General features: G+C 41.8%; 8 non-coding genes across 8 annotated transcripts; 5 read left to right on the forward strand and 3 right to left on the reverse strand.

The window, feature by feature from the left end:
* Positions 1-3122: 3122 nt before the first annotated feature.
* On the forward strand, positions 3123-3236 carry LOC140274310 (U5 spliceosomal RNA). The gene has a single exon (XR_011908275.1). It is a non-coding gene; the product is annotated as a U5 spliceosomal RNA (small nuclear RNA).
* A 308-nt stretch (positions 3237-3544) lies between these two features.
* On the forward strand, positions 3545-3728 carry LOC140274216 (U2 spliceosomal RNA). Its single transcript, XR_011908190.1, has one exon. It is a non-coding gene; the product is annotated as a U2 spliceosomal RNA (small nuclear RNA).
* A 15971-nt stretch (positions 3729-19699) lies between these two features.
* Positions 19700-19883, reverse strand: LOC140274313 (U2 spliceosomal RNA). Its single transcript, XR_011908278.1, has one exon. It is a non-coding gene; the product is annotated as a U2 spliceosomal RNA (small nuclear RNA).
* A 308-nt stretch (positions 19884-20191) lies between these two features.
* Positions 20192-20305, reverse strand: LOC140274328 (U5 spliceosomal RNA). The gene has a single exon (XR_011908293.1). It is a non-coding gene; the product is annotated as a U5 spliceosomal RNA (small nuclear RNA).
* A 12541-nt stretch (positions 20306-32846) lies between these two features.
* LOC140274381 (U2 spliceosomal RNA) lies at positions 32847-33030 on the forward strand. Its single transcript, XR_011908336.1, has one exon. It is a non-coding gene; the product is annotated as a U2 spliceosomal RNA (small nuclear RNA).
* An 11050-nt stretch (positions 33031-44080) lies between these two features.
* On the reverse strand, positions 44081-44194 carry LOC140274176 (U5 spliceosomal RNA). The gene has a single exon (XR_011908153.1). It is a non-coding gene; the product is annotated as a U5 spliceosomal RNA (small nuclear RNA).
* A 19944-nt stretch (positions 44195-64138) lies between these two features.
* Positions 64139-64252, forward strand: LOC140274311 (U5 spliceosomal RNA). The gene has a single exon (XR_011908276.1). It is a non-coding gene; the product is annotated as a U5 spliceosomal RNA (small nuclear RNA).
* Positions 64253-64560: 308 nt separating this feature from the next.
* LOC140274393 (U2 spliceosomal RNA) lies at positions 64561-64744 on the forward strand. The gene has a single exon (XR_011908348.1). It is a non-coding gene; the product is annotated as a U2 spliceosomal RNA (small nuclear RNA).
* Positions 64745-72089: the final 7345 nt, after the last annotated feature.

A 72089-nucleotide genomic window follows, 5' to 3' on the forward strand; every position in this document is an offset into this window, starting at 1 on the left:
GTCGAACATTCACACCTACTTGCAGCCGAACACCTCCGCTCTCGCTTTTGATGGTGTATAGTCGGGCTTTCGAGCCTTTTCTTCCCCGGTTTTTACAAATTATGGTTGGACATTCAGACCTTGCAGCCGAAAACCTCCGCTCCCTCTTTTGATCATACATTGTCAAGCATTCGCACCTACTTGCAGCCGAATACTTCCGCTTCACCTTTTAGTGATGTATGGTTGGCACTTGCACCTTTTCTTACCCATTTTTCAGTAATTATGGGTGGACATTCACACCTTCTTGCAGCTGAACACCTCCTCTCCCACTTATGATCATGTGTGGTTTGATATTCAAAAATTTTCTTTCATGTTTTCTAGCAATTACTGATGGACATTCAGACCTTCTTTCAGCTGAACACCTCCGCTTCTGCTTTTGATGGTGTATGTTCGGGCATTCGAACCTTTTCTTACCCGCTTTTTACAAACTATGGTTGGACATTCAAACCTTCTTGTAGCCGAACACATCCACTCCTGCTTTTGATGATGCATGGTTGGGCATTCAAACCTTTTCTTACCCATTTTTCAGTAATTATGGTTGGACACTCACACCTTCTTGCAGCTGCACACCTCCTCTGCCGCTTATGATCATGTGCGGTTTGATATTCAAAAATTCTCTTTCATGTTTTCTAGCAATTATTGTTGGACATTCAGACCTTCTTGCAGCTGAACACCTCCGCCCCCACTTTTGTTGATGGTGTATAATCGGTCATTCGCACCTTACCCGCTTTTGGCAAACTATGGCCTTCTTGCAGCCAAACACCTCTGATCTCGCTTTTGATGATGTAAGGTTGGGCATTCAGACCTTGCTTCACCTGCTTTTCACCAAATATAGTCGGACATTCACACCTTCTTGCAGCCGAACACTTCCGCTTCACCTTTTAGTGTTCTATGGGGTATTCACACCTTTTTTTTCACCGCATTTTATAGATTATGGTTGGAAATTCTCACCCACTCTCATCCGAAGACCTCTCCTCCCACTTTTGTTAATATATAGTCGGGCATTCGAACCTTTTCTTACCCGCTTTTTACAAATTATGGTCGAACATTCACACCTACTTGCAGCCGAATACTTCCGCTCCACCTTTTAGTGATGTATGGTTGGCATTTGCACCTTTTCTTACCCTCTTTTTATAATGATTGCTTAAGATTAAGTTGTTTTTTCTCAAACTACAACATTTTTTTAATTGTTGAAACTTGATTTGAAGTGGATAAATAAGGAGGACAAACAGTTTTAAGTCAGGCTGATAGAAGGAATTAATTTTATAGCAAAATCTGTATTTTGTCATATGTCGTGAGATGCTTATTGCTGAAGAAGTTCTTTCTCATTCTACAAAGTACAACGTTGTTTATCGTTGAAACTTGATTAGACATGAATAAATATGAAGGACAAAGCAGTCTTAACTTGGTTAGAGTTAAGGAATTCGTTTTATAGGAGAATCCGAATTCGTGCATAACTCGTAAAATAGAGCTTATTTTCGGATTCCTGAAGAATGAGTCTGGTTCTTTCTCATAATACAAAGTTTGTTGTTTATTGTTGAAACTTCATCAGAAGTGAAGAAATAAATGAATGCCTATCAACAAATGTGGGATCTAAACTCTAGTGCTTCCTCTAAAATAATTTCCTTTCTCAATTTAGAAATGTGTGTGTGTAAGTCACAACACCCGTGACACCAAAACGGCTTTCTTTTCTCTCTTTTCTCTACACTCTGCACTGTGAGCACACAAACCAAATCAGAAAGGCTTTTTTCTCTCTTTTCTACATTATGGACTGTGGGGACACAAAACCGCTCTCTCTTTTTTTTTTTGATTGTGTGCCAGGGCGTTGTCTCACGTATTAGATTATGCTTAAGATACGAATGGGTTTATCAGTCACATCAGAATCCATAAATACTGATCCTCCCGTAATAAAATGGTCGGATCTTATCAAACACACTTTGTTTCTTGTGACAATCAAGTCAGCGAAACAGCGTATACACGTCAAGACACTGAATCAAGTTTGCCACAAGAACTCATAAGTTTGGCAGTATTGCTCTGCCGTCAGCAATCATACACCCATTTTATTTTCGTGAGACATGTGCAGGCACCTGTTCATCTACTGTTCTATCACTATGAATTGGTTTATCTATTATCAATAAGGATACTTCTACAACTACTATCAAAGTATGTCCAGACTTCTTATGTTGTCAGTTGCTATATATGAATAAGTGGGTAGCTACTGACAAGCATTAAGCATGTCACACAGCCCAAACACATAACATTTCAGGACACACCACACAGTTAACAACCACAGTGAAGTGTCAAAGCCCAAACATGTAACATTCAACAGGACACTTACACAACACATTCAAATCAAACAGTCAGACAACATACAAGAACATATACCCCAGCCGGCATTGCTCCCTGCCTATTTTCCTACAGCTCACTATGTGTGCGCACACCTTTATTCACAAACTCTTCAACTTATACTCTTTTACCAAAGCTGCTACAGCTCGATTGGCCGAATACCCTTAGATCCTATTTCGGTGAATTTGACATCTGCCTTACATGTAACAGATTAGCGGTTTAGCAGTTTTAATTTAGTTTGAGTGAAGGAATTCATTTTATAGCAAAATCCGAAATCGTGAAGAACTCATGAAAGTAAGCTTATTCTCGGATTCCTGAAACTTTAGATTTGCTCTTTCTTTTACTGCAAAGTACAACGTTGTTTTTTTTTTTTTGTTTAAATCTTTCTAGACATGGTAAATATGAAGGACAAAGCAGTTTTAACATAGTTTGAGTGAAGGAATTCATTTTATAGATAAAATCCCAAGAGTCTGCTGAGAAAAGAGAGTGAATGCGAAGTAGACTTTAACACGGCTCTGGGAGCGAGCCGAGTGTGGGCTAACCGGGAGAATTGCTTGAAAGAAACGCGACACCGAATGAGCGGTCAGAACAAAGCCTCAATACGGTGTTCCCGTGGTGTTTTTGTTGCTGCCTTGTCGATTGCACAGGGGCAAGCGTTTCAACCAAGCAACGCTCACCATGGGGAAGGTGGCTATGGCAACTAGCCTGATGCCCTGCTCCCGCAGTGACGGATAATCGTACTCTGGTTTCTCTTCATAACATACAAGTCTTTCGCCTTTTACTAAAGACTTTCGTGGAGAGCAGCACTAATGAGTTGTTTCTATTTTTGGCAGGCTTTACCTTTGCGGGTGAAGCCCTTTCTGTCTGTGCAAAAGAAATCTTGTTACTGTGCAGAGTGACTTCTCTGAGTAGAGTCGCCTTACTTGTTGCGACTGTGCCGATGTTCGAAGCTGGAGTGCAAAGTTGTTGCTTGAATGGTGCTTGCTGGAGCGTGCGGGAGTGCAAAGTTATACCATTTAAAAGGGCTGAAGAGTGCTCAGTGCAGCGGGTGGGCGGAGGTGCAACGTGACACTCTGGCCACCTATGGCCATAAAAAGAACACTGCTACAAGTGCGCATTGTGCCAGCAAGGGCCCTCGGACCTGAAACAGTGGACAGTTATCGCTTCTCGGCCTTTTGGCTAAGATCAAGTGTAGTATCTGTTCTTATCAGTTTAATATGTCCTCTATACGAGGACTACATATTAAATGGATTTATAAGAATAGGAGTTGAAAAAGAAGCTTGCTCCGTTCACTCCAAGCATCGACCCAGTACTGCAGTGCCGCTGGGAACGGTGCGCTCTTCTCTGCTCTTGTGAAAAAGCAAACAGCGGTGCAGGATGGAAATTTCAGGGAGCCCAAGATGAAACTTTCTTTTAATCTGCTGAGAAAAGAGAATGAATGCGAAGTAGACTTTAACACAGCTCTGGGAGCGAGCCGAGTGTGGGCTAACCGGGAGAATTGCTTGAAAGAAACGCGACACCGAATGAGTGGTCAGAACAAAGCCTCAATACGGTGTTCCCGTGGTGTTTGTGGCTGCCTTGTCTTTTGCACAGAGTAAAAGACAAGGCAGCCATCGAATAGGGCCCGATTGTTCCTACTTGGTCAGCCGAGGAGCAAGGGGGGGGAGCAAGCGTCTCAACCAAGCAAATCTCACCAAGTAGGAACAATCGGGCCCTATTCGATGGCTGCAACACCTGAAAGAGATATTGATGAGAGACCCGATCAAAAGCTTTTTCAAAGTCTAAATTTAAGATGACAAGCCGGGTGTTTCTGTCTCTAGCGTAATCAATGATGTCTCGAATCAGTACGAGGCTGTCGGTGAGTTGTCTCTCTGAGATGGCACAAGCCTGGTCTGGGTGAATTACCTCTTCTAAAACAGAGGACATCCGTGTCGTTAAAAGCTTGCTAAAAAGATTACAGTCAAAGTTTAAAAGTGTGATGAGCCTCCAATTCTTTAGGTCAGTCTTATCATTTTTATCAGAAGTGAAGAAATAAATGAATGCCTATCAACAAATGTGGGATCTAAACTCTAGTGCTTCCTCTAAAATAATTTCCTTTCTCAATTTAGAAATGTGTTCGAAAAGGTAAAAATGCCGGTCCATACATAATCAAAATCGGGAGAGGTGGTGTTCAGCTGCAAGAAGGTCTAAATGTCCATCAATAATTGCTAGAAAACATGAAAGAAAATTTTCGAAAATCAAACCACACATGATCATAAGTGGGAGAGGAGGTGTTCAGCTGCAAGAAGGTGTGAATGTCCACCCATAATACCTGAAAAATGGGTAAAAAAAAGGTGCGAATGCCCAACCATACATCATCAAAAGCAGGAGTGCATGTGTTCGGCTACAAGAAGGTGTGAACGTCCAACCAAAGTTTGTAAAAAGCAGTTAAGAAAAGGTTCGAATATCCAACCATACATAATCAAAAGCGGGAGCAGAGCTGTTCGACTGCAAGTAGGTGTGAATGTCAGATCATAATTTGCAAAAAGCTGATGAGAAAGGGTGAGAATGCCCGACTATACACCATCAAATGCGGTAGCGGAGTTGTTCGGCTGTGAGTAGGTGTGAATCTCCAACCATAATTGCTGAAAAATGTGTTAGAAAAGGTAAAAATGCCGGTCCATACATAATCAAAATCGGGAGAGGTGGTGTTCAGCTGCAAGAAGGTCTAAATGTCCATCAATAATTGCTAGAAAACATGAAAGAAAATTTTCGAAAATCAAACCACACATGATCATAAGTGGGAGAGGAGGTGTTCAGCTGCAAGAAGGTGTGAATGTCCACCCATAATACCTGATAAATGGGTAAAAAAAAAAGGTGCGAATGCCCGACTATACACCATCAAAAAGAAGGTTTGAATGTCCATCAATAATTGCTTTAAAACAAGAAAGTAAATTTTCGAATATCAAACCGCACATGATCATAAGCGGGAGAGGAGGTGTTCGGCTGCAAGAAGGTGTGAATGTCCACCCATAATTCATGAAAAATGGGTAAAAAAAAAGGTGCGAATGCCTAACAATACATTATCAAAAGCAGGTGTGAATGTCAGATCATAATTTGTAAAAAGCTGAAGAGAAAGGGTGAGAATGCCCGACTATACACCATCAAATGCGGGAGCGGAGGTGTTCGGCTCTGAGTAGGTGTGAATGTCAGACCATAATTGCTGAAGAATGTGTTAGAAAAGGTAAGAATGCTGGACCATATATCATCAAAAGCGGGAGAGGTGGTGTTCGGCTGCAAAAAGGTGTGACTGTTCGACTAAAGTTTGTAAAAAGTGGGTAAGACAAGGTGCGAATGCCTGACAATGTATGATCAAAAGAGGGAGCGGAGGTGTTCTGCTGCAAGAAGGTCTACATGTCCATCAATAATTGCTAGAAAACATGAAAGAAACTTTTCGAAAATCAAACCGCACATGATCATAAGTGGGATAGGAGGTGTTCAGCTGCAAGGTGTGAATGTCCACCCATAATTCCTGAAAAATGGGCAAAAAAACGGTGTGAATGCCCAACCATACATCATCAAAAGCAGGAGTGGAAGTGTTCGGCTACAAGAAGGTGTGAACGTCCAACCAAAATATGTAAAAAGAAGTTAAGAAAAGGTTCGAATATCCAACCAAACATAATCAAAAGCGGGAGAAGAGCTGTTCGACTGCAAGTAGGTGTGAATGTCAGATCATAATTTGCAAAAAGCTGATGAGAAAGGGTGAGAATGCCCGACTATACATCATCAAATGCGGGAGCGGAGTTGTTCGGCTGTGAGTAGGTGTGAATCTCCGACCATAATTGCTGAAAAATGTGTTAGAAAAGGTAAAAATGCCGGTCCATACATCATCAAAAGCGAGAGAGGTTGTGTTCGACTGCAAGTAGGTGTGAATGTCCAGCCATAATTACTCACAAACGGGTAAGAAAAGGTAGTAGCCAGACCATATATGATCAAAACAGGGAGTGGAGTTGTTCAGCTGCAAGAAGGTTTGAATGTCAAACTAAAGTTCAAATATATTAACAAAAGCGGGAGGAGAGGTCTTCGGATGAGAGTGGTTGAAAATTTTCAACCATAATGTATAAAATGCGGTGAAAAAAAAGGTGTGATAGAACACTAAAAGGTGGAGCGGAAGGGTTCGGCTGCAAGAAGGTGTGAATGTCCGACTATATTTGGTGAAAAGCAGGTGAAGCAAGGTCTGAATGCCCAACCTTACATCATCAAAAGCAAGATCAGAATTGTTTGGCTGCAAGAAGGCCATAGTTTGCCAAAAGCGGGTAAGGTGCGAATGTCCGACTAAATATCAACAAAATTTGGGGCGGAGGTCTTCGGATGCAAGTGGGTGTGAATATCCCACCATACAAGTATGGTGGGTGGAGAGGAAGCTGTGAATAGCCGACCATAGTTTGGAAAAAGCGGGTAAGAAAAGGTTTGAATGCCCGACCATACACCATCAAAAGAGGGAGCGGAGGTGTTCCGCTGTACGAAGGTGTGAATGTCCAACCATACTTGGTAAAAAGCGGGTAAGAAAAGGTTAATATACCCGACTGTATACAATCAATAGCGGGAGCGGATGTGTTCGGCTACAAGAAGGTGTGACAGTCCGACCATGGTTTGTAAAAAGCCGGTAAGAAAAGGTGCGAATGTCCGACAATGTATGATCAAAAGAGAGAGCGGAGGTTTTCGGATATACGAAAGTTTGAATGTCCTACCATAGTTTGTAAATAGCGGGTAAGAAAAGGTTCAAATGCCCGACTATACACCATAAAAAGCGGGAGCGGAGGTGTTCCGCTGTAAGACGGTGTGAATGTCCGACCATAGTTGGTAAAAAGCGGGTAAGAAAAGGTTAAAATACCCGACTGTACAAAATCAATAGCGGGAGCGGAGTTGTTCGGCTACAAGACGGTGTGAAAGTACGACCATGGTTTGTAAAAAGCAGTTAAGAAAAGGTTCGAATATCCAACCAAACATAATCAAAAGCGGGAGCAGAGCTGTTCAACTGCAAGTAGGTGTGAATGTCCAGCCATAATTACTCACAAACGGGGGAAGAAAAGGTAGTATTGCCAGACCACACATGATCAAAACAGGGAGCGGAGGTTCAGCTGCAAGGTGTGAATGTCTGACTATAGTTTGTAAAAAGCGGGTAAGACAAGGTGCGAATGCCCGACAATGTATGATCAAAAGAGAGAGCGGAGGTGTTCGGCTGCAAGGTCTGAATGTCCAACCATAATTTGTAAAAACCGGGTAAGAAAAGGCTCGAAAGCCCGACTATACATCATCAAAAGCGGGAGCGGAGGTGTTCAGCTGCAAGAAGGTGTGAATGTTCGACTAAAGTTTGTAAAAAGCTGGTAAGACAAGGAGCGATGTCCCGACATTGTATGATCAAAAGCGGGAGCGGAGGTGTCCAGCTGTGAGTAGGTGTGAATGTCCGACCATAATTGCTGAAAAATGTGTTAGAAAAGGTAAGAATACTGGACCATACATCATCAAAAGCGGGAGAGGTGGTGTTCGGCTGCAAGAAGGTGTGAAAGTCCAACAATGGTTTGTAAAAAGCGGGTAAGAAAAGGTTAAAATACCCGACTGTACACAGTCAATAGCGGGAGCGGATGTGTTCGGCTACAAGAAGATGTGAAAGTCCGACCATGGTTTGTAAAAAGCGGGTAAGAAAAGGTGCGAATGTCCGACAATGTATGATCAAAAGAGAGAGCGGAGGTTTTCGGATACAAGAAGGTTTGAATGTCCCACCATAGTTTGTAAAAAGCGGGTAAGAAAAGGTTCGAATGCCCGACTATACACCATCAAAAGCGGGAGCAGAGGTGTTCCGCTGTAAGACGGTGTGAATGTCCGACCATAGTTGGTAAAAAGCGGGTAAGAAAAGGTTAAAATACCCGACTGTACACAATCAATAGCGGGAGCGGAGTTGTTCGGCTACAAGAAGGTGTGAAAGTCCGACCATTGTTTGTAAAAACCGGGAAGAAAAGGCTCGAAAGCCCGACTATACACCATCAAAAAGAAGGTTTGAATGTCCATCAATAATTGCTTTAAAACAAGAAAGTAAATTTTCGAATATCAAACCGCACATGATCATAAGCGGGAGAGGAGGTGTTCAGCTGCAAGGTGTGAATGTCCACCCATAATTCCTGAAAAATGGGCAAAAAAAAGGTGTGAATGCCCAACCATACATCATCAAAAGCAGGAGTGCATGTGTTCGGCTACAAGAAGGTGTGAACGTCCAACCAAAGTTTGTAAAAAGCAGTTAAGAAAAGGTTCGAATATCCAACCATACATAATCAAAAGCGGGAGCAGAGCTGTTCGACTGCAAGTAGGTGTGAATGTCAGATCATAATTTGCAAAAAGCTGATGAGAAAGGGTGAGAATGCCCGACTATACACCATCAAATGCGGTAGCGGAGTTGTTCGGCTGTGAGTAGGTGTGAATCTCCAACCATAATTGCTGAAAAATGTGTTAGAAAAGGTAAAAATGCCGGTCCATACATAATCAAAATCGGGAGAGGTGGTGTTCAGCTGCAAGAAGGTCTAAATGTCCATCAATAATTGCTAGAAAACATGAAAGAAAATTTTCGAAAATCAAACCACACATGATCATAAGTGGGAGAGGAGGTGTTCAGCTGCAAGAAGGTGTGAATGTCCACCCATAATACCTGAAAAATGGGTAAAAAAAAAGGTGCGAATGCCCAACCATACATCATCAAAAGCAGGACTGCATGTGTTCGGCTACAAGAAGGTTTGAACGTCCAACCAAAGTTTGTAAAAAGCAGTTAAGAAAAGGTTCGAATATCCAAACATACATAATCAAAAGCGGGAGCAGAGCTGTTCGACTGCAAGTAGGTGTGAATGTCAGATCATAATTTGCAAAAAGCTGATGAGAAAGGGTGAGAATGCCCGACTATACACCATCAAATGCGGGAGCGGAGTTGTTCGGCTGTGAGTAGGTGTGAATATCCGACCATAATTGCTGAAAAATGTGTTAGAAAAGGTAAGAATGCCGGTCCATACATCATCAAAAGCGAGAGAGGTTGTGTTCGGCTGCAAGTAGGTGTGAATGTCCAGCCATAATTACTCACAAACGGGTAAGAAAAGGTAGTATTGCCAGACCATATATGATCAAAACAGGGAGCGGAGGTGGTTCAGCTGCAAGAAGGTTTGAATGTCCGACTAAAGTTCAAATATATTAACAAAAGCGGGAGGAGAGGTCTTCGGATGAGAGTGTTTGAAAATTTCCAACCATAATGTATAAAATGCGGTGAAAAAAAGGTGTGATAGAACACTAAAAGGTGGAGCGGAAGTGTTCGGCTGCAAGAAGGTGTGAATGTCCGACTATATTTGGTGAAAAGCAGGTGAAGCAAGGTCTGAATGCCCAACCTTACATCATCAAAAGCGAGATCAGAGGTGTTTGGCTGCAAGAAGGCCATAGTTTGCCAAAAGCGGGTAAGGTGCGAATGTCCGACTAAATATCAACAAAATTTGGGGCGGAGGTCTTCGGATGCAAGTGGGTGTGAATGTCCGACTATATTTGGTGAAAAGCAGGTGAAGCAAGGTCTGAATGCCCAACCTTACATCATCAAAAGCGAGATCAGAGGTGTTTGGCTGCAAGAAGGCCATAGTTTGCCAAAAGCGGGTAAGGTGCGAATGTCCGACTAAATATCAACAAAATTGGGGCGGAGGTTTTCGGATGCAAGTGGGTGTGAATATCCCACCATACAAGTATGGTGGAGAGGAAGCTGTGAATAGCCGACCATAGTTTGGAAAAAGCGGGTAAGAAAAGGTTTGAATGCCCGAACATACATCATCAAAAGAGGGAGCGGAGGTGTTCCGCTGTACGGAGGTGTGAATGTCCGACCATACTTGGTAAAAAGCGGGTAAGAAAAGGTTAAAATACCCGACTGTACACAATCAATAGCGGGAGCGGATGTGTTCGGCTACAAGAAGGTGTGACAGTCCGACCATGGTTTGTAAAAAGTGGGTAAGAAAAGGTGCGAATGTCCGACAATGTATGATCAAAAGAGAGAGCGGAGGTTTTCGGATACACGAAGGTTTGAATGTCCTACCATAGTTTGTAAATAGCGGGTAAGAAAAGGTTCGAATGCCCGACTATACACCATAAAAAGCGGGAGCGGAGGTGTTCCGCTGTAAGACGGTGTGAATGTCCGACCATAGTTGGTAAAAAGCGGGTAAGAAAAGGTTAAAATACCCGACTGTACACAATCAATAGCGGGAGCGGAGTTGTTCGGCTACAAGAAGGTGTGAAAGTCCGACCATGGTTTGTAAAAAGCAGTTAAGAAAAGGTTCGAATATCCAAACCAAACATAATCAAAAGCGGGAGCAGAGCAGTTCGACTGCAAGTAGGTGTGAATGTCCAGCCATAATTACTCACAAACGGGGGAAGAAAAGGTAGTATTGCCAGACCATACATGATCAAAACAGGGAGCGGAGGTTCAGCTGCAAGGTGTGAATGTCTGACTATAGTTTGTAAAAAGCGGGTAAGACAAGGTGCGAATGCCCAACAATGTATGATCAAAAGAGAGAGCGGAGGTGTTCGGCTGCAAGGTCTGAATGTCCAACCATAATTTGTAAAAACCGGGTAAGAAAAGGCTCGAAAGCCCGACTATACATCATCAAAAGCGGGAGCGGAGGTGTTCAGCTGCAAGAAGGTGTGAATGTTCGACTAAAGTTTGTAAAAAGCTGGTAAGACAAGGAGCGATGTCCCGACATTGTATGATCAAAAGCGGGAGCGGAGGTGTCCAGCTTTGAGTAGGTGTGAATGTCCGACCATAATTGCTGAAAAATGTGTTAGAAAAGGTAAGAATACTGGACCATACATCATCAAAAGCGGGAGAGGTGGTGTTCGGCTGCAAGAAGGTGTGAAAGTCTGACAATGGTTTGTAAAAAGCGGGTAAAAAAAGGTTCGAATGCCCGAATATACATCATCAAAAGCGGAAGCGGAGGTGTTCGGATGCAAGAAGGTGTGAACGTCCGACCAAAGTTTGTAAAAAGCAGTGAAAAGCGAGAAAAAGCATTTCGTGAGTTCTGCATGATTTGGGATTTTGCTTATAAAATGCATTACTTCACTCAAACTATGTTAAAACTGATTTGTCCTTCATATTTACCATGTCTAGAAATATTTAAACAAAAAAACAACGTTGTACTTTGCAGTAAAAGAAAGAGCAAATCTAAAGTTTCAGGAATCCGAGTATAAGCCTGCTTTCATGAGTTCTGCACGATTTCGGATTTTGCTATCAAATGAATTGCTTTGCTCAAACCAAGTTAAAACTGCTTTGTCCTTCCATATTCATCAATGTCTAGATCGACTTCAACAAAGAAAAATATTGGACTTTGCAGTAGAAGAAGTTGAAATCCATCTACACATTGATAAATATGAAGGACAAAGCAGTTCCCACTTGCCCATAAGAAAATAAGCTTATTCTCGGATTCCTGATCCTTCAGTGTTGCTCTTTCTTCTACTGCAAAATACAATGTTGTTCTTTGTTGAAGTCGATCTAGACATTGATAAACATGAAGGAAAAAGCAGTTTTAACTTGGTTTGAGTGAATGAATTCATTTTATACATAAAATCCGAAATCGTGCAGAACTCATGAAAATAAGCTTATTCTCGGATTCCTAAAACTTTTGATTGGCTCTTTCTTTTACTGCAAAGTACAACGTTGTTTTTTTGTTTAAATCTATCGAGACATTGATAAATATGAAGGTAAAAGCCGTTTTAACATAGTTTGAGTGAAGGAATTGATTTTATAGATAAAATCCCAAATCATGCAGAACTCCTCAAAAGGGGCGTATGGCTTAATCACAAGTGTGGTTCTTTCTCATTCAGGGTAGTATGAGGAAGTTTATGCTTGAAATATATGTAGAAATGGGTACATATGAAGGACAAAGCAGCGTTAACTTAGTTTGAGTGAAGGAATTCATTTTATACATAAAATCCCAAATCATGCAGAACGTATGAAAAGAAGCTTATTCTCGGATTCCTGATCCTTCAGTGTTGCTCTTTCTTCTGCTGCAAAATACAATGTTGTTCTTTGTTGAAGTCGATCTAGACATTGATAAATATGAAGGAAAAAGCAGTTTTAACTTGGTTTGAGTGAATGAATTCATTTTATACATAAAATCCGAAATCGTGCAGAACACATGAAAATAAGCTTATTCTCGGATTCCTAAAACTTTTGATTTGCTCTTTCTTTTATTGCAAAGTACAACGTTGTTTTTTGTTTAAATCTATCGAGACATTGATAAATATGAAGGTAAAAGCCGTTTTAACATAGTTTGAGTGAAGGAATTAATTTTATAGATAAAATCCCAAATCATGCAGAACTCCTCAAAAGGGAGGTATGGCTTAATCACAAGTGTGGCTCTTTCTCATTCAGGGTAATATGAGAAAGTTTATGCTTGAAATATATGTAGAAATGGGTACATATGAAGGACAAAGCAGTGTTAACTTAGTTTGCGTGAAGAAATTCATTTTATACATAAAATCCGAAATCGTGCAGAACTCATGAAAATAAGCTTATTCTCGGATTCCTAAAACTTTTGATTTGCACTTTCTTTTACTGCAAAGTACAACGTTGTTTTTTGTTGAAATCTATCTAGACATTGATAAATACCAGCCGAAACTCTGCTGCCGCTTTTGATAATTTATGGTTGGGCATTCTTACCTTTTCTTACCCGCTTTTTACAAATTATGATCTTACATTCACACCTACTTGCAGTCGAACACCTTCTCATCCACTTATGATCATGTGCGGTTGGGCTTTCGCACCTTTTCTTACCCATTTTTCAGTAATTATGGGTGGACATTCAGACCTTCTTGCAGCCGAAAACCTCCGCTCCACTTTTGATCATACATTGTCGGGCATTCACACCTTGTCTTACCCGCTTTTTACAAACTTTAGTCGGACATTCAAACCTTCTTGCAGCTGAACCACCTCCGCTCCCTGTTTTGATCATATATGGTCTGGCAATAGTACCTTTTCTTACCCGTTTGTGAGTAATTATGGCTGGACATTCACACCTTCTTGCAGCTGAACACCTCCTCTCCCTCTTTTGATGATGTATGGTTAGGCATTCGCACCTTTTCTTACCCATTTTTCAGTAATTATGGGTAGACATTCACACCTTCTTGCAGCTGAACACCTCCTCTCCCGCTTATGATCATGTGCAGTTTGATATTCGAAAATTTTCTTTCATGTTTTCTAGCAATTATTGATGGACATTCAGACCTTCTTGCAGCTGAACACCTCCGCTCCCACTTTTGATGGTGTATAGTCGGGCTTTCGAGCCTTTTCTTCCCCGTTTTTTACAAATTATGGTTGGACATTCAGACCTTCTTGCAGCCGAAAACCTCCACTCCCTCTTTTGATCATACATTGTCGGGCATTCGCACCTTTTCTTACCCGCTTTTTACAAACCATGGTCGGACTTTCACACCTTTTAGGAGCCGAACAACTCCGCTCCCGCTATTGATTGCGTACAGTCGGGTATTTTTAACCTTTTCTTACCCGCTTTTTACCAACTATGGTTGGACATTCACACCTTCTTACAGCAGAACACCTCCGCTCCCTGTTTTGATTATGTATGGTTTGACATTCGCACCTTCTCTCACCCGCCTTTTACTATGGTCGGCCATTCACAGCTTCCTCTCCACCATACTTGTATGGTGGGATATACACACCCACTTGCATCCGAAGACCTCCACCCCCACTTTTGTTGATATTTAGTCGGTCATTCGCACCTTACCCGCTTTTGGCAAACTATGGCCTTCTTGCAGCCAAACACCTCTGATCTCGCTTTTGATGATGTAAGGTTGGGCATTCAGACCTTGCTTCACCTGCTTTTCACCAAATATAGTCAGACATTCACACCCACTTGCATCCGAAGACCTCCGCCCCAAATTTTGTTGATATTTAGTCGGACATTCGCACCTTACCCGCTTTTGGCAAACTATGGCCTTCTTGCAGCCAAACACCTCTGATCTCGCTTTTGATGATGTAAGGTTGGGCATTCAGACCTTGCTTCACCTGCTTTTCACCAAATATAGTCGGACATTCACACCTTCTTGCAGCCGAACACTTCCGCTCCACCTTTTAGTGTTCTATCACACCTTTTTTTCACCGCATTTTATACATCATGGTTGGAAATTTTCAACCACTCTCATCCGAAGACTTCTCCTCCCGCTTTTGTTAATATATTTTAACTTTAGTTGGACATTCAAACCTTCTTGCAGCTGAACCACCTCCGCTCCCTGTTTTGATCATATATGGTCTGGCAATACTACCTTTTCTTACCCGTTTGTGAGTAATTATGGCTGGACATTCACACCTACTTGCAGCCGAACACAACCTCTCTCGGTTTTGATGATGTATGGACCGGCATTCTTACCTTTTCTAACACATTTTTCAGCAATTATGGTCGGAGATTCACACCTACTCACAGCCGAACAACTCCGCTCCCGCATTTGATGGTGTATAGTCGGGCATTCTCACCCTTTCTCATCAGCTTTTTGCAAATTATGATCTGACATTCACACCTACTTGCAGTCGAACAGCTCTGCTCCCGCTTTTGATTATGTATGGTTGGATATTCTAATCTTTTCTTAACTGCTTTTTACAAACTTTGGTTGGACGTTCACACCTTCTTGTAGCCGAACACATGCACTCCTGCTTTTGATGATGTATGGTTGGGCATTCGCACCTTTTTTTTACCCATTTTTCAGGTATTATGGGTGGACATTCACACCTTCTTGCAGCTGAACACCTCCTCTCCCACTTATGATCATGTGTGGTTTGATTTTGGAAAATTTTCTTTCATGTTTTCTAGCAATTATTGATGGACATTTAGACCTTCTTGCAGCTGAACACCACCTCTCCCGATTTTGATTATGTATGGACCGGCATTCTTACCTTTTCTAACACATTTTTCAGCAATTATGGTTGGAGATTCACACCTACTCACAGCCAAACAACTCCGCTACCGCATTTTATGGTGTATAGTCGGGCATTCTCACCCTTTCTCATCAGCTTTTTGCAAATTATGATCTGACATTCACACCTACTTGCAGTCGAAAAGCTCTGCTCCCGCTTTTGATTATGTATGGTTGGATATTCGAACCTTTTCTTAACTGCTTTTTACAAACTTTGGTTGGACGTTCACACCTTCTTGTAGCCGAACACATGCACTCCTGCTTTTGATGATGTATGGTTGGGCATTCGCACCTTTTTTTTACCCATTTTTCAGGTATTATGGGTGGACATTCACACCTTCTTGCAGCTGAACACCTCCTATCCCACTTATGATCATGTGTGGTTTGATTTTCGAAAATTTTCTTTCATGTTTTCTAGCAATTATTGATGGACATTTAGACCTTCTTGCAGCTGAACATCACCTCTCCCGATTTTGATTATGTATGGACCGGCATTTTTACCTTTTCTAACACATTTTTCAGTAATTATGGTTGGAGATTCACACCTACTCACAGCCGAACAACTCCGCTACCGCATTTGATGGTGTATAGTCGGGCATTCTCACCCTTTCTCATCAGCTTTTTGCAAATTATGATCTGACATTCACACCTACTTCCAGTCGAACAGCTCTGCTCCCGCTTTTGATTATGTTTGGTTAGATATTCGAACCTTTTCTTAACTGCTTTTTACAAACTTTGGTCGGACGTTCACAATATCTTGCAGCCGAACACCTCCGCTTCCGCTTTTGATGGTGTATATTCGGGCATACGAACCTTTTCTTACCCGCTTTTTACAAACCAAGGTCGGACTTTCACACCTTCTCTTAGCTGAACAACTCCGCTCCCTCTTTTGATTGTGTACAGTCGGGTAATTTAACCTTTTCTTACCCGCTTTTTACCATCTATGGTCGGACATTCACACCGTCTTACAGCGGAACACCTCCGCTCCCTCTTTTGATGATGTATGGTTAGGCATTCGCACCTTTTCTTACCCATTTTTCAGTAATTATGGGTAGACATTCACACCTTCTTGCAGCTGAACACCTCCTCTCCCGCTTATGATCATGTGCAGTTTGATATTCGAAAATTTTCTTTCATGTTTTCTAGCAATTATTGATGGACATTCAGACCGTCTTGCAGCTGAACACCTCCGCTCCCACTTTTGATGGTGTATAGTCGGGCTTTCGAGCCTTTTCTTCCCCGGTTTTTACAAATTATGGTTGGACATTCAGACCTTCTTGCAGCCGAAAACCTCCACTCCCTCTTTTGATCATACATTGTCGGGCATTCGCACCTTTTCTTACCCGCTTTTTACAAACCATGGTCGGACTTTCACACCTTTTAGTAGCCGAACAACTCCGCTCCTGCTATTGATTGTGTACAGTCGGGTATTTTAACCTTTTCTTACCCGCTTTTTACCAACTTTGGTTGGACATTCACACCTTCTTACAGCAGAACACCTCCGCTCCCTGTTTTGATTATGTATGGTTTGACATTCGCACCTTCTCTCACCCGCCTTTTACTATGGTCGGCCATTCACAGCTTCCTCTCCACCATACTTGTATGGTGGGATATTCACACCCACTTGCATCTGAAGACCTCCGCCCCACTTTTGTTGATATTTAGTCGGTCATTCGCACCTTACCCGCTTTTGGCAAACTATGGCCTTCTTGCAGCCAAACACCTCTGATCTCGCTTTTGATGATGTAAGGTTGGGCATTCAGACCTTGCTTCACCTGCTTTTCACCAAATATAGTCGGACATTCACACCTTCTTGCAGCCGAACACTTCCGCTTTTAGTGTTCTATGAGGCATTCACATATTTTTTTTCACCGTATTTTATAGATTATGGTTGGAAATTCTCACCCACTCTCATCCGAAGACCTCTCCTCCCGCTTTTGTTAATATATAGTCGGGCATTCGAACCTTTTCTTACCCGCTTTTTACAAATTATGGTCGAACATTCACTCCTACTTGCAGCTGAATACTTCCGCTCCACCTTTTAGGTATGTATGGTTGGCATTTGCACCTCTTTTTATACTGATTGCTGAAGATTAAGTTGTTCTTTCTCAAACTACAAATTTTTTTTAATTGTTGAAACTTGATTTGAAGTGGATAAATAAGGAGGACAAACAGTTTTAAGTCAGGCTGATAGAAGGAATTAATTTTATAGCAAAATCTGTATTTCGTCATATGTCGAGAGATGCTTATTGCTGAAGAAGTTCTTTCTCATTCTACAAAGTACAACGTTGTTTATCGTTGAAACTTGATTAGACATGAATAAATATGAAGGACAAAGCAGTCTTAACTTGGTTTGAGTTAATGAATTCTTTTTATAGGAGAATCCGAATTCGTGCATAACTCATAAAATAGAGCTTATTTTCGGATTCCTGAAGAATGAGTCTGGTTCTTTCTCATAATACAAAGTTTGTTGTTTATTGTTGAAACTTCATCAGAAGTGAGGAAATAAATGAATGCCTATCAACAAATGTGGGATCTAAACTCTAGTGCTTCCTCTAAAATAATTTCCTTTCTCAATTTAGAAATGTGTGTGTGTAAGTCACAACACCCGTGACACCAAAACGGCTTTCTTTTCTCTACACTCTGCACTATGAGCACACACACCAAATCAGAAAGGCTTTTTTCTCTCTTTTCTACATTATGGACTGTGGGGACACAAAACCGCTCTCTCTCTTTTTTTTTTTTTATCGTGTGCCAGGGCGTTGTCTCACGTATTAAATTATGCTTAAGATACGAATGGGTTTATCAGTCACATCAGAATAGATTAACCCCTGTTTTCTTTTCAGACCACCTTATGCTCTCCTGCACCCTTTCACCCCCTTCTGGTGTGACGGTAGGAAGTGGTCTGTGGAAACTCAACTGTTCCCTGTTGGAGGATGAAATCATAGTCAGTCAGTACAGGGAATGTTATAAAGAGTGGCAGACCCTTCAAGACCTCTACGAAACACATGCACAATGGTGGGAAATGGTGAAGGAAACGACCCAGACTTTTTTTAAACAGCAAGGTAAACGTAAAAAAAGGAAAGAGAATAGATGTATGATGGGACTACATAAACGCTTACAGCGCTACTTTAAACTAAATCAGTGTGGCATAGACTTTAAAGAAGAAATCAAAGATGTCAAAAAGGAAATGTCAGTTTTAGCAGAAATAAAGAGTAAAGGAATTTTTGTAAGAAGCAGGGAGCAGGAAATTGAGGAAGGTGAAAAAGAAAGAAAGTTATAAATAAAAAGGAGTGTTCTCAAAATCTAAAAAGAGAAGATGGGTTTTTAACAAAATCCACACAAGAGATGATTGAAACTGTACATACCTTTTATAGTAACATGTACAAAGAGAAACCAGTGCCCTTGGAAACATCGGCAGAAATCTTAAAATTCGTTGACAAAACCGTAAAAGAGAATGCACACTTGACACAGAATTTTACTGCTTTAGAGTTAAAAAAATGCCTAACAGGTTTTAAGAGAAGTCGAGCTCCGGGTTTAGACGGGCTTCCTGCAGAATTCTATCTGACCTATTGGGACCTTTTATCATCAGACATTTTAGATGTTTTTAAAGATTTTGAAAAACTCGACCGACTGCCTGACAGTTTTAGAGTGGGAATAGTGACTCTACTTTATAAAAAAAATGATAAGACTGACCTAAAGAATTGGAGGCCCATCACACTTTTAAACTTTGACTGTAAACATTTTAGCAAGGTTTTAGCGACACGTATGTCCTCTGTTTTAGAGGAGGTAATTCACCCAGACCAAGCTTGTGCCATCTCAGGGAGACAACTCACCGACAGCCTCGTACTGATTCGAGACATCATTGATTACGCTAGAGACAGAAACACCCGGCTTGTCATCTTAAATTTAGACTTTGAAAAAGCATTTGATCGGGTCTCGCATCAATATCTCTTTCAGGTGTTGCAGCCATCGAAAAGGGCCCGATTGTTCCTACTTGGTGAGCTTTGCTTGGTTGAGACGCTTGCCCCCCCCCCCTGCTCCTCGGCTGACCAAGTAGAAACAATCTATTCGATGGCTGCCTTGTCTTTTACTCTGTGCAAAAGACAAGGCAGCCACAAACACCACGGGAACACCGTATTGAGGCTTTGTTCTGACCACTCATTCGGTGTCGCGTTTCTTTCAAGCAATTCTCCCGGTTAGCCCGCACTCGGCTCGCTCCCAGAGCCGTGTTAAAGTCCACTTCGCATTCACTCTCTTTTCTCAGCAGATTAAAAGAAAGTTTCATCTTGGGCTCCCTGAAACTTCCATCCTGCACCGCTGTTTGCTTTTTCACAAGAGCAGAGGAGAGCGCACCGTTCCCAGCGGCACTGCAGTACCGGGTCGAGGCTTGGAGTGAACGGAGCAAGCTTCTTTTTCAACTCCTATTCTTAAAAATCCATTTAATATGTTGTCCTCGTATAGAGGACATATTAAACTGATAAGAACAGATACTACACTTGATCTTAGCCAAAAGGCCGAGAAGCGATAACTGTCCACTGTTTCAGGTCCGAGGGCCCTTGCTGGCACAATGCGCACTTGTAGCAGTGTTCTTTTTATGGCCATAGGTGGCCAGAGTGTCACGTTGCACCTCCGCCCACCCGCTGCACTGAGCACTCTTCAGCCCTTTTAAATGGTATAACTTTGCACTCCCGCATGCTCCAGCAAGCACCATTCAAGCAACAACTTTGCACTCCAGCTTCGAACATCGGCACAGTCGCAACAAGTAAGGCGACTCTACTCAGAGAAGTCACTCTGCAAAGTAGCAAGATTTCTTTTGCACAGACAGAAAGGGCTTCACCCGCAAAGGTAAAGCCTGCCAATAATAGAAACAACTCATTAGTACTGCTCTCCACGGAAGTCTTTAGTAAAAGGCGAAAGACTTGTATGTTATGAAGAGAAACCAGAGTACGATTATCCGTCACTGCGGGAGCAGGGCATCAGGCGTGGTGAGCTTTGCTTGGTTGAGACGCTTGCCCCCCCCCCCCCCCCCCCCCCCCCCTTGCTCCTCGGCTGACCAAGTAGGAACAATCGGGCCCTCTTCGATGGCTGCCTTGTCTTTTACTCTATGCAAAAGACAAGGCAGCAACAAAAACACCACGAGAATCCCGTATTGAGGCTTTGTTCTGACCGCTCATTCAGTGTCGCGTTTCTTTCAAGCAATTCTTCCGGTTAGCCGACACTCGGCTCGCTCCCATAGCCGTGTTAAAGTCTACTTCGCATTCACTCTCTTTTCTCTGCAGACTCTTGGGATTTTATCTATAAAATGAATTCCTTCACTCAAACTATGTTAAAACTGCTTTGTCGTTCATATTTACCATGTCTAGAAAGATTTAAACAAAAAAAACAACGTTGTACTTTGCAGTAAAAGAAAGAGCAAATCTAAAGTTTCAGGAATCCGAGAATAAGTTTACTTTCATGAGTTCTTCACGATTTCGGATTTTGCTATAAAATGAATTCCTTCACTCAAACTAAATTAAAACTGCTAAACCGCTAATCTGTTACATGTAAGGCAGATGTCAAATTCACCGAAATAGGATCTAAGGGTATTCGGCCAATCGAGCTGTAGCAGCTTCGGTAAAAGAGTATAAGTTGAAGAGTTTGTGAATAAAGGTGTGCGCACACATAGTGTGCTGTACGAAAATAGGCAGGGAGCAATGCCGGCTGGGGTATATGTTCTTGTATGTTGTCTGACTGTTTGATTTGAATGTGTTGTGTAAGTGTCCTGTTGAATGTTACATGTTTGGGCTTTGGCACGCTTCACTGTGGTTGTTAACTGTGTGGTGTGTCCTGAAATGTTATATGTTTGGGCTGTGTGACATGCTTAATGCTTGTCAGTAGCTACCCACTTATTCATATATAGCAACTGACAACATAAGAAGTCTGGACATACTTTGATAGTAGTTGTAGAAGTATCCTTATTGATAATAGATAAACTAATTCATAGTGATAGAACAGTAGATGAACAGGTGCCTGCACGTCTCACGAAAATAAAATGGGTGTATGATTGCTGACGGCAGAGCAATACTGCCAAACTTATGAGTGCTTGTGGCAAACTTGATTCAGTGTCTTGACGTGTATACGCTGTTTCGCTGACTTGATTGTCACAAGAAACAAAGTGTGTTTGATAAGATCCGACCATTTTATTACGGGAGGATCAGTATGTATGGATTCTGATGTGACTGATAAACCCATTCGTATCTTAAGCATAATCTAATACGTGAGACAACGCCCTGGCACACAATCAAAAAAAAAAGAGAGAGCGGTTTTGTGTCCCCACAGTCCATAATGTAGAAAAGAGAGAAAAAAGCCTTTCTGATTTGGTGTGTGTGCTCATAGTGCAGAGTGTAGAGAAAAGAGAGAAAAGAAAGCCGTTTTGGTGTCACGGGTGTTGTGACTTACACACACACATTTCTGAATTGAGAAAATAAATTATTTTAGAGGAAGCAGTAGAGTTTAGATCCCACATTTGTTGATAGGCATTCATTTATTTCTTCACTTCTGATGAAGTTTCAACAATAAACAACAAACTTTGTATTATGAGAAAGAACCAGACTCATTCTTCAGGAATCCGAAAATAAGCACGAATTCGGATTCTCCTATAAAACGAATTAATTAACTCAAACCAAGTTAAGACTGCTTTGTCCTTCATATTTATTCATGTCTAATCAAGTTTCAACGATAAACAACGTTGTACTTTGTAGAATGAGAAAGAACTTCTTCAGCAATAAGCATCTCTCGACATATGACGAAATACAGATTTTGCTATAAAATTAATTTCTTCTATCAGCGTGACTTAAAACTGTTTGTCCTCCTTATTTATCCACTTCAAATCAAGTTTCAACAATTTAAAAAAAAATGTAGTTTGAGAAAGAACAACTTAATCTTCAGCAATCAGTATAAAAAGAGGGTAACAAAAGGTGCAAATGCCAACCATACATCACTAAAAGGTGGAGCGGAAGTATTCAGCGTCAAGTAGGTGTGAATGTTCGACCAAAATTTGTAAAAAGTGGGTAAGAAAAGGTTCGAATGCCCGACTAAATATTAACAAAAGCGGGAGGAGAGGTCTTCGGATGAGAGTGGGTGAGAATTTCCTACCATACAAGTATGGTGGAGAGGAAGCTGTGATTGGCCGACAATAGTAAAAAGCAGGTGAGAAAAGGTGCGAATGTCAAAACATACATGATCAAAACAGGGAGCGGAGGTGTTTGGCTGCGACAAGGTGTGAATGTCTACCCATAATTAATGAAAAACGGGCAACAAGTAGGTTCGAATGCCCAACCATACATCATCAAAAGCAGGAGTGGATGTGTTCGGCTTCAAGAAGGTATGAATGTCTATCAATAATTGCTATAAAACATGAAAGAAAATTTTCGAATATCAAACCGCACATAATCGTAAGCGGGAGAGGAGGTGTTCCGCTGCAAGAAGGTGTGAATATCCACCCATAATTACTGAAAAATGGGTAAGAAAAGGTGCGAATGCCCAACCATACATCATCAAAAGCAGGAGTGGATGTGTTCGGCTACAAGAAGGTTTGAATGTCCGACGATAGTTTGTAAAAAGCGGGTAAGAACAGGTTTGTATGCCCGACTGTACACAATCAAAAGAGGGAGCGGAGTTGTTCAGCTACAAGAAGGTGTGAAAGTCCGACCATGGTTTGTAAAAAGCGGGTAAGAACAGGTTCGTATGCCCGAATATACACCATCAAATGCGGGAGCGGAGGTGTTCGGCTTTGAGTAGGTGTGAATCTCCAACCATAATTGCTGAAAAATGTGTTAGAAAAGGTAAGAATGCCGGTCCATACATCATCAAAAGCGGGAGAGGTGGTGTTCGGCTGCAAGTAGGTGTGAATGTCCAGCCATAATTACTCACAAATGGGTAAGAAAAGGTAGTATTGCCAGACCATACATCATCAAAACAGGGAGCGGAGGTGGTTAAGCTGCAAGAAGGTGTTAATGTCCGACTAAAGTTTGTAAAAAGCGGGTAAGAAAAGGTGCGAATGCCCGACAATGTATGATCAAAAGAGGGAGCGGAGGTTTTCTGCTGAAAGAAGGTCTGAATGTCCAACCATAATTTGTAAAAACCGGGGAAGAAAAGGCTCGAAAGCCCGACTATACACCATCAAAAGCTGGAGCGGAGGTGTTCAGCTGCAAGAAGGTCTGAATGTCCATCAATAATTGCTAGAAAACATGAAAGAGAATTTTCGAATATCAAACCGCACATGATGATAAGCGGGAGAGGAGGTGTTCAGCTGCAAGAAGGTGTGAATGTCCACCCATAATTACTGAAAAATTGGTAAGAAAAGGTGCGAATTCCCAACCATACATCATCAAATGCACGAGTGGATGTGTTCGGCTACAAGAAGGTTTGAATGTCCGACCATAGTTTGTAAAAAGCGGGTAAGAAAAGGTTCGAATGCCCAAACATACACCATCAAAAGAGGGAACGGAGGTGTTCCGCTGTAAGAAGGTGTGAATGTCCGACCATAGTTGGTAAAAAGCGGGTAAGAAAAGGTTAAAATACCCGACTGTACACAATCAATAGCGGGAGCGGAGTTGTTCGGCTACTAAAAGGTGTGAAAGTCCGACCCTGGTTTTAAAAAGCGGGTAAGAAAAGGTTCGAATGCCCGAACATACACCATCAAAAGAGGTAGGCGGAGGTGTTCCGCTGTAAGACGGTGTGAATTTCCGATCATAGTTGGTAAAAAGCGGGTAAGAAAAGGTTAAAATACCCGACTGTACACAATCAAAAGAGGGAGCGGAGTTGTTCAGCTAAGAGAAGGTGTGAAAGTCCGACCATGGTTTGTAAAAAGCGGGTAAGAAAAGGTTCGTATGCCCGAATATACACTATCAAAACCTGAAGCGTAGGTGTTCGGCTGCAAGAAGGTGTGAACGTCCGACCAAAGTTTGTGAAAAAGCAGTTAAGAAAAGGTTCGAATATCTAACCAAACACAATCAAAAGCGGGAGCAGAGCTGTTCGACTGCAAGTAGGTGTGAATGTCAGAGAATAATTTGCAAAAAGCTGATGAGAAAGGGTGACAAATCCCGACTATACACCATCAAATGCGGTAGCGGAGTTGTTCGGCTGTGAGTAGGTGTTAATTCCTTCACTCAAACTATGTTAAAACGGCTTTTACCTTCATATTTATCAATGTCTCGATAGATTTAAACAAAAAAACAACGTTGTACTTTGCAATAAAAGAAAGAGCAAATCAAAAGTTTTAGGAATCCGAGAATAAGCTTATTTTCATGAGTTCTGCACGATTTCGGATTTTATGTATAAAATGAATTCATTCACTCAAACCAAGTTAAAACTGCTTTTTCCTTCATATTTATCAATGTCTAGATCGACTTCAACAAAGAACAACATTGTATTTTGCAGTAGAAGAAAGAGTAAAACTGAAGGATCAGGAATCCGAGAATAAGCTTCTTTTCATACGTTCTGCATGATTTGGGATTTTATGTATAAAATGAATTCCTTCACTCAAACTAAGTTAACACTGCTTTGTCCTTCATATGTACCCATTTCTACATATATTTCAAGCATAAACTTCCTCATACTACCCTGAATGAGAAAGAGCCACACTTGTGATTAAGCCATACGCCCCTTTTGAGGAGTTCTGCATGATTTGGGATTTTATCTATAAAATCAATTCCTTCACTCAAACTATGTTAAAACGGCTTTTACCTTCATATTTATCAATGTCTCGATAGATTTAAACAAAAAAACAACGTTGTACTTTGCAGTAAAAGAAAGAGCCAATCAAAAGTTTTAGGAATCCGAGAATAAGCTTATTTTCATGAGTTCTGCACGATTTCGGATTTTATGTATAAAATGAATTCATTCACTCAAACCAAGTTAAAACTGCTTTTTCCTTCATGTTTATCAATGTCTAGATCGACTTCAACAAAGAACAACATTGTATTTTGCAGTAGAAGAAAGAGCAACACTGAAGGATCAGGAATCCGAGAATAAGCTTATTTTCTTATGGGCAAGTGGGAACTGCTTTGTCCTTCATATTTATCAATGTGTAGATGGATTTCAACTTCTTCTACTGCAAAGTCCAATGTTTTTCTTTGTTGAAGTCGATCTAGACATTGATGAATATGGAAGGACAAAGCAGTTTTAACTTGGTTTGAGCAAAGCAATTCATTTTATAGCAAAATCCGAAATCGTGCTGAACTCATGAAAGCAGGCTTATACTCGGATTCCTGAAACTTTAGATTTGCTCTTTCTTTTACTGCAAAGTACAACGTTGTTTTTTTGTTTAAATATTTCTAGACATGGTAAATATGAAGGACAAATCAGTTTTAACATAGTTTGAGTGAAGTAATGCATTTTATAAGCAAAATCCCAAATCATGCAGAACTCACGAAATGCTTTTTCTCGCTTTTCACTGCTTTTTACAAACTTTGGTAGGACTTTCACATCTTCTTGCATCCGAACACATCCGCTCCCGCTATTGATTGTGTACAATCGGGTATTTTAACCTTTTCTTACCCGCTTTTTACAAACCATTGTTGGACTTTCACACCTTCTTGCAGCCGAACACCACCTCTCCCGCTTTTGATGATGTATGGTCCAGTATTCTTACCTTTTCTAACACATTTTTCAGCAATTATGGTCGGACATTCACACCTACTCACAGCTGGACACCTCCGCTCCCGCTTTTGATCATACAATGTCGGGACATCGCTCCTTGTCTTACCAGCTTTTTACAAACTTTAGTCGAACATTCACACCTTCTTGCAGCTGAACACCTCCGCTCCCGCTTTTGATGATGTATAGTCGGGCTTTCGAGCCTTTTCTTACCCGGTTTTTACAAATTATGGTTGGACATTCAGACCTTGCAGCCGAACACCTCCGCTCTCTCTTTTGATCATACATTGTCGGGCATTCGCACCTTGTCTTACCCGCTTTTTACAAACTATAGTCAGACATTCACACCTTGCAGCTGATCCTCCGCTCCCTGTTTTGATCATGTGTGGTCTGGCAATACTACCTTTTCTTCCCCCGTTTGTGAGTAATTATGGCTGGACATTCACACCTACTTGCAGTCGAACAGCTCTGCTCCCGCTTTTGATTATGTTTGGTTGGATATTCGAACCTTTTCTTAACTGCTTTTTACAAACCATGGTCGTACTTTCACACCGTCTTGTAGCCGAACAACTCCGCTCCCGCTATTGATTTTGTACAGTCGGGTATTTTAACCTTTTCTTACCCGCTTTTTACCAACTATGGTCGGACATTCACACCGTCTTACAGCGGAACACCTCCGCTCCCGCTTTTTATGGTGTATAGTCGGGCATTCGAACCTTTTCTTACCCGCTATTTACAAACTATGGTAGGACATTCAAACCTTCGTGTATCCGAAAACCTCCGCTCTCTCTTTTGATCATACATTGTCGGACATTCGCACCTTTTCTTACCCGCTTTTTACAAACCATGGTTGGACTGTCACACCTTCTTGTAGCCGAACACATCCGCTCCCGCTATTGATTGTGTACAGTCGGGTATTTTAACCTTTTCTTACCCGCTTTTTACCAAGTATGGTCGGACATTCACACCTTCGTACAGCGGAACACCTCCGCTCCCTCTTTTGATGGTGTATGTTCGGGCATTCAAACCTTTTCTTACCCGCTTTTTCCAAACTATGGTCGGCTATTCACAGCTTCCTCTCCACCATACTTGTATGGTGGGATATTCACACCCACTTGCATCCGAAAACCTCCGCCCCAAATTTTGTTGATATTTAGTCGGACATTCACACCTTACCCGCTTTTGGCAAACTATGGCCTTCTTGCAGCCAAACAACTCTGATCTTGCTTTTGATGATGTAAGGTTGGGCATTCAGACCTTGCTTCACCTGCTTTTCACCAAATATAGTCGGACATTCACACCTTCTTGCAGCCGAACACTTCCGCTCCACCTTTTAGTGTTCTATCACACCTTTTTTTTCACCGCATTTTATACATTATGGTTTGAAATTTTCAACCACTTTCATCCAAAGACCTCTCCTCCCGCTTTTGTTAATATATTTGAACTTTAGTTTGACATTCAAACCTTCTTGCAGCTGAACACCTCCGTTCCCGCTTTTGATCATACATTGTCAGGCATTCGCACCTTGTCTTACCCACTTTTTACAAACTTTAGTCGAACAGTCACACCTTTTTGCAGCCGAACACCACCTCTACCGCTTTTGATGATGTATGGTCCAGCATTCTTACCTTTTCTAACACATTCTTCAGCAATTATGGTCGGACATTCACACCTACTCAGAGCCGAACACCTCCGCTCCCGCATTTGATGGTCTATAGTTGGGCATTCTACAGCGGAAAAGACTCATTCTTATATTTGGTTAGATATTCAAACCTTTTCTTAACTGCTTTTTACAAACTTTGGTCGGACGTTCACAATATCTTGCAGCCGAACACCTCCGCTTCCGCTTTTGATGGTGTATATTCGGGCATACGAACCTTTTCTTACCCGCTTTTTACAAACCAAGGTCGGACTTTCACACCTTCTCTTAGCTGAACAACTCCGCTCCCTCTTTTGATTGTGTACAGTCGGGTAATTTAACCTTTTCTTACCCGCTTTTTACCATCTATGGTCGGACATTCACACCGTCTTACAGCGGAACACCTCCGCTCCCTCTTTTGATGATGTATGGTTAGGCATTCGCACCTTTTCTTACCCATTTTTCAGTAATTATGGGTAGACATTCACACCTTCTTGCAGCTGAACACCTCCTCTCCTGCTTATGATCATGTGCAGTTTGATATTCGAAAATTTTCTTTCATGTTTTCTAGCAATTATTGATGGACATTCAGACCGTCTTGAAGCTGAACACCTCCGCTCCCACTTTTGATGGTGTATAGTCGGGCTTTCGAGCCTTTTCTTCCCCGGTTTTTACAAATTATGGTTGGACATTCAGACCTTCTTGCAGCCGAAAACCTCCACTCCCTCTTTTGATCATACTTTGTCGGGCATTCGCACCTTTTCTTACCCGCTTTTTACAAACCATGGTCGGACTTTCACACCTTCTTGTAGCCAAAGAACTCTGCTCCCGCTATTGATTGTGTACAGTCGGGTATTTTAACCTTTTCTTACCCGCTTTTTACCAACTATTGTTGGACATTCACACCGTCTTACAGCGGAACACCTCCGCTCCCTCTTTTGATGGTGTATGTTCGGGCACTCGAACCTTTTCTTACCCGCTTTTTACAAACTATGGTCAGACATTCAAACCTTCTTGTAGCCGAACACATCCACTCCTGCTTTTGATGATGGGTATTCAAACCTACTTGTTGCCCGCTTTTCATTAATTATGGGTGGACATACACACCTTGTCGCAGCCAAACACCTCCGCTCCCTGTTTTGATCATGTATGATTGGACATTCGCACCTTTTCTCACCCGCTTTTTACTATGGTCGGCCATTCACAGCTTCCTCTCCACCATACTTGTATGGTGGGATATTCACACCCACTTGCATCCGAAGACCTCCGCCCCCACTTTTGTTGATATTTAGTCGGTCATTCGCAGCTTACCCGCTTTTGGCAAACTATGGCCTTCTTGCAGCCAAACACCTCTGATCTCGTTTTTGATGATGTAAGGTTGGGCATTCAGACCTTGCTTCACCTGCTTTTCACCAAATATAGTTGAACAGTCACACCTTCTTGCAGCCGAACACTTCTGCTCCACCTTTTAGTGTTCTATGGGGTATTCACACCTTTTTTTTCACCGCATTTTATAGATTATGGTTGGAAATTCTCACCCACTCTTATCCTCTTAAGACCTCTCCTCCTGCTTTAGTTAATATATAGTCGGGCATTCGAACCTTTTCTTACCCGCTTTTTACAAATTTTGGTCTAACATTCATACCTACTTGCAGCCGAACACCTCCGCTCCCGCTTTTGATGGTGTATAGTCGGGCTTTCGAGCCTTTTCTTCCCCGGTTTTTACAAATTATGGTTGGACATTCAGACCTTGCAGCCGAAAACCTCCGCTCCCTCTTTTGATCATACATTGTCAAGCATTCGCACCTACTTGCAGCCGAATACTTCCGCTTCACCTTTTAGTGATGTATGGTTGGCACTTGCACCTTTTCTTACCCATTTTTCAGTAATTATGGGTGGACATTCACACCTTCTTGCAGCTGAACACCTCCTCTCCCACTTATGATCATGTGTGGTTTGATATTCGAAAATTTTCTTTCATGTTTTCTAGCAATTACTGATGGACATTCAGACCTTCTTTCAGCTGAACACCTCCGCTTCTGCTTTTGATGGTGTATGTTCGGGTATTCGAACCTTTTCTTACCCGCTTTTTACAAACTATGGTTGGACATTCAAACCTTCTTGTAGCCGAACACATCCACTCCTGCTTTTGATGATGCATGGTTGGGCATTCAAACCTTTTCTTACCCATTTTTCAGTAATTATGGTTGGACACTCACACCTTCTTGCAGCTGCACACCTCCTCTGCCGCTTATGATCATGTGCGGTTTGATATTCAAAAATTCTCTTTCATGTTTTCTAGCAATTATTGTTGGACATTCAGACCTTCTTGCAGCTGAACACCTCCGCCCCCACTTTTGTTGATGGTGTATAATCGGTCATTCGCACCTTACCCACTTTTGGCAAACTATGGCCTTCTTGCAGCCAAACACCTCTGATCTCGCTTTTGATGATGTAAGGTTGGGCATTCAGACCTTGCTTCACCTGCTTTTCACCAAATATAGTCGGACATTCACACCTTCTTGCAGCCGAACACTTCCGCTTCACCTTTTAGTGTTCTATGGGGTATTCACACCTTTTTTTTCACCGCATTTTATAGATTATGGTTGGAAATTCTCACTCACTCTCATCCGAAGACCTCTCCTCCCACTTTTGTTAATATATAGTCGGGCATTCGAACCTTTTCTTACCCGCTTTTTACAAATTATGGTCGAACATTCACACCTACTTGCAGCCGAATACTTCCGCTCCACCTTTTAGTGATGTATGGTTGGTATTTGCACCTTTTCTTACCCTCTTTTTATAATGATTGCTTAAGATTAAGTTGTTTTTTCTCAAACTACAACATTTTTTTAATTGTTGAAACTTGATTTGAAGTGGATAAATAAGGAGGACAAACAGTTTTAAGTCAGGCTGATAGAAGGAATTAATTTTATAGCAAAATCTGTATTTCGTCATATGTCGTGAGATGCTTATTGCTGAAGAAGTTCTTTCTAATTCTACAAAGTACAACGTTGTTTATCGTTGAAACTTGATTAGACATGAATAAATATGAAGGACAAAGCAGTCTTAACTTGGTTAGAGTTAAGGAATTCGTTTTATAGGAGAATCCGAATTCGTGCATAACTCGTAAAATAGAGCTTATTTTCGGATTCCTGAAGAATGAGTCTGGTTCTTTCTCATAATACAAAGTTTGTTGTTTATTGTTGAAACTTCATCAGAAGTGAAGAAATAAATGAATGCCTATCAACAAATGTGGGATCTAAACTCTAGTGCTTCCTCTAAAATAATTTCTTTTCTCAATTTAGAAATGTGTGTGTGTAAGTCACAACACCCGTGACACCAAAACGGCTTTCTTTTCTCTCTTTTCTCTACACTCTGCACTGTGAGCACACACACCAAATCAGAAAGGCTTTTTTCTCTCTTTTCTACATTATGGACTGTGGGGACACAAAACCGCTCTCTCTTTTTTTTTTTGATTGTGTGCCAGGGCGTTGTCTCACGTATTAGATTATGCTTAAGATACGAATGGGTTTATCAGTCACATCAGAATCCATACATACTGATCCTCCCGTAATAAAATGGTCGGATCTAATCAAACACACTTTGTTTCTTGTGACAATCAAGTCAGCGAAACAGCGTATACACGTCAAGACACTGAATCAAGTTTGCCACAAGAACTCATAAGTTTGGCAGTATTGCTCTGCCGTCAGCAATCATACACCCATTTTATTTTCGTGAGACATGTGCAGGCACCTGTTCATCTACTGTTCTATCACTATGAATTAGTTTATCTATTATCAATAAGGATACTTCTACAACTACTATCAAAGTATGTCCGGACTTCTTATGTTGTCAGTTGCTATATATGAATAAGTGGGTAGCTACTGACAAGCATTAAGCATGTCACACAGCCCAAACATATAACATTTCAGGACAAACCACACAGTTAACAACCACAGTGAAGTGTCAAAGCCCAAACATGTAACATTTCAGGACACACCACACAGTTAACAACCACAGTGAAGTGTCAAAGCCCAAACATGTAACATTCAACAGGACACTTACACAACACATTCAAATCAAACAGTCAGACAACATACAAGAACATATACCCCAGCCGGCATTGCTCCCTGCCTATTTTCCTACAGCTCACTATGTGTGCGCACACCTTTATTCACAAACTCTTCAACTTATACTCTTTTACCAAAGCTGCTACAGCTCGATTGGCCGAATACCCTTAGATCCTATTTCGGTGAATTTGACATCTGCCTTACATGTAACAGATTAGCGGTTTAGCAGTTTTAATTTAGTTTGAGTGAAGGAATTCATTTTATAGCAAAATCCGAAATCGTGAAGAACTCATGAAAGTAAGCATATTCTCGGATTCCTGAAACTTTAGATTTGCTCTTTCTTTTACTGCAAAGTACAACGTTGTTTTTTTTTTTGTTTAAATCTTTCTTGACATGGTAAATATGAAGGATAAAGCAGTTTTAACATAGTTTGAGTGAAGGAATTCATTTTATAGATAAAATCCCAAGAGTCTGCTGAGAAAAGAGAGTGAATGCGAAGTAGACTTTAACACGGCTCTGGGAGCGAGCCGAGTGTGGGCTAACCGGGAGAATTGCTTGAAAGAAACGCGACACCGAATGAGCGGTCAGAACAAAGCCTCAATACGGTGTTCCCGTGGTGTTTTTGTTGCTGCCTTGTCGATTGCACAGGGGCAAGCGTTTCAACCAAGCAACGCTCAGCATGGGGAAGGTGGCTATGGCAACTAGCCTGATGCCCTGCTCCCGCAGTGACGGATAATCGTACTCTGGTTTCTCTTCATAACATACAAGTCTTTCGCCTTAGCAGCACTAATGAGTTGTTTCTATTTTTGGCAGGCTTTACCTTTGCGGGTGAAGCCCTTTCTGTCTGTGCAAAAGAAATCTTGTTACTGTGCAGAGTGACTTCTCTGAGTAGAGTCGCCTTACTTGTTGCGATTGTGCCGATGTTCGAAGCTGGAGTGCAAAGTTGTTGCTTGAATGGTGCTTGCTGGAGCATGCGGGAGTGCAAAGTTATACCATTTAAAAGGGCTGAAGAGTGCTCAGTGCAGCGGGTGGGCGGAGGTGCAACGTGACACTCTAGCCACCTATGGCCATAAAAAGAACACTGCTACAAGTGCGCATTGTGCAAGCAAGGGCCCTCGGACCTGAAACAGTGGACAGTTATCGCTTCTCGGCCTTTTGGCTAAGATCAAGTGTAGTATCTGTTCTTATCAGTTTAATATGTCCTCTATACGAGGACTACATATTAAATGGATTTTTAAGAATAGGAGTTGAAAAAGAAGCTTGCTCCGTTCACTCCAAGCATCGACCCAGTACTGCAGTGCCGCTGGGAACGGTGCGCTCTTCTCTGCTCTTGTGAAAAAGCAAACAGCGGTCCAGGATGGAAGTTTCAGGGAGCCCAAGATGAAACTTTCTTTTAATCTGCTGAGAAAAGAGAGTGAATGCGAAGTAGACTTTAACACGGCTCTGGGAGCGAGCCGAGTGTGGGCTAACCGGGAGAATTGCTTGAAAGAAACGCGACACAGAATGAGTGGTCAGAACAAAGCCTCAATACGGTGTTCCCGTGGTGTTTGTGGCTGCCTTGTCTTTTGCACAGAGTAAAAGACAAGGCAGCCATCGAATAGGGCCCGATTGTTCCTACTTGGTCAGCCGAGGAGCAAGGGGGGGGAGCAAGCGTCTCAACCAAGCAAATCTCACCAAGTAGGAACAATCGGGCCCTATTCGATGGCTGCAACACCTGAAAGAGATATTGATGAGAGACCCGATCAAGAGCTTTTTCAAAGTCTAAATTTAAGATGACAAGCCGGGTGTTTCTGTCTCTAGCGTAATCAATGATGTCTCGAATCAGTACGAGGCTGTCGGTGAGTTGTCTCTCTGAGATGGCACAAGCCTGGTCTGGGTGAATTACCTCCTCTAAAACAGAGGACATCCGTGTCGTTAAAACCTTGCTAAAAAGTTTACAGTCAAAGTTTAAAAGTGTGATGGGCCTCCAATTCTTTAGGTCAGTCTTATCATTTTTATCAGAAGTAAAGAAATAAATGAATGCCTATCAACAAATGTGGGATCTAAACTCTAGTGCTTCCTCTAAAATAATTTCCTTTCTCAATTTAGAAATGTGTTCGAAAAGGTAAAAATGCCGGTCCATACATAATCAAAATCGGGAGAGGTGGTGTTCAGCTGCAAGAAGGTCTAAATGTCCATCAATAATTGCTAGAAAACATGAAAGAAAATTTTCGAAAATCAAACCACACATGATCATAAGTGGGAGAGGAGGTGTTCAGCTGCAAGAAGGTGTGAATGTCCACCCATAATACCTGAAAAATGGGTAAAAAAAAGGTGCGAATGCCCAACCATACATCATCAAAAGCAGGAGTGCATGTGTTCGGCTACAAGAAGGTGTGAACGTCCAACCAAAGTTTGTAAAAAGCAGTTAAGAAAAGGTTCGAATATCCTACCATACATAATCAAAAGCGGGAGCAGAGCTGTTCGACTGCAAGTAGGTGTGAATGTCAGATCATAATTTGCAAAAAGCTGATGAGAAAGGGTGAGAATGCCCGACTATACACCATCAAATGCGGGAGCGGAGTTGTTCGGCTGTGAGTAGGTGTGAATCTCCGACCATAATTGCTGAAAAATGTGTTAGAAAAGGTAAGAATGCCGGTCCATACATCATCAAAAGCGAGAGAGGTTGTGTTCGGCTGCAAGTAGGTGTGAATGTCCAGCCATAATTACTCACAAACGGGTAAGAAAAGGTAGTATTGCCAGACCATATATGATCAAAACAGGGAGCGGAGGTGGTTCAGCTGCAAGAAGGTTTGAATGTCCGACTAAAGTTCAAATATATTAACAAAAGCGGGAGGAGAGGTCTTCGGATGAGAGTGGTTGAAAATTTCCAACCATAATGTATAAAATGCGGTGAAAAAAAGGTGTGATAGAACACTAAAAGGTGGAGCGGAAGTGTTCGGCTGCAAGAAGGTGTGAATGTCCAACTATATTTGGTGAAAAGCAGGTGAAGCAAGGTCTGAATGCCCAACCTTACATCATCAAAAGCGAGATCAGAGGTGTTTGGCTGCAAGAAGGCCATAGTTTGCCAAAAGCGGGTAAGGTGCGAATGTCCGACTAAATATCAACAAAATTTGGGGCGGAGGTCTTCGGATGCAAGTGGGTGTGAATGTCCGACTATATTTGGTGAAAAGCAGGTGAAGCAAGGTCTGAATGCCCAACCTTACATCATCAAAAGCGAGATCAGAGGTGTTTGGCTGCAAGAAGGCCATAGTTTGCCAAAAGCGGGTAAGGTGCGAATGACCGACTAAATATCAACAAAAGTGGGGGCGGAGGTCTTCGGATGCAAGTGGGTGTGAATATCCCACCATACAAGTATGGTGGAGAGGAAGCTGTGAATGGCCGACCATAGTAAAAGGCGGGTGAGAGAAGGTGCAAATGTCAAACCATACATAATCAAAACAGGGAGCGGAGGTGTTCTGCTGTAAGAAGGTGTGAATGTCCAACCATAGTTGGTAAAAAGCGGGTAAGAAAAGGTTAAAATACCCGACTGTACACAATCAATAGCGGGAGCGGAGTTGTTCGGCTACTAAAAGGTGTGAAAGTCCGACCATGGTTTGTAAAAAGCGGGTAAGAAAAGGTGCGAATGCCCGACAATGTATGATCAAAAGAGGGAGTGGAGGTTTTCGGCTGCAAGAAGGTCTGAATGTCCAACCATAATTTGTAAAAACCGGGGAAGAAAAGGCTCGAAAGCCCGACTATACACCATCAAAAGTGGGAGCGGAGGTGTTCAGCTGCAAGACGGTCTGAATGTCCATCAATAATTGCTAGAAAACATGAAAGAAAATTTTCGAATATCAAACTGCACATGATCATAAGCGGGAGAGGAGGTGTTCAGCTGCAAGAAGGTGTGAATGTCTACCCATAATTACTGAAAAATGGGTAAGAAAAGGTGCGAATGCCTAACCATACATCATCAAAAGAGGAAGCGGAGGTGTTCCGCTGTAAGACGGTGTGAATGTCCGACCATAGATGGTAAAAAGCGGGTAAGAAAAGGTTAAATTACCCGACTGTACACAATCAAAAGAGGGAGCGGAGTTGTTCAGCTAAGAGAAGGTGTGAAAGTCCGACCTTGGTTTGTAAAAAGCGGGTAAGAAAAGGTTCGTATGCCCGAATATACACCATCAAAAGCGGAAGCGGAGGTGTTCGGCTGCAAGATATTGTGAACGTCCGACCAAAGTTTGTAAAAAGCAGTTAAGAAAAGGTTCGAATATCTAACCAAACATAATCAAAAGCGGGAGCAGAGCTGTTCGACTGGAAGTAGGTGTGAATGTCAGATCATAATTTGCAAAAAGCTGATGAGAAAGGGTGAGAATGCCCGACTATACACCATCAAATGCGGTAGCGGAGTTGTTCGGCTGTGAGTAGGTGTGAATCTCCAACCATAATTGCTGAAAAATGTGTTAGAAAAGGTAAAAATGCCGGTCCATACATCATCAAAATCGGGAGAGGTGGTGATCAGCTGCAAGAAGGTCTAAATGTCCATCAATAATTGCTAGAAAACATGAAAGAAAATTTTCGAAAATCAAACCACACATGATCATAAGTGGGATAGGAGGTGTTCAGCTGCAAGAAGGTGTGAATGTCCACCCATAATACCTGAAAAATGGGCAAAAAAAAGGTGTGAATGCCCAACCATACATCATCAAAAGCAGGAGTGGAAGTGTTCGGCTACAAGAAGGTGTGAACGTCCAACCAAAGTTTGTAAGAAGCAGTTAAGAAAAGGTTTGAATATCCAACCATACATAATGAAAAGCGGGAGCAGAGCTGTTCGACTGCAAGTAGGTGTGAATGTCAGATCATAATTTGCAAAAAGCTGATGAGAAAGAGTAAAAATGCCGGTCCATACATCATCAAAAGCGAGAGAGGTTGTGTTCGGCTGCAAGTAGGTGTGAATGTCCAGCCATAATTACTCACAAACGGGTAAGAAAAGGTAGTATTGCCAGACCATATATGATCAAAACAGGGAGCGGAGGTGGTTCAGCTGCAAGAAGGTTTGAATGTCAAACTAAAGTTCAAATATATTAACAAAAGTGGGAGGAGAGGTCTTCGGATGAAAGTGGTTGAAAATTTCCAACCATAATGTATAAAATGCGGTAAAAAAAAAGTGTGATAGAACACTAAAAGGTGGAGCGGAAGTGTTCGGCTGCAAGAAGGTGTGAATGTCCAACTATATTTGGTGAAAAGCAGGTGAAGCAAGGTCTGAATGCCCAACCTTACACCATCAAAAGCGAGATCAGAGGTGTTTGGCTGCAAGAAGGCCATAGTTTGCCAAAAGCGGGTAAGGTGCGAATGTCCGACTAAATATCAACAAAATTTGGGGCGGAGGTTTTTGGATGCAAGTGGGTGTGAATATCCCACCATACAAGTATGGTGGAGAGGAAGCTGTGAATAGCCGACCATAGTTTGGAAAAAGCGGGTAAGAAAAGGTTTGAATGCCCGAACATACACCATCAAAAGAGGGAGCGGAGGTGTTCCGCTGTACGGAGGTGTGAATATCCGACCATACTTGGTAAAAAGCGGGTAAGAAAAGGTTAAAATACCCGACTGTACACAATCAATAGCGGGAGCGGATGTGTTCGGCTACAAGAAGGTGTGAAAGTCCAACCATGGTTTGTAAAAAGCGGATAAGAAAAGGTTCGAATGCCCAAACATACACCATCAAAAGAGGGAGCGGAGGTGTTCCGCTGTAAGAAGGTGTGAATGTCCGACCATAGTTGGTAAAAAGCGGGTAAGAAAAGGTTAAAATACCCGACTGTACACAATCAATAGCGGGAGTGGAGTTGTTCGGCTACTAAAAGGTGTGAAAGTCCGACCCTGGTTTTAAAAAGCGGGTAAGAAAAGGTTCGAATGCCCGAACATACACCATCAAAAGAGGTAGCGGAGGTGTTCCGCTGTAAGACGGTGTGAATATCCGATCATAGTTGGTAAAAAGCGGGTAAGAAAAGGTTAAAATACCCGACTGTACACAATCAAAAGAGGCAGCGGAGTTGTTCAGCTAAGAGAAGGTGTGAAAGTCCGACCATGGTTTGTAAAAAGCGGGTAAGAAAAGGTTTGTATGCCCGAATATACACTATCAAAACCGGAAGCGTAGGTGTTCGGCTGCAAGAAGGTGTGAACGTCCGACCAAAGTTTGTGAAAAAGCAGTTAAGAAAAGGTTCGAATATCTAACCAAACACAATCAAAAGCGGGAGCAGAGCTGTTCGACTGCAAGTAGGTGTGAATGTCAGAGAATAATTTGCAAAAAGCTGATGAGAAAGGGTGAGAATGCCCGACTATACACCATCAAATGCGGTAGCGGAGTTGTTCGGCTGTGAGTAGGTGTGATTCTCCAACCATAATTGCTGAAAAATGTGTTAGAAAAGGTAAGAATGCCGGTCCATACATCATCAAAAGCGGGAGAGGTGGTGTTCGGCTGCAAGTAGGTGTGAATGTCCATCAATAATTGCTTTAAAACATGAAAGAAAATTTTCGAATATCAAACCTTACATGATCATTAGCGGGAGAGGAGGTGTTCAGCTGCAAGAAGGTGTGAATATCCACCCATAATTACTGAAAAATGGGTAGGAAAAGATGCGAATGTCCAACCATAAATCATCAAAAGCAGGAGTGGAGTTGTTCAGCTACAAGAAGGTATGAAAGTCCAACCATGGTTTGTAAAAAGCGGGTAAGAGAAGGTTCGAATACCCGAATATATACCATCAAAAGCGGAAGCGGGGGTGTTCGGCTGCAAGAAGGTGTGAACGTCCGACCAAAGTTTGTACAAAGCAGTTAAGAAAAGGTTTGAATATCCAACCGAACATAATCAAAAGCGGGAGCAGAGCTGTTCGACTGCAAGTAGGTGTGAATGTCAGATCATAATTGCTGAAAAATGTGATAGAAAAGACTAGAATGCCGGACAATACATCATCAAAAGCGGGAGAGGTGGTTTTTCGGCTGCAAGTAGGTGTGAATGTCCAGCCATAATCACTCACAAACGGGGGAAGAAAAGGTAGTATTTCCAGACCACACATGATCAAAAGAAGGAGCGGAGGTTTTCGGCTGCAAGGTCTGAATGTCCAACCACAATTTGTAAAAATCGGGGAAGAAAAGGCTCGAAAGCCCGACTATACACCATCAAAAGCGGGAGCAGAGGTGTTCAGGTGCAAGAAGGTCTGAATATCCGACCAAAAATTAATGAAAAATGGGTAAGAAAAGGTGCAAATGCCAAATAATACATCATCAAAAGCAGGAGCGGATGTGTTCGGCTACAAGAAGGTTTGAATGTCCAACCATAGTAAGTAATAGGCGGGTAAGAAAAGGCTCGAATGCCCGACTATATACCATCAAAAGCGGAAGCGGAGGTGTTCGGCTGCAAGACGGTGTGAACGTCCGACCAAAGTTTGTAAAAAGCAGTTAAGAAAATGTTCGAATATCCAACCAAACATAATCAAAAGCGGGAGCAGAGCTGTTCGACTGCAAGTAGGTGTGAATATCAGATCATAATTTGCAAAAAGCTGTTGAGAAAGGGTGAGAATGCCCGACTATACACTATCAAATGTGGGAGCGGAGTTGTTCGGCTGTGAGTAGGTGTGATTCTACAACCATAATTGCTGAAAAATGTGTTAGAAAAGGTAAGAATGCCGGACCATATATCACCAAAAGCGGGAGAGGTTGTGTTCGGCTGCAAGTAGGTGTGAATGTCCAGCCATAATTACTCACAAACGGGTAAGAAAAGGTACTATTGCCAGACCATATATGATCAAAACAGGGAGCGGAGGTGGTTCAGCTACAAGAAGGTTTGAATGTCCGACTAAAGTTTGTAAAAAGCGGGTAAGACAAGGTGTGAATTCCCGACAATGTATGATCAAAAGAGGAGTGGAGGTTTTCGGCTGCAAGAAGGTCTGAATGTCCACCCATAATTACTGAAAAATGGGTAAGAAAAGGTGCGAAAGCCCAACCGCACATGATCATAAGTGGATGAGAAGGTGTTCGACTGCAAGTAGGTGTGAATGTAAGATCATAATTTGTAAAAAGCAGGTAAGAAAAGGTAAGAATGCCCAACCATAAATTATCAAAAGCGGCAGCAGAGTTTCGACTGGTATTTATCAATGTCTAGATAGATTTCAACAAAAAACAACGTTGTACTTTGCAGTAAAAGAAAGTGCAAATCAAAAGTTTTAGGAATCCGAGAATAAGCTTATTTTCATGAGTTCTGCACGATTTCGGATTTTATGTATAAAATGAATTCCTTCACGCAAACTAAGTTAACACTGCTTTGTCCTTCATATGTACCCATTTCTACATATATTTCAAGCATAAACTTCCTCATACTACCCTGAATGAGAAAGAGCCACACTTGTGATTAAGCCATACGCCCCTTTTGAGGAGTTCTGCATGGTTTGGGATTTTATCTATAAAATTAATTCCTTCACTCAAACTATGTTAAAACGGCTTTTACCTTCATATTTATCAATGTCTCGATAGATTTAAACAAAAAAACAACGTTGTACTTTGCAATAAAAGAAAGAGCAAATCAAAAGTTTTAGGAATCCGAGAATAAGCTTATTTTCATGAGTTCTGCACGATTTCGGATTTTATGTATAAAATGAATTCATTCACTCAAACCAAGTTAAAACTGCTTTTTCCTTCATATTTATCAATGTCTAGATCGACTTCAACAAAGAACAACATTGTATTTTGCAGTAGAAGAAAGAGCAAAACTGAAGGATCAGGAATCCGAGAATAAGCTTCTTTTAATACGTTCTGCATGATTTGGGATTTTATGTATAAAATGAATTCCTTCACTCAAACTAAGTTAACACTGCTTTGTCCTTCATATGTACCCATTTCTACATATCTTTCAAGCATAAACTTCCTCATACTACCCTGAATGAGAAAGAGCCACACTTGTGATTAAGCCATACGCCCCTTTTGAGGAGTTCTGCATGGTTTGGGATTTTATCTATAAAATTAATTCCTTCACTCAAACTATGTTAAAACGGCTTTTACCTTCATATTTATCAATGTCTCGATAGATTTAAACAAAAAAAAACAACGTTGTACTTTGCAATAAAAGAAAGAGCAAATCAAAAGTTTTAGGAATCCGAGAATAAGCTTATTTTCATGAGTTCTGCACGATTTCGGATCTTATGTATAAAATGAATTCATTCACTCAAACCAAGTTAAAACTGCTTTTTCCTTCATATTTATCAATGTCTAGATCGACTTCAACAAAGAACAACATTGTATTTTGCAGTAGAAGAAAGAGCAAAACTGAAGGATCAGGAATCCGAGAATAAGCTTATTTTCTTATGGGCAAGTGGGAACTGCTTTGTCCTTCGTATTTATCAATGTGTAGATGGATTTGAACTTCTTCTACTGCAAAGTCCAATATTTTTCTTTGTTGAAGTCGATCTAGACATTGATGAATATGGAAGGACAAAGCAGTTTTAACTTGGTTTGAGCAAAGCAATTCATTTTATAGCAAAATCCGAAATCGTGCAGAACTCATGAAAGCAGGCTTATACTCGGATTCCTGAAACTTTAGATTTGCTCTTTCTTTTACTGCAAAGTACAACGTTGTTTTTTTGTTTAAATCTTTCTAGACATGGTAAATATGAAGGACAAATCAGTTTTAACATAGTTTGAGTGAAGTAATGCATTTTATAAGCAAAATCCCAAATCATGCAAAACTCACGAAAAGCTTTTTCTCGCTTTTCACTGCTTTTTACAAACTTTGGTCGGACGTTCACACCTTCTTGCATCCGAACACCTCCGCTTCCGCTTTTGATGATGTATATTCGGGCATTCGAACCTTTTATTACCCGCTTTTTACAAACCATTGTTGGACTTTCACACCTTCTTGCAGCCGAACACCACCTCTCCCGCTTTTGATGATGTATGGTCCAGTATTCTTACCTTTTCTAACACATTTTTCAGCAATTATGGTCGGACATTCACACCTACTCACAGCTGGACACCTCCGCTCCCGCTTTTGATCATACAATGTCGGGACATCGCTCCTTGTCTTACCAGCTTTTTACAAACTTTAGTCGAACATTCACACCTTCTTGCAGCTGAACACCTCCGCTCCCGCTTTTGATGATGTATAGTCGGGCTTTCGAGTCTTTTCTTACCCGGTTTTTACAAATTATGGTTGGACATTCAGACTTTGCAGCCGAACACCTCCGCTCTCTCTTTTGATCATACATTGTCGGGCATTCGCACCTTGTCTTACCCGCTTTTTACAAACTATAGTCAGACATTCACACCTTGCAGCTGAACCTCCGCTCCCTGTTTTGATCATGTATGGTCTGGCAATACTACCTTTTCTTCCCCCGTTTGTGAGTAATTATGGCTGGACATTCACACCTACTTGCAGTCGAACAGCTCTGCTCCCGCTTTTGATTATGTTTGGTTGGATATTCGAACCTTTTCTTAACTGCTTTTTACAAACCATGGTCGGACTTTCACACCTTCTTGTAGCCGAACACATCCGCTCCCGCTATTGATTGTGTACAGTCGGGTATATTAACCTTTTCTTACCCGCTTTTTACCAAGTATGGTTGGACATTCACACCTTTGTACAGCGGAACACCTCCGCTCCCTCTTTTGATGGTGTATGTTCGGGCATTCAAACCTTTTCTTACCCGCTTTTTCCAAAATATGGTCGGCTATTCACAGCTTCCTCTCCACCCACCATACTTGTATGGTGGGATATTCACACCCACTTGCATCCGAAGACCTCCGCCCCAAATTTTGTTGATATTTAGTCGGACATTCGCACCTTACCCGCTTTTGGCAAACTATGGCCTTCTTGCAGCCAAACAACTCTGATCTTGCTTTTGATGATGTAAGGTTGGGCATTCAGACCTTGCTTCACCTGCTTTTCACCAAATATAGTCGGACATTCACACCTTCTTGCAGCCGAACACTTCCGCTTTTAGTGTTCTATGAGGCATTCACATATTTTTTTTCACCGTATTTTATAGATTATGGTTGGAAATTCTCACCCACTCTAATCCGAAGACCTCTCCTCCCGCTTTTGTTAATATATAGTCGGGAATTCGAACCTTTTCTTACCCGCTTTTTACAAATTATAGTCGAACATTCACACCTACTTGCAGCTGAATACTTCCGCTCCACCTTGTAGGTATGTATGGTTGGCATTTGCACCTCTTTTTTATAGTGATTGCTGAAGATTAAGTTGTACTTTCTCAAACTACAACTTTTTTTTATTTGTTGAAACTTGATTTGAAGTGGATAAATAAGGAGGACAAACAGTATTAAGTCAGGCTGATAGAAGGAATTAATTTTTTAGCAAAATCTGTACTTCGTCATATGTCGAGAGATGCTTATTGCTGAAGAAGTTCTTTCTCATTCTACAAAGTACAACGTTGTTTATCGTTGAAACTTGATTAGACATGAATAAATATGAAGGACAAAGCAGTCTTAACTTGGTTTGAGTTAATGAATTCGTTTTATAGGAGAATCCGAATTCGTGCATAACTCATAAAATAGAGCTTATTTTCGGATTCCTGAAGAATGATTCTGGTTCTTTCTAATAATACAAAGTTTGTTGTTTATTGTTGAAACTTCATCAGAAGTGAAGAAATAAATGAATGCCTATCAACAAATTGACCTTCTGTTGACCTTCGGGGAGGTGAGTATCTTCACTAGACTCACCTGTCTGCTCTTCCTCCTCATTTAGCGTAGCTCCACCCTCTGCCTGTGAATTCTCACAGACTTCAACACTGAGTGGTGAGGCCTCTACAGGCCCCTCCCCTTTTTGCTCCTCAATTCCAATCCAAGCTTTTGGCGGGAAGTTTGAATTTATTGGGTCAACCTCTTCACTTTGTTCACCAACTGCCACCTTTGGTCCTTCTCTTTGTTGGCTTGACTGTGGCTTTACCGTCTTTAATTTGTTGGCAAAAGATTTAGGGCAATCTCTGAAGAGGTGATATAATTCTCCACAGAGATTACATTTCCTGCCATTTGGACACTCTCCAAAAGTTTGCCCAATTTCTCTGCTCTTCCCACATAACACCTTGGTACAAGCCTCAACCAGGTGCCCATGCTCACCACACTTGCGGCAGAACTTGGGCTGCCCCTGGTAGTGGATGTAACCTCGGTTTTCAAGGTGGCCAGAGTGTCGCCCACCCGCTGCACTGAGCACTCTTCAGCCCTTTTAAATGGTATAACTTTGCACTCCCGCACGCTCCAGCACCATTCAAGCAACAACTTTGCACTCCAGCTTCGAACATCGGCACAGTCGCAACAAGTAAGGCGACTCTACTCAGAGAAGTCACTCTGCACAGTAACAAGATTTCTTTTGCACGGACAGAAAGGGCTTCACCCGCAAAGGTAAAGCCTGCCAAAAATAGAAACAACTCATTAGTGCTGCTCTCCACAGAAATCTTTAGTAAAAGGCGAAAGACTTGTACGTTATGAAGAGAAACCAGAGTACGGTTATCCGTCACTGCGGGAGCAGGGCATCAGGCTTGTTGGCATAGCCACCTTCCCCATGGTGAGCTTTGCTTGGTTGAGACGCTTGCCCCCCCCCCTTGCTCCTCGGCTGACCAAGTAGGAACAATCGGGCCCTATTCGATGGCTGCCTTGTCTTTTACTCTGTGCAAAAGACAAGGCAGCAACAAAAACACCACTAGAATCCCGTATTGAGGCTTTGTTCTGACCGCTCATTCGGGGTCGCGTTTCTTTCAAGCAATTCTCCTGGTTAGCCCACACTCGGCTCGCTCCCATAGCCGTGTTAAAGTCTACTTCGCATTCACTCTCTTTTCTCAGCAGACTCTTGGGATTTTATCTATAAAATGAATTCCTTCACTCAAACTATGTGAAAACTGCTTTGTCCTTAATATTTACCATGTCTAGAAAGATTTAAACAAAAAAAACAACGTTGTACTTTGCATTAAAAGAAAGAGCAAATCTAAAGTTTCAGGAATCCGAGAATAAGCTTACTTTCATGAGTTCTTCACGATTTCGGATTTTGCTATAAAATGAATTCCTTCACTCAAACTAAATTAAAACTGCTAAACCGCTAATCTGTTATATGTAAGGCAGATGTCAAATTCACCGAAATAGGATCAAAGGGTATTCGGCCAATCGAGCTGTAGCAGCTTCGGTAAAAGAGTATAAGTTGAAGAGTTTGTGAATAAAGGTGTGCGCACACATAGTGTGCTGTACGAAAATAGGCAGGGAGCAATGCCGGCTGGGGTATATGTTCTTGTATGTTGTCTGACTGTTTGATTTGAATGTGTTGTGTAAGTGTCCTGTTGAATGTTACATGTTTGGGCTTTGGCACGCTTCACTGTGGTTGTTAACTGTGTGGTGTGTCCTGAAATGTTATATGTTTGAGCTGTGTGACATGCTTAATGCTTGTCAGTAGCTACCCACTTATTCATATACTATCAAAGTATGTCCGGACTTCTTATGTTGTCAGTTCCCATCAAAAGCGGAAGCGGAGCTCTTCGGATGCAAGTGGGTGTGAATATCCCACCATACAAGTATGGTGGAGAGGAAGCTGTGAATGGCCGACCATAGTAAAAGGCGGGTGAGAGAAGGTGCGAATGTCAAACCATACATAATCAAAACAGGGAGCGGAGGTGTTCTGCTGTAAGAAGGTGTGAATGTCCAACCATAGTTGGTAAAAAGCGGGTAAGAAAAGGTTAAAATACCCGACTGTAGACAATCAATAGCGGGAGCGGAGTTGTTCGGCTACTAAAAGGTGTGAAAGTCCGACCATGGTTTGTAAAAAGCGGGTAAGAAAAGGTGCGAATGCCCGACAATGTATGATCATAAGAGGGAGTGGAGGTTTTCGGCTGCAAGAAGGTCTGAATGTCCAACCATAATTTGTAAAAACCGGGGAAGAAAAGGCTCGAAAGCCCGACTATACACCATCAAAAGTGGGAGCGGAGGTGTTCAGCTGCAAGACGGTCTGAATGTCCATCAATAATTGCTAGAAAACATGAAAGAAAATTTTCGAATATCAAACTGCACATGATCATAAGCGGGAGAGGAGGTGTTCAGCTGCAAGAAGGTCCGAATGTCTACCCATAATTACTGAAAAATGGGTAAGAAAAGGTGCGAATGCCTAACCATACATCATCAAAAGAGGGAGCGGAGGTGTTCCGCTGTAAGACGGTGTGAATGTCCAACCATAGATGGTAAAAAGCGGGTAAGAAAAGGTTAAATTACCCGACTGTACACAATCAAAAGAGGGAATGGAGTTGTTCAGCTAAGAGAAGGTGTGAAAGTCCGACCTTGGTTTGTAAAAAGCGGGTAAGAAAAGGTTCGTATGCCCGAATATACACCATCAAAAGCGGAAGCGGAGGTGTTCGGCTGCAAGATATTGTGAACGTCCGACCAAAGTTTGTAAAAAGCAGTTAAGAAAAGGTTCGAATATCTAACCAAACATAATCAAAAGCGGGAGCAGAGCTGTTCGACTGGAAGTAGGTGTGAATGTCAGATCATAATTTGCAAAAAGCTGATGAGAAAGGGTGAGAATGCCCGACTATACATCATCAAATGCGGGAGCGGAGTTGTTCGGCTGTGAGTAGGTGTGAATCTCCGACCATAATTGCTGAAAAATGTGTTAGAATAGGTAAAAATGCCGGTCCATACATCATCAAAAGCGAGAGAGGTTGTGTTCGGCTGCAAGTAGGTGTGAATGTCCAGCCATAATTACTCACAAACGGGTAAGAAAAGGTAGTATTGCCAGACCATATATGATCAAAACAGGGAGCGGAGGTGGTTCAGCTGCAAGAAGGTTTGAATGTCCGACTAAAGTTCAAATATATTAAAGAAAGCGGGAGGAGAGGTCTTCGGATGAGAGTGGTTGAAAATTTCCAACCATAATGTATATAATGCGGTGAAAAAAAGGTGTGATAGAACACTAAAAGGTGGAGCGGAAGTGTTTGGCTGCAAGAAGGTGTGAATATCCGACTATATTTGGTGAAAAGCAGGTGAAGCAAGGTCTGAATGCCCAACCTTACATCATCAAAAGCGAGATCAGAGGTGTTTGGCTGCAAGAAGGCCATAGTTTGCCAAAAGCGGGTAAGGTGCGAATGTCCGACTAAATATCAACCAAATTTGGGGCAGAGGTCTTCGGATGCAAGTGGGTGTGAATATCCAACCATACAAGTATGGTGGAGAGGAAGCTGTGAATAGCCGACCATAGATTGGAAAAAGCGGGTAAGAAAAGGTTTGAATACCCGAACATACACCATCAAAAGAGGGAGCGGAGGTGTTCCGCTGTACGAAGGTGTGAATGTCCGACCATAGTTGGTAAAAAGCGGGTAAGAAAAGGTTAAAATACCCGACTGTACACAATCAATAGCGGGAGCGGAGTTGTTCGGCTACTAAAAGGTGTGAAAGTCCGACCCTGGTTTGTAAAAAGCGGGTAAGAAAAGGTTCGAATGCCCGAACATACACCAACAAAAGAGGGAGCGGAGGTGTTCAGCTGCAAGAAGATGTGAATATCCACCCATAATTACTGAAAAATGGGTAGGAAAAGATGCGAATGTCCAACCATAAATCATCAAAAGCAGGAGTGGAGTTGTTCAGCTACAAGAAGGTATGAAAGTCCAACCATGGTTTGTAAAAAGCGGGTAAGAGAAGGTTCGAATACCCGAATATATACCATCAAAAGCGGAAGCGGGGGTGTTCGGCTGCAAGAAGGTGTGAACGTCCGACCAAAGTTTGTAAAAAGCAGTTAAGAAAAGGTTTGAATATCCAACTGAACATAATCAAAAGCGGGAGCAGAGCTGTTCGACTGCAAGTAGGTGTGAATGTCAGATCATAATTGCTGAAAAATGTGATAAAAAAGACTAGAATGCCGGACAATACATCATCAAAAGCGGGAGAGGTGGTTTTTCGGCTGCAAGTAGGTGTGAATGTCCAGCCATAATTACTCACAAACGGGTAAGAAAAGGTACTATTGCCAGACCATATATGATCAAAACAGGGAGCGGAGGTGGTTCAGCTGCAAGAAGGTTTGAATGTCCGACTAAAGTTTGTAAAAAGCGGGTAAGACAAGGTGTGAATGCCCGACAATGTATGATCAAAAGAGGAGCGGAGGTTTTCGGCTGCAAGAAGGTCTGAATGTCCACCCATAATTACTGAAAAATGGGTAAGAAAAGGTGCGAAAGCCCAACCGCACATGAGAAGGTGTTCGACTGCAAGTAGGTGTGAATGTAAGTTCATAATTTGTAAAAAGCGGGTAAGAAAAGGTAAGAATGCCCAACCATAAATTATCAAAAGCGGCAGCAGAGTTTCGGCTGGTATTTATCAATGTCTAGATAGATTTCAACAAATAACAACGTTGTACTTTGCAGTAAAAGAAAGTGCAAATCAAAAGTTTTAGGAATCCGAGAATAAGCTTATTTTCATGAGTTCTGCACGATTTCGGATTTTATGTATAAAATGAATTCCTTCACGCAAACTAAGTTAACACTGCTTTGTACTTCATATGTACCCATTTCTACATATATTTCAAGCATAAACTTCCTCATACTACCCAGAATGAGAAAGATCAACACTTGTGATTAAGCCATACGCCCCTTTTGAGGAGTTCTGCATGGTTTGGGATTTTATCTATAAAATTAATTCCTTCACTCAAACTATGTTAAAACGGCTTTTACCTTCATATTTATCAATGTCTCGATAGATTTAAACAAAAACAACGTTGTACTTTGCAATAAAAGAAAGAGCAAATCAAAAGTTTTAGGAATCCGAGAATAAGCTTATTTTCATGAGTTCTGCACGATTTCGGATTTTATGTATAAAATGAATTCATTCACTCAAACCAAGTTAAAACTGCTTTTTCCTTCATATTTATTAATGTCTAGATCGACTTCAACAAAGAACAACATTGTATTTTGCAGTAGAAGAAAGAGCAAAACTGAAGGATCAGGAATCCGAGAATAAGCTTCTTTTCATACGTTCTGCATGATTTGGGATTTTATGTATAAAATTAATTCCTTCACTCAAACTAAGTTAACACTGCTTTGTCCTTCATATGTACCCATTTCTACATATATTTCAAGCATAAACTTCCTCATACTACCCTGAATGAGAAAGAGCCACACTTGTGATTAAGCCATACGCCCCTTTTGAGGAGTTCTGCATGATTTGGGATTTTATCTATAAAATCAATTCCTTCACTCAAACTATGTTAAAACGGCTTTTACCTTCATATTTATCAATGTCTCGATAGATTTAAACAAAAAAACAACGTTGTACTTTGCAGTAAAAGAAAGAGCAAATCAAAAGTTTTAGGAATCCGAGAATAAGCTTATTTTCATGAGTTCTGCACGATTTCGGATTTTATGTATAAAATGAATTCATTCACTCAAACCAAGTTAAAACTGCTTTTTCCTTCATGTTTATCAATGTCTAGATCAACTTCAACAAAGAACAACATTGTATTTTGCAGTAGAAGAAAGAGCAACACTGAAGGATCAGAATCCGAGAATAAGCTTATTTTCTTATGGGCAAGTGGGAACTGCTTTGTCCTTCATATTTATCAATGTGTAGATGGATTTCAACTTCTTCTACTGCAAAGTCCAATGTTTTTCTTTGTTGAAGTCGATCTAGACTTTGATGAATATGGAAGGACAAAGCAGTTTTAACTTGGTTTGAGCAAAGCAATTCATTTTATAGCAAAATCCGAAATCGTGCGGAACTCATGAAAGCAGGCTTATACTCGGATTCCTGAAACTTTAGATTTGCTCTTTCTTTTACTGCAAAGTACAACGTTGTTTTTTTGTTTAAATATTTCTAGACATGGTAAATATGAAGGACAAATCAGTTTTAACATAGTTTGAGTGAAGTAATGCATTTTATAAGCAAAATCCCAAATCATGCAGAACTCACGAAATGCTTTTTCTCGCTTTTCACTGCTTTTTACAAACTTTGGTCGGACGTTCACACCTTCTTGCATCCGAACACCTCCGCTTCCGCTTTTGATGATGTATATTCGGGCATTCGAACCTTTTTTTACCCGCTTTTTACAAACCATTGTCGGACTTTCACACCTTCTTGCAGCCGAACACCACCTCTCCCGCTTTTGATGATGTATGGTCCAGTATTCTTACCTTTTCTAACACATTTTTCAGCAATTATGGTCGGACATTCACACCTACTCACAGCTGAACACCTCCGCTCCCGCTTTTGATCATACAATGTCGGGACATCGCTCCTTGTCTTACCAGCTTTTTACAAACTTTAGTCCAACATTCACACCTTCTTGCAGCTGAACACCTCCGCTCCCGCTTTTGATGATGTATAGTCGGGCTTTCGAGCCTTTTCTTACCCGGTTTTTACAAATTATGGTTGGACATTCAGACCTTGCAGCCGAACACCTCCGCTCTCTCTTTTGATCATACATTGTTGGGCATTCGCTCGAAAGCCCGACTATACACCATCAAAAGTGGGAGCGGAGGTGTTCAGCTGCAAGACGGTCTGAATGTCCATCAATAATTGCTAGAAAACATGAAAGAAAATTTTCCAATATCAAACTGCACATGATCATAAGCGGGAGAGGAGGTGTTCAGCTGCAAGAAGGTGTGAATGTCTACCCATAATTACTGAAAAATGGGTAAGAAAAGGTGCGAATGCCTAACCATACATCATCAAAAGAGGGAGCGGAGGTGTTCCGCTGTAAGACGGTGTGAATGTCCGACCATAGTTGGTAAAAAGCGGGTAAGAAAAGGTTAAATTACCCGACTGTACACAATCAAAAGAGGGAGCGGAGTTGTTCAGCTAAGAGAAGGTGTGAAAGTCCGACCTTGGTTTGTAAAAAGCGGGTAAGAAAAGGTTCGTATGCCCGAATATACACCATCAAAAGCGGAAGCGGAGGTGTTCGGCTGCAAGATATTGTGAACGTCCGACCAAAGTTTGTAAAAAGCAGTTAAGAAAAGGTTCGAATATCTAACCAAACATAATCAAAAGCGGGAGCAGAGCTGTTCGACTGGAAGTAGGTGTGAATGTCAGATCATAATTTGCAAAAAGCTGATGAGAAAGGGTGAGAATGCCCGACTATACACCATCAAATGCGGTAGCGGAGTTGTTCGGCTGTGAGTAGGTGTGAATCTCCAACCATAATTGCTGAAAAATGTGTTAGAAAAGGTAAAAATGCCGGTCCATACATAATCAAAAGCGGGAGAGGTGATGTTCAGCTGCAAGAAGGTCTAAATGTCCATCAATAATTGCTAGAAAACATGAAAGAAAATTTTCGAAAATCAAACCACACATGATCATAAGTGGGAGAGGAGGTGTTCAGCTGCAAGAAGGTGTGAATGTCCACCCATAATACCTGAAAAATGGGTAAAAAAAAGGTGCGAATGCCCAACCATACATCATCAAAAGCAGGAGTGCATGTGTTCGGCTACAAGAAGGTGTGAACGTCCAACCAAAGTTTGTAAAAAGCAGTTAAGAAAAGGTTCGAATATCCAACCATACATAATCAAAAGCGGGAGCAGAGCTGTTCGACTGCAAGTAGGTGTGAATGTCAGATCATAATTTGCAAAAAGCTGATGAGAAAGGGTTGAGAATGCCCGACTATACACCATCAAATGCGGGAGCGGAGTTGTTCGGCTGTGAGTAGGTGTGAATCTCCGACCATAATTGCTGAAAAATGTGTTAGAAAAGGTAAGAATGCCGATCCATACATCATCAAAAGCGAGAGAGGTTGTGTTCGGCTGCAAGTAGGTGTGAATGTCCAGCCATAATTACTCACAAACGGGTAAGAAAAGGTAGTATTGCCAGACCATATATGATCAAAACAGGGAGCGGAGGTGGTTCAGCTGCAAGAAGGTTTGAATGTCCGACTAAAGTTCAAATATATTAACAAAAGCGGGAGGAGAGGTCATCGGATGAGAGTGGTTGAAAATTTCCAACCATAATGTATAAAATGCGGTGAAAAAAAGGTCTGATAGAACACTAAAAGGTGGAGCGGAAGTGTTCGGCTGCAAGAAGGTGTGAATGTCCGACTATATTTGGTGAAAAGCAGGTGAAGCAAGGTCTGAATGCCCAACCTTACATCATCAAAAGCGAGATCAGAGGTGTTTGGCTGCAAGAAGGCCATAGTTTGCCAAAAGCGGGTAAGGTGCGAATGTCCGACTAAATATCAACAAAATTTGGGGCGGAGGTCTTCGGATGCAAGTGGGTGTGAATGTCCGACTATATTTGGTGAAAAGCAGGTGAAGCAAGGTCTGAATGCCCAACCTTACATCATCAAAAGCGAGATCAGAGGTGTTTGGCTGCAAGAAGGCCATAGTTTGCCAAAAGCGGGTAAGGTGCGAATGACCGATTAAATATCAACAAAAGTGGGGGCGGAGGTCTTCGGATGCAAGTGGGTGTGTATATCCCACCATACAAGTATGGTGGAGAGGAAGCTGTGAATGGCCGACCATAGTAAAAGGCGGGTGAGAGAAGGTGCGAATGTCAAACCATACATAATCAAAACAGGGAGCGGAGGTGTTCTGCTGTAAGAAGGTGTGAATGTCCAACCATAGTTGGTAAAAAGCGGGTAAGAAAAGGTTAAAATACCCGACTGTACACAATCAATAGCGGGAGCGGAGTTGTTCGGCTACTAAAAGGTGTGAAAGTCCGACCATGGTTTGTAAAAAGCGGGTAAGAAAAGGTGCGAATGCCCGACAATGTATGATCATAAGAGGGAGTGGAGGTTTTCGGCTGCAAGAAGGTCTGAATGTCCAACCATAATTTGTAAAAACCGGGGAAGAAAAGGCTCGAAAGCCCGACTATACACCATCAAAAGTGGGAGCGGAGGTGTTCAGCTGCAAGACGGTCTGAATGTCCATCAATAATTGCTAGAAAACATGAAAGAAAATTTTCGAATATCAAACTGCACATGATCATAAGCGGGAGAGGAGGTGTTCAGCTGCAAGAAGGTCCGAATGTCTACCCATAATTACTGAAAAATGGGTAAGAAAAGGTGCGAATGCCTAACCATACATCATCAAAAGAGGGAGCGGAGGTGTTCCGCTGTAAGACGGTGTGAATGTCCAACCATAGATGGTAAAAAGCGGGTAAGAAAAGGTTAAATTACCTGACTGTACACAATCAAAAGAGGGAACGGAGTTGTTCAGCTAAGAGAAGGTGTGAAAGTCCGACCTTGGTTTGTAAAAAGCGGGTAAGAAAAGGTTCGTATGCCCGAATATACACCATCAAAAGCGGAAGCGGAGGTGTTCGGCTGCAAGATATTGTGAACGTCCGACCAAAGTTTGTAAAAAGCAGTTAAGAAAAGGTTCGAATATCTAACCAAACATAATCAAAAGCGGGAGCAGAGCTGTTTGACTGGAAGTAGGTGTGAATGTCAGATCATAATTTGCAAAAAGCTGATGAGAAAGGGTGAGAATGCCCGACTATACATCATCAAATGCGGGAGCGGAGTTGTTCGGCTGTGAGTAGGTGTGAATCTCCGACCATAATTGCTGAAAAATGTGTTAGAATAGGTAAAAATGCCGGTCCATACATCATCAAAAGCGAGAGAGGTTGTGTTCGGCTGCAAGTAGGTGTGAATGTCCAGCCATAATTACTCACAAACGGGTAAGAAAAGGTAGTATTGCCAGACCATATATGATCAAAACAGGGAGCGGAGGTGGTTCAGCTGCAAGAAGGTTTGAATGTCCGACTAAAGTTCAAATATATTAAAGAAAGCGGGAGGAGAGGTCTTCGGATGAGAGTGGTTGAAAATTTCCAACCATAATGTATATAATGCGGTGAAAAAAAGGTGTGATAGAACACTAAAAGGTGGAGCGGAAGTGTTTGGCTGCAAGAAGGTGTGAATATCCGACTATATTTGGTGAAAAGCAGGTGAAGCAAGGTCTGAATGCCCAACCTTACATCATCAAAAGCGAGATCAGAGGTGTTTGGCTGCAAGAAGGCCATAGTTTGCCAAAAGCGGGTAAGGTGCGAATGTCCGACTAAATATCAACAAAATTTGGGGCAGAGGTCTTCGGATGCAAGTGGGTGTGAATATCCAACCATACAAGTATGGTGGAGAGGAAGCTGTGAATAGCCGACCATAGATTGGAAAAAGCGGGTAAGAAAAGGTTTGAATACCCGAACATACACCATCAAAAGAGGGAGCGGAGGTGTTCCGCTGTACGAAGGTGTGAATGTCCGACCATAGTTGGTAAAAAGCGGGTAAGAAAAGGTTAAAATACCCGACTGTACACAATCAATAGCGGGAGCGGAGTTGTTCGGCTACTAAAAGGTGTGAAAGTCCGACCCTGGTTTGTAAAAAGCGGGTAAGAAAAGGTTCGAATGCCCGAACATACACCAACAAAAGAGGGAGCGAAGGTGTTCGGCTGCAAGAAGGTGTGAACATCCGACCAAAGTTTGTAAAAAAGCAGTTAAGAAAAGGTTCGAATATCTAACCAAACATAATCAAAAGTGGGAGCAGAGCTGTTCGACTGCAAGTAGGTGTGAATGTCAGAGAATAATTTGCAAAAAGCTGATGAGAAAGGGTGAGAAATCCCGACTATACACCATCAAATGCGGTAGCGGAGTTGTTCGGCTGTGAGTAGGTGTGATTCTCCAACCATAATTGCTGAAAAATGTGTTAGAAAAGGTAAGAATGCCGGTCCATACATCATCAAAAGCGGGAGAGGTGGTGTTCGGCTGCAAGTAGGTGTGAATGTCCATTAATAATTGCTTTAAAACATGAAAGAACATTTTCGAATATCAAACCTTACATGATCATTAGCGGGAGAGGAGGTGTTCAGCTGCAAGAAGATGTGAATATCCACCCATAATTACTGAAAAATGGGTAGGAAAAGATGCGAATGTCCAACCATAAATCATCAAAAGCAGGAGTGGAGTTGTTCAGCTACAAGAAGGTATGAAAGTCCAACCATGGTTTGTAAAAAGCGGGTAAGAGAAGGTTCGAATACCCGAATATATACCATCAAAAGCGGAAGCGGGGGTGTTCGGCTGCAAGAAGGTGTGAACGTCCAACCAAAGTTTGTAAAAAGCAGTTAAGAAAAGGTTTGAATATCCAACCGAACATAATCAAAAGCGGGAGCAGAGCTGTTCGACTGCAAGTAGGTGTGAATGTCAGATCATAATTGCTGAAAAATGTGATAGAAAAGACTAGAATGCCGGACAATACATCATCAAAAGCGGTAGAGGTGGTTTTTCGGCTGCAAGTAGGTGTGAATGTCCAGCCATAATTACTCACAAACGGGTAAGAAAAGGTACTATTGCCAGACCATATATGATCAAAACAGGGAGCGGAGGTGGTTCAGCTGCAAGAAGGTTTGAATGTCCGACTAAAGTTTGTAAAAAGCGGGTAAGACAAGGTGTGAATGCCCGACAATGTATGATCAAAAGAGGAGCGGAGGTTTTCGGCTGCAAGAAGGTCTGAATGTCCACCAATAATTACTGAAAAATGGGTAAGAAAAGGTGCGAAAGCCCAACCGCACATGAGAAGGTGTTCGACTGCAAGTAGGTGTGAATGTAAGTTCATAATTTGTAAAAAGCGGGTAAGAAAAGGTAAGAATGCCCAACCATAAATTATCAAAAGCGGCAGCAGAGTTTCGGCTGGTATTTATCAATGTCTAGATAGATTTCAACAAAAAACAACGTTGTACTTTGCAGTAAAAGAAAGTGCAAATCAAAAGTTTTAGGAATCCGAGAATAAGCTTATTTTCATGAGTTCTGCACGATTTCGGATTTTATGTATAAAATGAATTTCTTCACGCAAACTAAGTTAACACTGCTTTGTCCTTCATATGTACCCATTTCTACATATATTTCAAGCATAAACTTCCTCATATTACCCTGAATGAGAAAGAGCCACACTTGTGATTAAGCCATACCTCCCTTTTGAGGAGTTCCGCATGATTTGGGATTTTATCTATAAAATTAATTCCTTCACTCAAACTATGTTAAAACGGCTTTTACCTTCATATTTATCAATGTCTCGATAGATTTAAACAAAAAACAACGTTGTACTTTGCAATAAAAGAAAGAGCAAATCAAAAGTTTTAGGAATCCGAGAATAAGCTTATTTTCACGAGTTCTGCACGATTTCGGATTTTATGTATAAAATGAATTCATTCACTCAAACCAAGTTAAAACTGCTTTTTCCTTCATATTTATCAATGTCTAGATCGACTTCAACAAAGAACAACATTGTATTTTGCAGTAGAAGAAAGAGCAAAACTGAAGGATCAGGAATCCGAGAATAAGCTTCTTTTCATACGTTCTGCATGATTTGGGATTTTATGTATAAAATGAATTCCTTCACTCAAACTAAGTTAACACTGCTTTGTATTTCATATGTACCCATTTCTACATATATTTCAAGCATAAACTTCCTCATACTACCCTGAATGAGAAAGAACCACACTTGTGATTAAGCCATACGCCCCTTTTGAGGAGTTCTGCATGATTTGGGATTTTATCTATAAAATCAATTCCTTCACTCACACTATGTTAAAACGGCTTTTACCTTCATATTTATCAATGTCTCGATAGATTTAAACAAAAAAACAACGTTGTACTTTGCAGTAAAAGAAAGAGCCAATCAAAAGTTTTAGGAATCCGAGAATAAGCTTATTTTCATGAGTTCTGCACGATTTCGGATTTTATGTATAAAATGAATTCATTCACTCAAACCAAGTTAAAACTGCTTTTTCCTTCATGTTTATCAATGTCTAGATCAACTTCAACAAAGAACAACATTGTATTTTGCAGTAGAAGAAAGAGCAACACTGAAGGATCAGAATCCGAGAATAAGCTTATTTTCTTATGGGCAAGTGGGAACTGCTTTGTCCTTCTTATTTATCAATGTGTAGATGGATTTCAACTTCTTCTACTGCAAAGTCCAATGTTTTTCTTTGTTGAAGTCGATCTAGACTTTGATGAATATGGAAGGACAAAGCAGTTTTAACTTGGTTTGAGCAAAGCAATTCATTTTATAGCAAAATCCGAAATCGTGCAGAACTCATGAAAGCAGGCTTATACTCGGATTCCTGAAACTTTAGATTTGCTCTTTCTTTTACTGCAAAGTACAACGTTGTTTTTTTGTTTAAATATTTCTAGACATGGTAAATATGAAGGACAAATCAGTTTTAACATAGTTTGAGTGAAGTAATGCATTTTATAAGCAAAATCCCAAATCATGCAGAACTCACGAAATGCTTTTTCTCGCTTTTCACTGCTTTTTACAAACTTTGGTCGGACGTTCACACCTTCTTGCATCCGAACACCTCCGCTTCCGCTTTTGATGATGTATATTCGGGCATTCGAACCTTTTTTTACCCGCTTTTTACAAACCATTGTCGGACTTTCACACCTTCTTGCAGCCGAACACCACCTCTCCCGCTTTTGATGATGTATGGTCCAGTATTCTTACCTTTTCTAACACATTTTTCAGCAATTATGGTCGGACATTCACACCTACTCACAGCTGGACACCTCCGCTCCCGCTTTTGATCATACAATGTCGGGACATCGCTCCTTGTCTTACCAGCTTTTTACAAACTTTAGTCGAACATTCACACCTTCTTGCAGCTGAACACCTCCGCTCCCGCTTTTGATGATGTATAGTCGGGTTTTCGAGCCTTTTCTTACCCGGTTTTTACAAATTATGGTTGGACATTCAGACCTTCCAGCCGAACACCTCCGCTCTCTCTTTTGATCATACATTGTTGGGCATTCGCACCTTGTCTTACCCGATTTTTACAAACTATAGTCAGACATTCACACCTTGCAGCTGAACCTCCGCTCCCTGTTTTGATCATGTATGGTCTGGCAATACTACCTTTTCTTCCCCCGTTTGTGAGTAATTATGGCTGGACATTCACACCTACTTGCAGTCGAACAGCTCTGCTCCCGCTTTTGATTATGTTTGGTTGGATATTCGAACCTTTTCTTAACTGCTTTTTACAAACCATGGTCGGACTTTCACACCTTCTTGTAGCCGAACAACTCCGCTCCCGCTATTGATTGTGTACAGTCGGGTATTTTAACCTTTTCTTACCCGCTTTTTACCAACTATGGTCGGACATTCACACCGTCTTACAGCGGAACACCTCCGCTCCCGCTTTTTATGGTGTATAGTCGGGCATTCGAACCTTTTCTTACCCGCTATTTACAAACTATGGTAGGACATTCAAACCTTCGTGTATCCGAAAACCTCCGCTCTCTCTTTTGATCATACATTGTCGGACATTCGCACCTTTTCTTACCCGCTTTTTACAAACCATGGTTGGACTGTCACACCTTCTTGTAGCCGAACACATCCGCTCCCGCTATTGATTGTGTACAGTCGGGTATTTTAACCTTTTCTTACCCGCTTTTTACCAAGTATGGTCGGACATTCACACCTTCGTACAGCGGAACACCTCCGCTCCCTCTTTTGATGGTGTATGTTCGGGCATTCAAACCTTTTCTTACCCGCTTTTCCCAAACTATGGTCGGCTATTCACAGCTTCCTCTCCACCATACTTGTATGGTGGGATATTCACACCCACTTGCATCCGAAAACCTCCGCCCCAAATTTTGTTGATATTTAGTCGGACATTCGCACCTTACCCGCTTTTGGCAAACTATGGCCTTCTTGCAGCCAAACAACTCTGATCATGCTTTTGATGATGTAAGGTTGGGCATTCAGACCTTGCTTCACCTGCTTTTCACCAAATATAGTCGGACATTCACACCTTCTTGCAGCCGAACACTTCCGCTCCACCTTTTAGTGTTCTATCACACCTTTTTTTTCACCGCATTTTATACATTATGGTTTGAAATTTTCAACCACTTTCATCCAAAGACCTCTCCTCCCGCTTTTGTTAATATATTTGAACTTTAGTTTGACATTCAAACCTTCTTGCAGCTGAACCACCTCCGCTCCCTGTTTTGATCATATATGGTCTGGCAATACTACCTTTTCTTACCCGTTTGTGAGTAATTATGGCTGGACATTCACACCTACTTGCAGCCGAACACAACCTCTCTCGCTTTTCATGATGTATGGACCGGCATTTTTACCTTTTCTAACACATTTTTCAGCAATTATGGTCGGAGATTCACACCTACTCACAGCCGAACAACTCCGCTCCGGCATTTGATGATGTATAGTCGGGCATTCACACCCTTTCTCATCAGCTTTTTGCAAATTATGATCTGACATTCACACCTACTTGCAGTCGAACAGCTCTGCTCCCGCTTTTGATTATGTATGGTTGGATATTCGAACCTTTTCTTAACTGCTTTTTACAAACTTTGGTTGGACGTTCACACCTTCTTGTAGCCGAACACATGCACTCCTGCTTTTGATGATGTATGGTTGGGCATTCACACCTTTTTTTTGCCCATTTTTCAGGAATTATGGGTGGACATTCACACCTTTTAGCTGAACACCTCCTATCCCACTTATGATCATGTGCGGTTTGATTTTCGAAAAGTTTCTTTCATGTTTTCTAGCAATTATTGATGGACATGTAGACCTTCTTGCAGCTGAACACCTCCGTTCCCGCTTTTGATCATACATTGTCAGGCATTCGCACCTTGTCTTACCCACTTTTTACAAACTTTAGTCGAACAGTCACACCTTTTTGCAGCCGAACACCACCTCTACCGCTTTTGATGATGTATGGTCCAGCATTCTTACCTTTTCTAACACATTCTTCAGCAATTATGGTCGGACATTCACACCTACTCAGAGCCGAACACCTCCGCTCCCGCATTTGATGGTCTATAGTTGGGCATTCTACAGCGGAAAAGACTCATTCTTATGTTTGGTTAGATATTCAAACCTTTTCTTAACTGCTTTTTACAAACTTTGGTCGGACGTTCACAATATCTTGCATCCGAACACCTCCGCTTCCGCTTTTGATGGTGTATATTCGGGCATACGAACCTTTTCTTACCCGCTTTTTACAAACCAAGGTCGGACTTTCACACCTTCTCTTAGCTGAACAACTCCGCTCCCTCTTTTGATTGTGTACAGTCGGGTAATTTAACCTTTTCTTACCCGCTTTTTACCATCTATGGTCGGACATTCACACCGTCTTACAGCGGAACACCTCCGCTCCCTCTTTTGATGATGTATGGTTAGGCATTCGCACCTTTTCTTACCCATTTTTCAGTAATTATGGGTAGACATTCACACCTTCTTGCAGCTGAACACCTCCTCTCCCGCTTATGATCATGTGCAGTTTGATATTCCAAAATTTTCTTTCATGTTTTCTAGCAATTATTGATGGACTTTCAGACCGTCTTGAAGCTGAACACCACCGCTCCCACTTTTGATGGTGTATAGTCGGGCTTTCGAGCCTTTTCTTCCCCAGTTTTTACAAATTATGGTTGGACATTCAGACCTTCTTGCAGCCGAAAACCTCCACTCCCTCTTTTGATCATACATTGTCGGGCATTCGCACCTTTTCTTACCCGCTTTTTACAAACCATGGTCGGACTTTCACACCTTCTTGTAGCCGAACAACTCCGCTCCCGCTATTGATTGTGTACAGTCGGGTATTTTAACCTTTTCTTACCCGCTTTTTACCAACTATTGTTGGACATTCACACCGTCTTACAGCGGAACACCTCCGCTCCCTCTTTTGATGGTGTATGTTCGGGCACTCGAACCTTTTCTTACCCGCTTTTTACAAACTATGGTCAGACATTCAAACCTTCTTGTAGCCGAACACATCCACTCCTGCTTTTGATGATGGGTATTCAAACCTACTTGTTGCCCACTTTTCATTAATTATGGGTGGACATACACACCTTGTCGCAGCCAAACACCTCCGCTCCCTGTTTTGATCATGTATGATTGGACATTCGCACCTTTTCTCACCCGCTTTTTACTATGGTCGGCCATTCACAGCTTCCTCTCCACCATACTTGTATGGTGGGATATTCACACCCACTTGCATCCGAAGACCTCCGCCCCCACTTTTGTTGATATTTAGTCGGTCATTCGCAGCTTACCCGCTTTTGGCAAACTATGGCCTTCTTGCAGCCAAACACCTCTGATCTCGTTTTTGATGATGTAAGGTTGGGCATTCAGACCTTGCTTCACCTGCTTTTCACCAAATATAGTCGAACAGTCACACCTTCTTGCAGCCGAACACTTCTGCTCCACCTTTTAGTGTTCTATGGGGTATTCACACCTTTTTTTTCACCGCATTTTATAGATTATGGTTGGAAATTCTCACCCACTCTTATCCGAAGACCTCTCCTCCTGCTTTGGTTAATATATAGTCGGGCATTCGAACCTTTTCTTACCCGCTTTTTACAAATTTTGGTCGAACATTCACACCTACTTGCAGCCGAACACCTCCGCTCTCGCTTTTGATGGTGTATAGTCGGGCTTTCGAGCCTTTTCTTCCCCGGTTTTTACAAATTATGGTTGGACATTCAGACCTTGCAGCCGAAAACCTCCGCTCCCTCTTTTGATCATACATTGTCAAGCATTCGCACCTACTTGCAGCCGAATACTTCCGCTTCACCTTTTAGTGATGTATGGTTGGCACTTGCACCTTTTCTTACCCATTTTTCAGTAGTTATGGGTGGACATTCACAACTTCTTGCAGCTGAACACCTCCTCTCCCACTTATGATCATGTGTGGTTTGATATTCGAAAATTTTCTTTCATGTTTTCTAGCAATTACTGATGGACATTCAGACCTTCTTTCAGCTGAACACCTCCGCTTCTGCTTTTGATGGTGTATGTTCGGGCATTCGAACCTTTTCTTACCCGCTTTTTACAAACTATGGTTGGACATTCAAACCTTCTTGTAGCCGAACACATCCACTCCTGCTTTTGATGATGCATGGTTGGGCATTCAAACCTTTTCTTACCCATTTTTCAGTAATTATGGTTGGACACTCACACCTTCTTGCAGCTGCACACCTCCTCTGCCGCTTATGATCATGTGCGGTTTGATATTCAAAAATTCTCTTTCATGTTTTCTAGCAATTATTGTTGGACATTCAGACCTTCTTGCAGCTGAACACCTCCGCCCCCACTTTTGTTGATGGTGTATAATCGGTCATTCGCACCTTACCCGCTTTTGGCAAACTATGGCCTTCTTGCAGCCAAACACCTCTGATCTCGCTTTTGATGATGTAAGGTTGGGCATTCAGACCTTGCTTCACCTGCTTTTCACCAAATATAGTCGGACATTCACACCTTCTTGCAGCCGAACACTTCCACTTCACCTTTTAGTGTTCTATGGGGTATTCACACCTTTTTTTTCACCGCATTTTATAGATTATGGTTGGAAATTCTCACCCACTCTCATCCGAAGACCTCTCCTCCCACTTTTGTTAATATATAGTCGGGCATTCGAACCTTTTCTTACCCGCTTTTTACAAATTATGGTCGAACATTCACACCTACTTGCAGCCGAATACTTCCGCTCCACCTTTTAGTGATGTATGGTTGGCATTTGCACCTTTTCTTACCCTCTTTTTATAATGATTGCTTAAGATTAAGTTGTTTTTTCTCAAACTACAACATTTTTTTAATTGTTGAAACTTGATTTGAAGTGGATAAATAAGGAGGACAAGCAGTTTTAAGTCAGGCTGATAGAAGGAATTAATTTTATAGCAAAATCTGTATTTTGTCATATGTCGTGAGATGCTTATTGCTGAAGAAGTTCTTTCTCATTCTACAAAGTACAACGTTGTTTATCGTTGAAACTTGATTAGACATGAATAAATATGAAGGACAAAGCAGTCTTAACTTGGTTAGAGTTAAGGAATTCGTTTTATAGGAGAATCCGAATTCGTGCATAACTCGTAAAATAGAGCTTATTTTCGGATTCCTGAAGAATGAGTCTGGTTCTTTCTCATAATACAAAGTTTGTTGTTTATTGTTGAAACTTCATCAGAAGTGAAGAAATAAATGAATGCCTATCAACAAATGTGGGATCTAAACTCTAGTGCTTCCTCTAAAATAATTTCCTTTCTCAATTTAGAAATGTGTGTGTGTAAGTCACAACACCCGTGACACCAAAACGGCTTTCTTTTCTCTCTTTTCTCTACACTCTGCACTGTGAGTACACAAACCAAATCAGAAAGGCTTTTTTCTCTCTTTTCTACATTATGGACTGTGGGGACACAAAACCGCTCTCTCTTTTTTTTTTTGATTGTGTGCCAGGGCGTTGTCTCACGTATTAGATTATGCTTACGATACGAATGGGTTTATCAGTCACATCAGAATCCATAAATACTGATCCTCCCGTAATAAAATGGTCGGATCTTATCAAACACACTTTGTTTCTTGTGACAATCAAGTCAGCGAAACAGCGTATACACGTCAAGACACTGAATCAAGTTTGCCACAAGAACTCATAAGTTTGGCAGTATTGCTCTGCCGTCAGCAATCATACACCCATTTTATTTTCGTGAGACATGTGCAGGCACCTGTTCATCTACTGTTCTATCACTATGAATTAGTTTATCTATTATCAATAAGGATACTTCTACAACTACTATCAAAGTATGTCCAGACTTCTTATGTTGTCAGTTGCTATATATGAATAAGTGGGTAGCTACTGACAAGCATTAAGCATGTCACACAGCCCAAACATATAACATTTCAGGACACACCACACAGTTAACAACCACAGTGAAGTGTCAAAGCCCAAACATGTAACATTCAACAGGACACTTACACAACACATTCAAATCAAACAGTCAGACAACATACAAGAACATATACCCCAGCCGGCATTGCTCCCTGCCTATTTTCCTACAGCTCACTATGTGTGCGCACACCTTTATTCACAAACTCTTCAACTTATACTCTTTTACTGCTACAGCTCGATTGGCCGAATACCCTTAGATCCTATTTCGGTGAATTTGACATCTGCCTTACATGTAACAGATTAGCGGTTTAGCAGTTTTAATTTAGTTTGAGTGAAGGAATTCATTTTATAGCAAAATCCGAAATCGTGAAGAACTCATGAAAGTAAGCTTATTCTCGGATTCCTGAAACTTTAGATTTGCTCTTTCTTTTACTGCAAAGTACAACGTTGTTTTTTTTTTTGTTTAAATCTTTCTAGACATGGTAAATATGAAGGACAAAGCAGTTTTAACATAGTTTGAGTGAAGGAATTCATTTTATAGATAAAATCCCAAGAGTCTGCTGAGAAAAGAGAGTGAATGCGAAGTAGACTTTAACGCGGCTCTGGGAGCGAGCCGAGTTTGGGCTAACCGGGAGAATTGCTTGAAAGAAACGCGACACCGAATGAGCGGTCAGAACAAAGCCTCAATACGGTGTTCCCGTGGTGTTTTTGTTGCTGCCTTGTCGATTGCACAGGGGCAAGCGTTTCAACCAAGCAACGCTCACCATGGGGAAGGTGGCTATGGCAACTAGCCTGATGCCCTGCTCCCGCAGTGACGGATAATCGTACTCTGGTTTCTCTTCATAACATACAAGTCTTTCGCCTTTTACTAAAGACTTTCGTGGAGAGCAGCACTAATGAGTTGTTTCTATTTTTGGCAGGCTTTACCTTTGCGGGTGAAGCCCTTTCTGTCTGTGCAAAAGAAATCTTGTTACTGTGCAGAGTGACTTCTCTGAGTAGAGTCGCCTTACTTGTTGCGACTGTGCCGATGTTCGAAGCTGGAGTGCAAAGTTGTTGCTTGAATGGTGCTTGCTGGAGCATGCGGGAGTGCAAAGTTATACCATTTAAAAGGGCTGAAGAGTGCTCAGTGCAGCGGGTGGGCGGAGGTGCAACGTGACACTCTGGCCACCTATGGCCATAAAAAGAACACTGCTACAAGTGCGCATTGTGCCAGCAAGGGCCCTCGGACCTGAAACAGTGGACAGTTATCGCTTCTCGGCCTTTTGGCTAAGATCAAGTGTAGTATCTGTTCTTATCAGTTTAATATGTCCTCTATACGAGGACTACATATTAAATGGATTTTTAAGAATAGGAGTTGAAAAAGAAGCTTGCTCCGTTCACTCCAAGCATCGACCCAGTACTGCAGTGCCGCTGGGAACGGTGCGCTCTTCTCTGCTCTTGTGAAAAAGCAAACAGCGGTGCAGGATGGAAGTTTCAGGGAGCCCAAGATGAAACTTTCTTTTAATCTGCTGAGAAAAGAGAATGAATGCGAAGTAGACTTTAACACAGCTCTGGGAGCGAGCCGAGTGTGGGCTAACCAGGAGAATTGCTTGAAAGAAACGCGACACCGAATGAGTGGTCAGAACAAAGCCTCAATACGGTGTTCCCGTGGTGTTTGTGGCTGCCTTGTCTTTTGCACAGAGTAAAAGACAAGGCAGCCATCGAATAGGGCCCGATTGTTCCTACTTGGTCAGCCGAGGAGCAAGGGGGGGGAGCAAGCGTCTCAACCAAGCAAATCTCACCAAGTAGGAACAATCGGGCCCTATTCGATGGCTGCAACACCTGAAAGAGATATTGATGAGAGACCCGATCAAAAGCTTTTTCAAAGTCTAAATTTAAGATGACAAGCCGGGTGTTTCTGTCTCTAGCGTAATCAATGATGTCTCGAATCAGTACGAGGCTGTCGGTGAGTTGTGTCTCTGAGATGGCACAAGCCTGGTCTGGGTGAATTACCTCCTCTAAAACAGAGGACATCCGTGTCGTTAAAACCTTGCTAAAAAGTTTACAGTCAAAGTTTAAAAGTGTGATGGGCCTCCAATTCTTTAGGTCAGTCTTATCATTTTTATCAGAAGTGAAGAAATAAATGAATGCCTATCAACAAATGTGGGATCTAAACTCTAGTGCTTCCTCTAAAATAATTTCCTTTCTCAATTTAGAAATGTGTTCGAAAAGGTAAAAATGCCGGTCCATACATAATCAAAATCGGGAGAGGTGGTGTTCAGCTGCAAGAAGGTCTAAATGTCCATCAATAATTGCTAGAAAACATGAAAGAAAATTTTTGGAAAATCAAACCACACATGATCATAAGTGGGAGAGGAGGTGTTCAGCTGCAAGAAGGTGTGAATGTCCATCCATAATACCTGAAAAATGGGTAAAAAAAAGGTGCGAATGCCCAACCATACATCATCAAAAGCAGGAGTGCATGTGTTCGGCTACAAGAAGGTGTGAACGTCCAACCAAAGTTTGTAAAAAGCAGTTAAGAAAAGGTTTGAATATCCAACCATACATAATCAAAAGCGGGAGCAGAGCTGTTCGACTGCAAGTAGGTGTGAATGTCAGATCATAATTTGCAAAAAGCTGATGAGAAAGGGTGAGAATGCCCGACTATACACCATCAAATGCGGTAGCGGAGTTGTTCGGCTGTGAGTAGGTGTGAATCTCCGACCATAATTGCTGAAAAATGTGTTAGAAAAGGTAAAAATTCCGGTCCATACATCATCAAAATCGGGAGAGGTGGTGTTCAGCTGCAAGAAGGTCTAAATGTCCATCAATAATTGCTAGAAAACATGAAAGAAAATTTTCGAAAATCAAACCACACATGATCATAAGTGGGAGAGGAGGTGTTCAGCTGCAAGAAGGTGTGAATGTCCACCCATAATACCTGAAAAATGGGTAAAAAAAAGGTGCGAATGCCCAACCATACATCATCAAAAGCAGGAGTGCATGTGTTCGGCTACAAGAAGGTGTGAACGTCCAACCAAAGTTTGTAAAAAGCAGTTAAGAAAAGGTTCGAATATCCAACCATACATAATCAAAAGCGGGAGCAGAGCTGTTCGACTGCAAGTAGGTGTGAATGTCAGATCATAATTTGCAAAAAGCTGATGAGAAAGGGTGAGAATGCCCGACTATACACCATCAAATGCGGTAGCGGAGTTGTTCGGCTGTGAGTAGGTGTGAATCTCCGACCATAATTGCTGAAAAATGTGTTAGAAAAGGTAAAAATTCCGGTCCATACATCATCAAAATCGGGAGAGGTGGTGTTCAGCTGCAAGAAGGTCTAAATGTCCATCAATAATTGCTAGAAAACATGAAAGAAAATTTTAGAAAATCAAACCACACATGATCATAAGTGGGAGAGGAGGTGTTCAGCTGCAAGAAGGTGTGAATGTCCACCCATAATACCTGAAAAATGGGTAAAAAAAAGGTGCGAATGCCCAACCATACATCATCAAAAGCAGGAGTGCATGTGTTCGGCTACAAGAAGGTGTGAACGTCCAACCAAAGTTTGTAAAAAGCAGTTAAGAAAAGGTTCGAATATCCAACCATACATAATCAAAAGCGGGAGCAGAGCTGTTCGACTGCAAGTAGGTGTGAATGTCAGATCATAATTTGCAAAAAGCTGATGAGAAAGGGTGAGAATGCCCGACTATACACCATCAAATGCGGTAGCGGAGTTGTTCGGCTGTGAGTAGGTGTGAATCTCCGACCATAATTGCTGAAAAATGTGTTAGAAAAGGTAAGAATGCCGGTCCATACATCATCAAAAGCGAGAGAGGTTGTGTTCGGCTGCAAGTAGGTGTGAATGTCCAGCCATAATTACTCACAAACGGGTAAGAAAAGGTAGTATTGCCAGACCATATATGATCAAAACAGGGAGCGGAGGTGGTTCAGCTGCAAGAAGGTTTGAATGTCCGACTAAAGTTCAAATATATTAACAAAAGCGGGAGGAGAGGTCTTCGGATGAGAGTGGTTGAAAATTTCCAACCATAATGTATAAAATGCGGTGAAAAAAAGGTGTGATAGAACACTAAAAGGTGGAGCGGAAGTGTTCGGCTGCAAGAAGGTGTGAATGTCCGACTATATTTGGTGAAAAGCAGGTGAAGCAAGGTCTGAATGCCCAACCTTACATCATCAAAAGCGAGATCAGAGGTGTTTGGCTGCAAGAAGGCCATAGTTTGCCAAAAGCGGGTAAGGTGCGAATGTCCGACTAAATATCAACAAAATTTGGGGCGGAGGTCTTCGGATGCAAGTGGGTGTGAATGTCCGACTATATTTGGTGAAAAGCAGGTGAAGCAAGGTCTGAATGCCCAACCTTACATTATCAAAAGCGAGATCAGAGGTGTTTGGCTGCAAGAAGGCCATAGTTTGCCAAAAGCGGGTAAGGTGCGAATGACCGACTAAATATCAACAAAAGTGGGGGCGGAGGTCTTCGGATGCAAGTGGGTGTGAATATCCCACCATACAAGTATGGTGGAGAGGAAGCTGTGAATGGCCGACCATAGTAAAAGGCGGGTGAGAGAAGGTGCGAATGTCAAACCATACATAATCAAAACAGGGAGCGGAGGTGTTCTGCTGTAAGAAGGTGTGAATGTCCAACCATAGTTGGTAAAAAGCGGGTAAGAAAAGGTTAAAATACCCAACTGTAGACAATCAATAGCGGGAGCGGAGTTGTTCGGCTACTAAAAGGTGTGAAAGTCCGACCATGGTTTGTAAAAAGCGGGTAAGAAAAGGTGCGAATGCCCGACAATGTATGATCAAAAGAGGGAGTGGAGGTTTTCGGCTGCAAGAAGGTCTGAATGTCCAACCATAATTTGTAAAAACCGGGGAAGAAAAGGCTCGAAAGCCCGACTATACACCATCAAAAGTGGGAGCGGAGGTGTTCAGCTGCAAGACGGTCTGAATGTCCATCAATAATTGCGAGAAAACATGAAAGAAAATTTTCGAATATCAAACTGCACATGATCATAAGCGGGAGAGGAGGTGTTCAGCTGCAAGAAGGTGTGAATGTCTACCCATAATTACTGAAAAATGGGTAAGAAAAGGTGCGAATGCCTAACCATACATCATCAAAAGAGGGAGCGGAGGTGTTCCGCTGTAAGACGGTGTGAATGTCCGACCATAGATGGTAAAAAGCGGGTAAGAAAAGGTTAAATTACCCGACTGTACACAATCAAAAGAGGGAGCGGAGTTGTTCAGCTAAGAGAAGGTGTGAAAGTCCGACCTTGGTTTGTAAAAAGCAGGTAAGAAAAGGTTCGTATGCCCGAATATACACCATCAAAAGCGGAAGCGGAGGTGTTCGGCTGCAAGATATTGTGAACGTCCGACCAAAGTTTGTAAAAAGCAGTTAAGAAAAGGTTCGAATATCTAACCAAACATAATCAAAAGCGGGAGCAGAGCTGTTCGACTGGAAGTAGGTGTGAATGTCAGATCATAATTTGCAAAAAGCTGATGAGAAAGGGTGAGAATGCCCGACTATACACCATCAAATGCGGTAGCGGAGTTGTTCGGCTGTGAGTAGGTGTGAATCTCCAACCATAATTGCTGAAAAATGTGTTAGAAAAGGTAAAAATGCCGGTCCATACATCATCAAAATCGGGAGAGGTGGTGTTCAGCTGCAAGAAGGTCTAAATGTCCATCAATAATTGCTAGAAAACATGAAAGAAAATTTTCGAAAATCAAACCACACATGATCATAAGTGGGAGAGGATGTGTTCAGCTGCAAGAAGGTGTGAATGTCCCCCCATAATACCTGAAAAATGGGTAAAAAAAAAGGTGCGAATGCCCAACCATACATCATCAAAAGCAGGAGTGCATGTGTTCGGCTACAAGAAGGTGTGAACGTCCAACCAAAGTTTGTAAAAAGCAGTTAAGAAAAGGTTCGAATATCCAACCATACATAATCAAAAGCGGGAGCAGAGCTGTTCGACTGCAAGTAGGTGTGAATGTCAGATCATAATTTGCAAAAAGCTGATGAGAAAGGGTGAGAATGCCCGACTATACACCATCAAATGCGGGAGCGGAGTTGTTCGGCTGTGAGTAGGTGTGAATCTCCGACCATAATTGCTGAAAAATGTGTTAGAAAAGGTAAGAATGCCGGTCCATACATCATCAAAAGCGAGAGAGGTTGTGTTCGGCTGCAAGTAGGTGTTAATGTCCAGCCATAATTACTCACAAACGGGTAAGAAAAGGTAGTATTGCCAGACCATATATGATCAAAACAGGGAGCGGAGGTGGTTCAGCTGCAAGAAGGTTTGAATGTCCGACTAAAGTTCAAATATATTAACAAAAGCGGGAGGAGAGGTCTTCGGATGAGAGTGGTTGAAAATTTCCAACCATAATGTATAAAATGCGGTGAAAAAAAGGTGTGATAGAACACTAAAAGGTGGAGCGGAAGTGTTCGGCTGCAAGAAGGTGTGAATGTCCGACTATATTTGGTGAAAAGCAGGTGAAGCAAGGTCTGAATAACCAACCTTACATCATCAAAAGCGAGATCAGAGGTGTTTGGCTGCAAGAAGGCCATAGTTTGCCAAAAGCGGGTAAGGTGCGAATGTCCGACTAAATATCAACAAAATTTGGGGCGGAGGTCTTCGGATGCAAGTGGGTGTGAATGTCCGACTATATTTGGTGAAAAGCAGGTGAAGCAAGGTCTGAATGCCCAACCTTACATCATCAAAAGCGAGATCAGAGGTGTTTGGCTGCAAGAAGGCCATAGTTTGCCAAAAGCGGGTAAGGTGCGAATGTCCGACTAAATATCAACAAAATTTGGGGCGGAGGTCTTCGGATGCAAGTGGGTGTGAATGTCCGACTATATTTGGTGAAAAGCAGGTGAAGCAAGGTCTGAATGCCCAACCTTACATCATCAAAAGCGAGATCAGAGGTGTTTGGCTGCAAGAAGGCCATAGTTTGCCAAAAGCGGGTAAGGTGCGAATGACCGACTAAATATCAACAAAAGTGGGGGCGGAGGTCTTCGGATGCAAGTGGGTGTGAATATCCCACCATACAAGTATGGTGGAGAGGAAGCTGTGAATGGCCGACCATAGTAAAAGGCGGGTGAGAGAAGGTGCGAATGTCAAACCATACATAATCAAAACAGGGAGCGGAGGTGTTCTGCTGTAAGAAGGTGTGAATGTCCAACCATAGTTGGTAAAAAGCGGGTAAGAAAAGGTTAAAATACCCGACTGTAGACAATCAATAGCGGGAGCGGAGTTGTTCGGCTACTAAAAGGTGTGAAAGTCCGACCATGGTTTGTAAAAAGCGGGTAAGAAAAGGTGCGAATGCCCGACAATGTATGATCAAAAGAGGGAGTGGAGGTTTTCGGCTGCAAGAAGGTCTGAATGTCCAACCATAATTTGTAAAAACCGGGGAAGAAAAGGCTCGAAAGCCCGACTATACACCATCAAAAGTGGGAGCGGAGGTGTTCAGCTGCAAGACGGTCTGAATGTCCATCAATAATTGCTAGAAAACATGAAAGAAAATTTTCGAATATCAAACTGCACATGATCATAAGCGGGAGAGGAGGTGTTCAGCTGCAAGAAGGTGTGAATGTCTACCCATAATTACTGAAAAATGGGTAAGAAAAGGTGCGAATGCCTAACCATACATCATCAAAAGAGGGAGCGGAGGTGTTCCGCTGTAAGACGGTGTGAATGTCCGACCATAGATGGTAAAAAGCGGGTAAGAAAAGGTTAAATTACCCGACTGTACACAATGAAAAGAGGGAGCGGAGTTGTTCAGCTAAGAGAAGGTGTGAAAGTCCGACCTTGGTTTGTAAAAAGCAGGTAAGAAAAGGTTCGTATGCCCGAATATACACCATCAAAAGCGGAAGCGGAGGTGTTCGGCTGCAAGATATTGTGAACGTCCGACCAAAGTTTGTAAAAAGCAGTTAAGAAAAGGTTCGAATATCTAACCAAACATAATCAAAAGCGGGAGCAGAGCTGTTCAACTGGAAGTAGGTGTGAATGTCAGATCATAATTTGCAAAAAGCTGATGAGAAAGGGTGAGAATGCCCGTCTATACATCATCAAATGCGGGAGCGGAGTTGTTCGGCTGTGAGTAGGTGTGAATCTCCGACCATAATTGCTGAAAAATGTGTTAGAATAGGTAAAAATGCCGGTCCATACATCATCAAAAGCGAGAGAGGTTGTGTTCGGCTGCAAGTAGGTGTGAATGTCCAGCCATAATTACTCACAAACGGGTAAGAAAAGGTAGTATTGCCAGACCATATATGATCAAAACAGGGAGCGGAGGTGGTTCAGCTGCAAGAAGGTTTGAATGTCCGACTAAAGTTCAAATATATTAAAGAAAGCGGGAGGAGAGGTCTTCGGATGAGAGTGGTTGAAAATTTCCAACCATAATGTATAAAATGCGGTGAAAAAAAGGTGTGATAGAACACTAAAAGGTGGAGCGGAAGTGTTCGGCTGCAAGAAGGTGTGAATATCCGACTATATTTGGTGAAAAGCAGGTGAAGCAAGGTCTGAATGCCCAACCTTACATCATCAAAAGCGAGATCAGAGGTGTTTGGCTGCAAGAAGGCCATAGTTTGCCAAAAGCGGGTAAGGTGCGAATGTCCGACTAAATATCAACAAAATTTGGGGCAGAGGTCTTCGGATGCAAGTGGGTGTGAATATCCAACCATACAAGTATGGTGGAGAGGAAGCTGTGAATAGCCGACCATAGTTTGGAAAAAGCGGGTAAGAAAAGGTTTGAATACCCGAACATACACCATCAAAAGAGGGA

This window comes from Leuresthes tenuis, unplaced genomic scaffold (assembly GCF_036924035.1).
Source record: "Leuresthes tenuis unplaced genomic scaffold, fLeuTen1.0.hap1 SCAF_17, whole genome shotgun sequence".
NCBI lineage: Eukaryota > Metazoa > Chordata > Actinopteri > Atheriniformes > Atherinopsidae > Leuresthes > Leuresthes tenuis.